General features: G+C 40.1%; 7 protein-coding genes across 14 annotated transcripts in view; 2 read left to right on the top strand and 5 right to left on the bottom strand.

Moving 5' to 3' along the window:
- The window catches only part of LOC102304541 (F-box only protein 39), a 5,055-nt gene extending 3,086 nt beyond the window's left edge, over nt 1-1,969 (top strand). For 2 of the 3 annotated variants that reach the window (XM_042213510.1, XM_005945385.3), the window contains 4 exons: nt 175-483; nt 697-921; nt 1,508-1,687; nt 1,779-1,969. In XM_042213510.1, the coding sequence (XP_042069444.1) occupies nt 175-483; nt 697-921; nt 1,508-1,687; nt 1,779-1,904 (840 nt within the window). In that variant the 3' untranslated portion in view covers nt 1,905-1,969. The remainder of the gene's footprint in view (nt 1-174; nt 484-696; nt 922-1,507; nt 1,688-1,778) is intronic. The other variant, XM_005945386.3, reaches the window with a different exon arrangement.
- Nucleotides 1,970-2,488: 519 nt separating this feature from the next.
- Nucleotides 2,489-7,336, top strand: slc25a1a (solute carrier family 25 member 1a). Of its 3 annotated transcripts, XM_005945388.2 has the most exons (10): nt 2,493-3,072; nt 3,465-3,572; nt 3,649-3,748; nt 4,447-4,585; nt 4,666-4,750; nt 4,849-4,953; nt 5,079-5,194; nt 5,275-5,348; nt 5,456-5,579; nt 6,916-7,336. In XM_005945388.2, exons 1-9 carry the CDS (start codon nt 2,841-2,843, stop codon nt 5,568-5,570), a joined length of 1,074 nt encoding a protein of 357 aa, XP_005945450.1. In that variant the 5' UTR covers nt 2,493-2,840; the 3' UTR covers nt 5,571-5,579; nt 6,916-7,336. The 3 variants fall into 3 exon arrangements, with proteins under 3 accessions (XP_042069446.1, XP_005945450.1, XP_005945449.1); XM_005945387.2 differs by having other exon boundaries at nt 2,494-3,072; nt 5,456-7,336; XM_042213512.1 differs by lacking the exon at nt 3,649-3,748 and having other exon boundaries at nt 2,489-3,072; nt 5,456-7,336.
- Nucleotides 7,143-14,417, bottom strand: nle1 (notchless homolog 1 (Drosophila)). Of its 2 annotated transcripts, none has more exons than XM_005945389.3 (13): nt 14,249-14,417; nt 13,551-13,705; nt 13,172-13,392; nt 12,917-12,996; nt 12,751-12,827; nt 12,567-12,664; nt 11,567-11,759; nt 10,672-10,807; nt 10,285-10,331; nt 9,998-10,200; nt 9,700-9,859; nt 9,546-9,616; nt 7,143-9,428 (listed from the first exon to the last, which is right to left on the bottom strand). In XM_005945389.3, the coding sequence occupies exons 1-13, from the start codon at nt 14,400-14,402 to the stop codon at nt 9,416-9,418; spliced, it is 1,608 nt and encodes a 535-aa protein (XP_005945451.1). In that variant the 5' UTR covers nt 14,403-14,417; the 3' UTR covers nt 7,143-9,415. The 2 variants fall into 2 exon arrangements, with proteins under 2 accessions (XP_005945451.1, XP_005945452.1); XM_005945390.3 differs by lacking the exon at nt 14,249-14,417 and adding an exon at nt 14,046-14,216.
- Nucleotides 14,418-17,249: 2,832 nt separating this feature from the next.
- Nucleotides 17,250-23,243, bottom strand: inpp5kb (inositol polyphosphate-5-phosphatase Kb). 2 transcript variants are annotated; one of them, XM_005945391.3, is made up of 13 exons: nt 22,118-23,243; nt 21,645-21,749; nt 21,392-21,500; nt 20,914-21,030; nt 20,426-20,601; nt 20,220-20,331; nt 20,038-20,147; nt 19,919-19,945; nt 18,769-18,982; nt 18,549-18,686; nt 18,364-18,447; nt 18,172-18,276; nt 17,250-17,956 (listed from the first exon to the last, which is right to left on the bottom strand). In XM_005945391.3, exons 1-13 carry the CDS (start codon nt 22,336-22,338, stop codon nt 17,888-17,890), a joined length of 1,587 nt encoding a protein of 528 aa, XP_005945453.1. In that variant the 5' UTR covers nt 22,339-23,243; the 3' UTR covers nt 17,250-17,887. The 2 variants fall into 2 exon arrangements, with proteins under 2 accessions (XP_005945453.1, XP_005945454.1); XM_005945392.3 differs by lacking the exon at nt 19,919-19,945 and having other exon boundaries at nt 17,251-17,956; nt 22,118-23,238.
- Nucleotides 23,244-30,223: 6,980 nt separating this feature from the next.
- On the bottom strand, nt 30,224-47,011 carry pitpnab (phosphatidylinositol transfer protein, alpha b). Its single transcript, XM_042213513.1, has 12 exons — nt 46,738-47,011; nt 40,789-40,819; nt 37,577-37,722; nt 36,422-36,513; nt 35,801-35,808; nt 35,234-35,308; nt 34,760-34,843; nt 34,569-34,646; nt 33,912-34,022; nt 32,977-33,099; nt 32,014-32,096; nt 30,224-30,273 (listed from the first exon to the last, which is right to left on the bottom strand). Exons 1-11 carry the CDS (start codon nt 46,752-46,754, stop codon nt 32,049-32,051), a joined length of 813 nt encoding a protein of 270 aa, XP_042069447.1. The 5' UTR covers nt 46,755-47,011; the 3' UTR covers nt 30,224-30,273; nt 32,014-32,048.
- A 2,353-nt stretch (nt 47,012-49,364) lies between these two features.
- slc43a2b (solute carrier family 43 member 2b) lies at nt 49,365-60,223 on the bottom strand. 2 transcript variants are annotated; one of them, XM_005945395.3, is made up of 15 exons: nt 60,146-60,223; nt 58,984-59,296; nt 56,434-56,728; nt 56,253-56,308; nt 56,064-56,140; nt 53,962-54,054; nt 53,485-53,618; nt 53,080-53,276; nt 52,840-52,983; nt 52,687-52,704; nt 52,004-52,136; nt 51,715-51,847; nt 51,157-51,230; nt 50,909-51,032; nt 49,365-50,832 (listed from the first exon to the last, which is right to left on the bottom strand). In XM_005945395.3, exons 2-15 carry the CDS (start codon nt 59,141-59,143, stop codon nt 50,671-50,673), a joined length of 1,800 nt encoding a protein of 599 aa, XP_005945457.1. In that variant the 5' UTR covers nt 59,144-59,296; nt 60,146-60,223; the 3' UTR covers nt 49,365-50,670. The 2 variants fall into 2 exon arrangements, with proteins under 2 accessions (XP_005945457.1, XP_005945458.1); XM_005945396.3 differs by lacking the exon at nt 52,687-52,704.
- A 1,708-nt stretch (nt 60,224-61,931) lies between these two features.
- On the bottom strand, nt 61,932-66,625 carry LOC102307614 (ferroxidase HEPHL1; the record flags this gene model as incomplete). Its single annotated transcript, XM_005945398.3, is given in 9 exon segments — nt 61,932-62,362; nt 63,237-63,257; nt 63,360-63,513; nt 63,647-63,786; nt 65,419-65,653; nt 65,752-65,858; nt 65,950-66,075; nt 66,152-66,291; nt 66,409-66,625. Coding segments are annotated over 9 exon segments (1,199 nt in total), but the record flags the coding sequence as incomplete, so codon positions are not given.
- Nucleotides 66,626-68,959: the final 2,334 nt, after the last annotated feature.

Raw genomic sequence — 68,959 nt, 5'->3', positions numbered from 1 at the left:
AAATATCAAGCCCAGTGGAGCTGTAACACTCCTTATTACTTCATAAATGGATTTCTGATAGTTTAAAGTCTAAGACCTCTCACTGGGCAATGTTTGCTTTCTAGGCTAGATTGATTATTATACTGATTGTGGTCTTCTTAATCTTTATATGGTTTCTGAACCTTTAACTTCAAGGGTTTGGAGCTGCTTTCTGCCTTGTTACATTATGAGACGCGCTTCTACCCCCGGTGCTATATTTCCTCTTTGGATTTGGAAGCATTCTTTTCTGGTTCGGTGAACGTCTACCTCAACTCCAGCGTCCCCGACAACCTGAGCCAGTTGCAGTGTCTCACCGATCTGAGGCTGAGTTACTCCTGTTTGTCAGATGAGCTTCTAATGGCACTCCAGCAAAGACACGGAGGAGGGAGGCGAAAGTCCAGCAGAGATGGCAATACCTTGCAAACATTTTTACTGCACTGCTGTCTTAAAGAACCACATCAACAGGTAAGCATGAAACGAACCTTTCAAGTGGCCTTATTTTATTATTGTGTGGGGATGTGTGAATGATGTAGCTGTGATCCCCAACAAAAACAGGATTCACTGCTTCTGTGGTTGGACACAATGTAATGGCAGATGTATAGATCCTGGGTAGCAAGACAGGGTTTAAAATACCCCCACAGGTCTAATTTCCATCTCCGCTTCTTTTTGTCTGTCAAGCTGATTTGTGGCAGCTCATGGGCAACTTTGGCATCAAGCTGCCCAGACCTCAAAGTCAAGATTTCAGTGAACCAAGTTGTTAACAATGATCGCCTCGCCAGGATGCTGCTGCCTGAGATTCCCCTGAGTGAATACTGCATGTCTGCTTTCTACTCGCCCAACGAAGACTGGAGTCCCAAGCCTCTCCTCAGCGACATACTGCCTCAGTACAGACACACCCTTCAGGTCAGGGTGCTGAGCAGGCAGCATTACAGAGTTCAGAGTGTAGATATGATATGTTAAAATGAATGCCTGCTCATTACAATCAGCACATTACTGTATGCTATATATATTACATCAGCTCATTTGAATTTGATCTGCAGAGGCTCTGAAGTTGAAATTAACAGACGTTCTCTCAACTTATGTCCACAAGCTTGGTTAGTCACAAGCAATGTCATTACATCTGCAACCAGGAATAACATTGCCTATTGGTCATTGTTTATGGCATTTATTGTGGATTATTGATGGGATTGTTACTAGATTTTTAAACAATCCCCAAGAAGGTTCAAATCCACTGGCTGGCTGGTGCCTTTCTTTGCGAAATCATTTAATGTGATACAACACATGAGTACTGTGTAAATGATGCTTCAAGAAGAGGGAACTGAAGGGCATGTGGCCTCGTCCCACAAACTTTACAAGAGATTGGCTGAGACAGTCTTTAGTAACACACTATGTTTAAAGAACTAAGCGTTGAATTAAAGAACAGCAGTTGCCTGATGGAGAACTGACTTAACATGAACCTAGTTACTGAATCAAAATCATTATCCTGCAGCATCTAAACCTGGACTTCGGTGCAAACAACTTCGATGAATCTTTGGATGAGGAGCTGTTGGAGCTGGTTAAAGTGTGTGAGCGTCTGGTGGAGCTGAGCATCTGCGCATTCTTGGAAATCCGAACTGTTGCGAGGCTGCTAGACATGAGTTTAACTCAAAGCTCCCTCAAAGAGATCCACGTAAGACAAAACAGCAATGTCAACCTGACTGCACACACAATAAAGATACACACACACTCACAATAATGCTTTTAAACATTTTATCTTGCAGGTAAGAATCTGCAGCTTTAATGAAGTTGCTGGAGAGGAGGAAGAAGCCCTAGAGGAAATGCTGTCTTCCTACCTTCATCTTCCTCCTGATCTGTGTTTTTCTGCCATAATTTACCCGTTTGAATAACACTTTCACGGGGATTTGTCGACCAGCAAAGGACAAACAAAAAAACAAATAAATGAGTGAAGCATAAAAAGCATCTTTTTTGCAAATAATCAAACCAAAAGAGTAATAACTGGCCATTTTTATGTGGATTGCCCACCCACTAGCTGTCTCTCACTCGCTCTCTCTGTCTCTTGCCTGTTTTTCTCTGGGGTGGTGTGAGTGGCAGTGGGGGGTGTGCATGGAAACACTGACCTAGTTTCTCAGCGAAGGGTGATGAGGGAAGCAGAGTGTGCACGTGTGTGCATGCATGCATATGTGTGTGTGGGAGAGCTCTATTTAAGGGAACAGGAGGCAACAGCAACATACCAAACTCTTGCTTACACAGCTCACGCCTAACTGCACATGAAGTCAAGTGTATTGTGGGCTTTCAGTCATATTCGTTTAATTTTTTTCTGTTATTATCATTATCTGTGCCACGACACCTCACCTCATTATTATTACGTATAGAGCTCGTACATAAAAAAGGATGTGGGCTAATGTAACATTTATCTAAATGCTGGGGTATTTTAATTTGGTTACTTGAAACATCAAGCACCATATCTGTATTTATCTGTACAGTAATGTTAATTCACCCCTCTTTCAGATTCTTATATTATATTCAATAATTTATTCAGTAAAGGCTTATAGTCGGATGATATAAATTTATCTCCGCACATCAGGCAAACAGCATCCTTCACCTGATTGGTCGCCAAAAGCCTCCGCCCCCTGTAGATCACGTGACCAAATAATGACATTAGGCAGCGCGGCGGATCAGCCGATGGTATGTCCAATCACCTGACCGCTGTTTGAATATTGATGCTCTGCCTGCCGCCACATTGCTACGCCTTTCCCATGCTGCTGCTGTTGTTGTTGTCTGATATTGTTTGAGTGGGACCGTCGTAAAATCGAGAAAGAAAAATGTCCTCGCTGCTTAAGCCATTTTCGGTGTGTGAGGGGCCTTGCGAGAGCTGCGGTGTGAGGAGAGGATGCCAGAGCTCGGCTCCGGATCGGCAGCCTCCATCCCAGCGTCCGGCGGCGGGCCTGGGCGCTGTGCCGGCACACCAGCGGTCGTACGCGGCGAGGAGGAGCCTTGCGGCTGCCGCGATCGGAGGGAGGAAAATAACACATCCCGGAAAGGCCATCCTCGCAGGTTGATTTTACGACCTATTCAGCCGGCAGATCCCCACCCCTGCTCTCATAGCCGCTTAGTGCTTGCCACACACAACCAGCGCAGACTAATCTCAATCTGTCGCCCATTAAGACTGACCATGCAGAACTGGGTCAAAGCTGCAGTGATGCTACTGCATGATGTAGCTGCACGTTAGTGTTAGTCTTTAATGCACCTCTGAGGTAATCTAAAAATGATGTAAGGGATGCTGAAGGGATTGTGCTGCAGAACCATCTCATCTTTTTGTTTTTTTCTTTCATGCGGAAGTAGAAAATGCTGGCAAGGTCTCTTTCCCCCCTTTGCTGCCCTAAGAACATTCAAGAAGAGTTGTGCACAGTGAGCGATTCTCCCTCTCCCCTTGTCTCCTCATTCAGGTGGCATCGCAGGAGGAATCGAGATCTGTATCACCTTCCCTACAGAGTATGTCAAGACCCAGCTGCAGCTAGATGCAAGAGTAAACCCCCCGCGATACAGAGGGATTGGTAGGTCACTGGGACATACATGTGAAGTTGGTCTTGTGCTGGTCTACTCACTCGTGGGCATGCTGTGTACTTACAGGTGACTGCGTGAAGCTGACTGTGCAAGACCATGGGCTCAGGGGGTTGTATAGAGGTCTCAGCTCCCTGCTGTATGGCTCAATACCCAAGTCTGCAGTCAGGTGAAGATGCATGTATCATATAGAGTAGTTTAATATAAAGATTATGTGAGAACCCCCCCCACACACACGCACACACTCGAAACAATTCAAAAGGAATAAAAGAAGCGTGGCTGTGATAGGGAAGCACTTGGGCCTCTTGCATCCTTTTGTTTTGCAGAATCACAGATGAGCTGGGTTGCAAACTTGAAACTGATGAAGCAGCTGACTGATGTTGAATCAGTGACACAGCATTTCTTAGTACTTAGTTAACCAGCATCTATGTTTTTCAAACTGGGCTTTTAAACATGAAAAGAGACCATAAAGAAAAAGCAGCAGTGTACACTCACTCTAGATAACGTTTTTGTCCTGTCTCCCCCCTCACCCCCAACCAGTAGCAGCAGATGACTGCCTCTCTCTAATCCTGGTTCTGCCGGATGTTTATTCCTGTTAAAAGAAAGTTTTTCCTTCCCACTGTCACCAAAGTGGTTGCTCACAGGGATCACCTGATAGTTGGGCTTTTCTCTGTAACTGTAGGGTCTTTACCTTACAATAATAAATGCCTTGAGGCAGCTGTTGTTGTGATTTGGCACTGTATAAATGAAATGGAATTGAACTGAATAGATAAATTGCATTTCAAACCAGCCGCTTTATTTGTTTTGATAACTTTTGCCAGTATTGCTCTGGTGGTGACCCGGTCAATCAACCAATCTTTCTTACAGGTTTGGCATGTTTGAAATGCTCAGCAATCCAATGCGAGATGCGACAGGGCGGCTAGACAACACACGGAGCCTCTTGTGTGGTTTGGGCGCCGGAATAACAGAGGCAATAATAGTGGTCTGCCCCATGGAGACGCTCAAGGTTCGTTGGAGGAGCGTGTGTGTGACTACACGGGTCTGTCGTGTCATCAGTGAGTAAACTGGTCTTATGAAATCTTGCAGGTGAAGCTGATCCACGACCAGTGCTCCCTCCGGCCTCGCTACAGAGGCTTCTTTCACGGAGTCAGCGAAATTATCAGAGAGCAAGGTAAGAGAAGGAAATCTAAAGCAGCCGAGTGGTTGTAACTACAGATGCGCACGTGTGCTTGCGTTTCACATTGAGTCAAACTGTTTTAACCCGTTCAGGCGTGAGGGGGACGTATCAAGGTCTAACGGCAACCGTGCTTAAACAAGGAACGAATCAGGCCATCCGATTTTATGTCATGAACGCACTTCGCAATTGGTACAAAGGTGAGAAAGTGTGCTTTGCTCCAATATCATGCAAGCGTACTGCCTGTTAGAGCAGTCACAGTTGACTGATGGGCTTCCCTCCCCATGGGTTGGACATTAATGCATGTTTGGATTTGACCTCTAAGGGGATGATTCCAGGAAAGAAATGCACCCAATCGTCACAGCCATGTTTGGAGCAACAGCGGGAGCGGCTAGCGTTTTTGGAAATACACCTCTGGATGTCGTTAAGACCAGGATGCAGGTAGGGAAGCATAAGTTCTAATGAATTTCTTGCTGTCGTCTGGTTATCTTTTTGAAAACCATTGTTTTACTGGTTTGTAGGGTTTGGAGGCTCACCGCTACAAAAACACAATGGACTGTGCCTTCCAGATCTTGAAACAAGAAGGACCGCAAGCGTCAGTAACTGATATCCTCCTTTTCTAGCTTGTCTTCGTTTTTTTTTGTTTTGTTTTTTTAAATCTTACATCTAACCTCATCTCGCCTTGTTGTCGTCCTCCTGCAGGTTTTATAAAGGGACAGTTCCCAGGCTTGGCCGCGTGTGCTTGGATGTGGCCATAGTCTTCGTCATCTATGAGGAGGTGGTCAAACTGCTTAACAACGTGTGGAAGACCCAGTAGACGGGAGAGGTGGGGGGAGCACAGACCAGTGCCTCATGCTATGCACAACTGAACACCTCTAATCTCGTTCTTGATCAATTTGATGGCCACGAGCAGATGACATGTCGTCTCGGCCAGTCTCCACACTGTTACACATTCTAAATAAATTAAAAGACTCTAAACAAAGTGACTGAAAAGGAAAAGCAGAGATGTTAGTTGCACCAAATAGTTCAATGTCAGACTAACAGGAGATGATTTGATTTTGAAGGGCGAGACGAGGGGAGGACGTGTTCGGTGCACCTGACCTAACTTGTAAGCTCGGTTTTGTAAATCTCATCATCACAAACATGATATAACAAATGGAAACGTTTTGACTCAAAGGTCCAAATTTAGAAGGGGAACAAAAGGGAAGAAAACACATGACCACTGTTTTAGCTTTTGATGACTGTTGTTACCTTACATGTTGTAGAGTGAACACTTTGTAACGAAACCATTAATGTGTCTTTTGACTCACTGAGTACTTACTATACTGAGCAGAGAACGACAGAGAGGGCGATGCTTTAACACATCTGTGCAGTGTTTCAACACATCATAGCGTTGCCGTTGCTTACCCTGCTGTGCTTGTGGCATCACCGCACTGTAACATTCACAGGATATCTTTTCTGTGTCTCTATGATGAACTCTGAGATGAACATTTTACAGCCGCTGCTGTGTACAAAGTATTGCTGCATGTATGTTACTGTGGCATCAGTCTAACACACTGACAGTGGCTCGCAGGCTGCTCAAGGCTACACAAACTGGTCTGGAGCCTGTGCCTCTCCAGCGGATCATTTCAGGGTCTCAACCTGTCAGAAGTGATGATTAATCTAGTGATGTAGGAAACAAATCTGCATGTAGCGCAGTCTTTACACGGGGATTTGGTGAGCTTTTGGTTGCTAATCTGGTAAGATTCTTAAAGCTTTGAATTCTCTACAGCAGCACACGAAGGCTTCATTTGGGAATATTTGATCCGTATTGCTTTATTCTGACCCTCAGTCTGAACCATTTAAGCAAATGCAGGCGTGAAGCATGGGGGGAAGAAAGGTTGTGCCAAGCTGAAAATAAGCCATATTACTTTAATAATCTTCAATCTTCAGCTGTTCTGCTTATGGATTCACTCATCAAAAGGACTAATTGGACATTAAGCAATTTTAAGATTCTTTAACTGAAGGTCAAGCATCTCAAAAGCTAAAGATTGCTAAAATTGCTAATTAGCTCCTCTAATTTACTTCAGTACTACAAGTTTTCAAAATATTGGCACAATTTATAATTTTTAATCTGCAACATGTAGTAAACATATTTTTTTTCCTCCATATCACATCTACAGCGCCTGAAACTTCCACAGTACCATGTCAGAAGCTCAATCAATGGGGGAGGCTCAGATTTGATTGACCTGGTGGCACCACAGAAGCCTTTGTCCTCTTTGCCAAACTGCTTCAGCAGGATCTCTAGCATAACGTCCTCAATAGCAGAAAATCTTTAAACCATGAGCAGCAAAATATTGTTTGTTTAGGTCTCTACCACCGTTTTCACTTATTAATGCACTTTTTAAAAAAAAACAAAAAACTGTTTGGACTTTGTGTTTAAGGTTTACTGCTTTTCATACGTAGGGGAAACAGCATTTGAGATTTGGCAGTCACTGTTGATCCCTGCTGGGCACATTAAAGGTTTGGTGTTTTTGTTGAAAACCATCAATGCTCATGTATGATGCATATAACCAGATATTACTAATAAACTTGTGATTATTATGCCTGAGTGAGTGAGTTTGATTACTCTGGTCTACCAAAAAAAAAAAAAGAAAAGAAACGTTTGCTACTGGGAACTTCAGACCAGATCTTAGTCTACTTATTTTAAATAATTACAGAAAGCGTGTCCAATTTATGTTTCGACAGTTCAAAATAGCACAATATCTGGGTTTCAATTTCCCACTAAAGATGCTTTGATCCATTTGTTTTGAAAACAAACCACAAGATGATACCAGAGTCGTGTTTAAGCAGATTTCTGCCGATTTAGCTCAAAATAATGAGGTCAGAGTGCTAAAACATGTTTGAGGCACTTGCTTTTCCGTTTGTACTGCACATCAATCTCACTTTGCAAGAACCAACAGCAGTTACCAATCATGCTCAGGATTAAAAATTTCCCTGATATCAGCTTCCATCACTGTTATATCTTGATGAAATCTTTCCCCGTGCTGATCACAGAGATTTGGTGGACAAAGTGGAGAATGTAAAAAGTGCCCCTTCAGTAAACTGGCACTCATTAGCTGATAAGCTTTCAGGATGTTATCCACCAGCTCAGTATAAACCTCTGCTCAGTGATTGCCAAGAAAATTCTGGAAAACCTGCTGCTGATTCAGTTGGCTTTAGTTTCCTTTTGAACTCATCCTCAAACATTTATTCACAGATTTCAGGACCAACAAAAAACACCTTCCTTAAATTTGGCCTCACTTGAGAATAAACATATTTCTTAAATGCCAAAAAGAATCACTGCTTCTCTCTGGTCATCATTGTCGTCCAATACTTCAATGTGCCACACAAAAATGATTTTCAGATGTGGAGCTGGCACGTGTTAAAGTTCAGGTGAAAGAATCCAAGCAGCAAAATGCTTGTTAACCAGGTTAACATCCTTCACTGCTGAATCCCAACAATATCCAACTGTTTATATTTTTATCAACAGTCATAATGTAAACAGTGAGTCACTGCACAGTAGTTTGAATAAGTTCAAGTTCCAGCAAACAACCAACAGCCTAATTACATCAGAGGACAGTTTGAAGTGGCTTTAAAACCTGACAAGGTTCTGTTGAAGGCACAAAACTGCTGCTTTCACTGATTAGTTAAAAATATTTATTTATACAGTAAGAACTGCCATTACATATTTCTGGAAATCTTGATTTTATAAACAAATCCGATGATTGGCGGTGGAGTTCATACCTAACAGAGCTCAATACACTTCCCATTTAGGTAAATAATGAATATATTTCACATGCTGGTTTCCACCAGTGCTTTTATAATAAACGATCACTTAAAGTGGATGAACACTTTAAGCTGATTCTTGAGTGTGATCAGGAAACTAATATAAACATGCTGATTTATATTTACATTCCTGTAACAAAAATGGTCAACCTGGCATTTCCAGTGCGGGCTGTGACTCAAACAGAGTTGGTGACACTTGGCTTCACCACAGAGGCAGAAAAATCAGCAGATTGCAGCTTTGCTGACAGGAGATTAAAGGCTGAAGGAGCACGGCGAGCACCATCTGCATTTACATCACAGAGGAAGGCTTCACTGCCCCCACCCGATACTCACAGTTTATCTAGTGAGGCCTAAGGTGACACAGTAGCAAACACGGTCCTGAAAATATGCAGTTCCTTGCTCCAAAATAGGAAACCATAAACATGTGTCAGGATCGGTTTCAATAGATGCACAACCTTGTTTGGCTTTTAACCACATGTGCATGGCAACTGAGCACGTTTCTGAAGCCATGTCAGAGCGCCTGATCTAAAATTGAATTGTATACCAAGATGAGACGATAATAGGAGATGGTATACTACACATTACAATCTACTTGCAATAAATTTAAGAGGCAGATGATTTTACATTCTGGTTCATCCGATTGCTTTTAAGCTCTTGCACTGTTAATATTCCCACATGGGCATTTGTATTGTGACTGCATTTGCATTCTCTGACACTCCCACTAGTGACAGATACTTATGAAGTCAAATGGGTAATTAGATAAAGTCTAGCTGCCCTTGTTCCAGCTGTCAGCTGTTTGGAAGGAAATGATGTGACAATCCTTTGTCAAAGTCCAGAAATAGAAGAGAATTGTGGTTATCTTCTCCATCTAAAGAAAGAAAGAAAGAAAAAAAACAACACAAGGTAGATGTTTTAGGTGTGCAGAAATGCTGAAACTCTGATAAACAGATGGATGGATGGACAGGTTGACTGGAATCATACTCACATTCTGAGACACTTGTCTTTTCCGCCACTGGCCACTCTCTGCCCATCAGGACTCCAGTCCACAGCGTAAACCTGCACGGATAAGACTTAAGGTAATTCAGGAACAGTAATCAGCATTTAGAAGGAAGTATTTATATCAAATTTCCTTCCCCCACCTCATCAGCATGACCTGGCAGGTCCATGTTGAGCTTCCCACTCTTAATATCCCACACTTTAAGCGTGCTGTCGCTGCTGCCGCTGACCAGCAGCCTGCTGTCTGCTGACCATGCTATTTGATACACTGATGCCACATGGCCACGCAGGGACATTAAGTACCTGTGGGCAAAAGGACACAAGCAGGTAGAGTCATAATCTCTAAGATGTACATCTTTGGCTGTACAGCACCATCGCCTGGACAAAAGTTGTATTACTTGCAAATTAATTTATTATTCCTTGTGATGGTGATTCTCTTACTTTCCAGTGCGTCCGTCCCAGATTTTAACAGACTTATCGAAGGAGGCAGAGGCAAGAAGCCTGGTGTCTGGGGAGAAGAGCACTTCATTGACCAGAGCGCTGTGGCCCGTCATCCTGGCCAAAGGCTTTTTGTCTTGTGCAGGATTCCACAAGAACAAAGTGAAATCATCTGAGCCGGAAACCAAGCGCTCTGGAGCTGAGCCCTGCAGCAGAAGATAAAGGTCAGGGCGCTAAAACAGGGAGGAAGGACATGTGACTTTTTACAAATCTCAACAAAGGGTACCTACCCTGACTTTATTATATCTCTCTAAGGCTTTCTCCTTCAGCTCTTCCACTGGAGAGAAGAAGAAAAACTTGTTATATGAAAACAACCCCCTTTAACTTTGTGAGACCAGAAAGGTGACCGAACACACAGCAGCCATGCTAGCTGTATCTGTGCTGCCAAAACACTCTAATATCACACATTTTTTGCTACTAAAAAAAACCTGTCTAAATGGTAAAATGTCAGACCGTGTGGTGCATATGTGACACTTTGTTTTCTGGAGTCAAACCTATTAAAAAGTAAATGCTAAACCCCCCCAAAACAAAACAAAAACAAACACTCACCATACATGGCAATGATCAGTTACTAAAAATCAGAATGTTAAAGAACATGCAAGTGTTTTGGGTCTTACATGATCCAGTGAGATCCTGAGGGTTGACAGTGGCATTTGCGGGTTCAAAAGCTCCTGTACGCAGGACATAGTCAGTGCTGAGAGCCAGGGTGTTGACCCAGTGGGCGTGGCCCTGCAGAGTCCTGCATTGGACACCCTGCATCAAAGAGATGAAACTAAACACACGTTTCATCCAAACACTTCACGGATTTCTCTTTGCTCTTATCCTCATCCTCTCTGTGGCCATTAAGATTTTAGTGTCTCAGCCACACATGAACATGCTGTTAATAAGTCTAATCATAAAACCTTTCAACTAACCTGCACAAGGGCTCTCTAAGAGCAACAATTTTTTTATGTTAACAGTATGCATATACTTGAAATATAATAACCAGCCATTTTGTTAGGTACACATGCTCAACTGCATGTTACCACAAATATCTCATCAACTTCACAGCAGAAGCTCAATGGGTTTAGACATTTAGATGTGAAGTCATGGCCAGAACGACCTGCTGAAGTTAAAAACAAACATCATAAAGGGGAAGAAAGGTGAGTTTGAAGGTGGTCGTTGGCGCCAAATGAGCTGATATAAGTATTTCAGAAACTGCAGATCTGCTGGGATTTTCCCCACACAGCTGGCAGCAGCAGCTCTCTGGGTGAAAATGCCTTTCTGATGCCATAACATTTGTCTATATTAGCATTATTAGCCTACATTCTTTATGCACAAGGAACAAAAAACAAACAAAAGAAAAACAATAACTAAATAAAAACAGTGAACTGGATTACTCATGTTTCATGCACAAGAATACACACCAATATTGTTTAACATATTAATGAAAAAAAACAAACAAACAAAAAAACCCCCATACCATATCACTCTTATAACCTTTAAAACCATATATTTCACACACAGACTTACATCTTTTGCTCTCCACACTTTGACAGTCCTGTCCTGGGACGAAGTGTACAGAAGTCCATCTCCTCCCCATTTCACGCATGTCACTGATTGAGTGTGCCCAGTCAGGATCTTCTCACATCGTCCCAACACTGTGTCCCAGATACGTATTGAGCCGTCCTTAGAGCTGCTGGCCAAGTACCGACACTCTGGATTACTGAAAGGGATAAGAATAAAAACAACTATAAGACCACAAAGTTTAAGTTAGTCCAACATGATAATCAAATTATAATCAATACCTGCACAGTTGCAATGTAGTGACTTCACATTTAAGGGAAACTAACTTCTTGTGTCTGTAACTTTAAGGCATTTCTGAAACCTTGTGATTTATTTGTTTGCCAAAACTACTCTGACAATTACAGCACATTTCCAACACAGTATTGTTTTTCCAACAGCCTAAAAAACAGACACTCTCTCCATCCTGCTGTTGAATAAGTAGTTTAGATATATCTGAACATATATTGGCTGCCTGACTCAAAGGATGTGCCTCTTCCTGAATAACTTAAGAGTCCAAGTCTGATCTACAATATCATTTGTATAACTGTAAATTACAAAATGCTTTTAAATTAAGTTTGGCTTCTTATGAAACAGAATTCATGTGTTACAGTTTCATTTCACAGTGCAATATTTCAGTGGAGTGTTTCTGTAATTGCTATGCAACTAACTGCCATCTCTATAAACACATTTATACAGATTATCAGTCAAGGGAAGAGATTTTTGGTAGCTCAAGTCGTTTTGCTTTTACTTGTAGTCCAGCTGTAGTTCACAAATCACAGGATTTATCTGCATGCAGATCCATGTGAAGAGCAAAAGACTATTTTTTCCCTAAAAACTCAATTTTTAGAAAGGAGTAAAAGTACTGTACATTTTTTTTAAGTTTCGTATATAAAATGGGTCTGAATGAGAGATCTGCAGTCAAATAACAGAGAAATTCAGGGAAGTGAAAAATAGATCGAGTGCTCACAGATGAAGAGGTTCCCAGCAGAGCCAAGTGATCCATTTGGTGTGTCCTGTCAAAGTCCTCCCTATCTGCGCACCAGTCACTGGATCCCACAGACATATCTAGAGAAAGAGAAAAATAGAAAGGTTTAATGAATGCATCTTTGAAACCTAATTATGGATCACGTGTGTTTGTTTTTGAAGCACACCTGACTGTTCTTGCATCCTGAAGCCAGCTTCTTTCCATCAGGTGACCAGGCAATGCTCAATACCCAGTGTGTGTGTCCTAAAATGAACAATGGTGTATTAAAGCAATCAGTCACTTGAAGTTCAATGATTATCAGATCATGCTGCCTTGTAGATGTTATTTTATACCCCTGGATGTGTGGTGGGGCGTCTCAGTTGTCAAGTCCCAGAAGCGCACCGTGGTGTCACCTGAACCACTGGCCAGATATCTGAAATAAAAACAGACAAATGGATCAATGTTTAAATCTAATTAGAGGTGTGATGTCACAACATAATTCCATTTTCATATACTGTTACACAACTCCAACCCAAAAGGTACAAGAGATTATGACAAACTGGCAGAGAAAAGCTGACATCTGTTCACTTTGTGTCAAAGGTACCCACTTGCCAGTGGGGCTGAAAGCGACTGAGATGACGGCCTCAGTGTGTCCCTGCAGTGTGCTGGTGCAGCGTGTCACAGCCCGAACCCTGAACAGAGCTTGAGGCTGGTACACCACAGGCAGAACTTGTTCGGTTTCAACCCCAAGAGCCTTAACGCATGTCCCCAGGCTGGACACCACCTCCATCTCCCCTTGCACAAAGAATGCCAGCGGGACTGGCTCCTCCTAGAGTGGATGACAGCAGGAAAAAAAAAGAAAAGAAAAGAAAAAGCATGTTTACTAGATATTCAATTCAAAATTGATATCATGACCATCATATTTGATTATTTCAATCTGGGCTATACATTTACACAAAACACTGTATACTTATGCTGTATAATTACCTTCTGAAGCAATGCATTGCAGACGAGCTGTAGTTTGTCTTGGGTAATGTCTAAAGGCACATCGAAAGGTGAACCCAGAATCTCCCCATTCTCGTCCTGAAACTGTATCAAAAGCCGCTCCACGTCCTCACTCGACATGTCTGCTTCAGGTCCACCTGTTAAGAGACCATATTTTAAAAATGTTTAACATTTCTACAAAAAATACAATAACATTTCAGAAGAAATACCAAATGCAGATAGACAACGCGCAAACAATGTTTCAAAATGTGGAAGTCTTAGTGGTGCTGCATTACTAACATACACTGATATCGCTGTGCATCGCCCTAAACGTAGTTTAATTACAAAGCACTCCTCAGTTTTTCAGCTAGCTAAAGTCAACGAGACAATGTCTAACATCAGTTCATTCAAGTTAATTTAAACAAACGAAGCAACAGGGAGCATGTTGCAGAGCCATGTAAAAAAGTTATTACGAAAACTTCAACTGAATTGTCCTACCTGAATATTTGCTTTGGTTTACTGTTTTGCTAGCTGACTAGTCTGTCAAGCTAACCGAGCTAGCTTGCCGTTAGCCAACAGTTTAACAATCTATATCCTTTCATAGCCGAGCCCAGGCCAGTACGATAACTGTAACTTGTTTGGACAACTGCGTCCGGGTTTATACGACATTACACTGTAAAATAACTGTGCTAAAGCCTTACCTTTAGAGCGGTAGCGGCGAGATAAAGATTCCCACGTGTGTACCACCGCAGAGCCTTTAAATGAAAGATATGTAAAGAAGTCGTCGAAGATCACGTCAGTTAACGGGTTCACGCAATGAATTATGGGAAGTAGCCGTGCTACTTCCTTCTCCATAGACGGAGTCCAGTCATCTTTACTTTCATAACGTCTCTGTGAGATCGAGCTTTCTTAAATGTCCTATTTTATGAACTGGACAGGAAACTAACTTTCACAGGGGGGGCATTTACTCACATGTTCTCAAACTTTTTATTCCATATTTTATTCCATATTTATTTAGATATATAAAAAAATGGATAGAAAAATATCCATATTTATTCAGTTTAAATAAATAAATAAATAAATAAATGAAAAAATATGCTTGCACTCCCACACCTTATGCATAATTACAACTATACACTTAGTGTAGACTCGGAGAAATGTAGCCAGGATTTGAGACAGTAGAAAAGCATCTGCGTGTTAAACTGCAAATGCAAAGCAGGAGACAAACAGGAGAGACATTATCTCCAGGTGCAGAAGTGGATCAATGAACTCACCACACACTAAGGGAGCTGACTGTAAGTGCAGGATGTCCTCAACAGATTTCCATTTGTTGTGCACTTTTCGAGTAGGCTCATGCTTTTAAAACTAGCTGCACAGTTTGATGAATGACCTCTTTTCAGTTTTGCAAGGCAAGATGGGTACCTCCCAAATTCTGACCTGAATAAGACTATCCAAAGACTGTCCACTCACTGGCCTCCCAAGAAATGCTGGTTTACCATGGCAGTCGAATTGCAGAATCACTAAAGCAAGGTGATCGTAGTAGTTAAACTGAGCTTGCACTGTAATAACTTAAGAGAGATATGGGTGTTTCAGTTTTTCAGTACCAAACTATGTGAATTAGTGTAACTTATAATTGGAAAAGTGTATCAGTATAATTCAGCTGGTGAGGCACATTATTATTATTATTATTATTATTATTATTATTATTATTATTATTATTATTATTATTATTACCATCATTATTAATACTAATAATAATATATTTATGATGTGACTCTTCTGTATCCAAAGTTGTACTGCTGGATTGAGATCTGGTGGCTGTGGAGGCCCTTTGAGTACACTGAACTCATCATCAAGTTCAAGAAACCAGTCTGACTTTCCAATTTTGGTCAGGCTGTGCAAACTGCAGCTTTAGTTTTCCAGTGTGGTCTTCTGCTGCTGTAGCCTGTCTGTTTCAAGATTTGACGTGTGTTCAGAGATGCTATTATGTATACATTGGTTTTAACTAGGGTTTTTTTTTTTTTTTTTTTTTATTACTAGTTTCTGGTCATTCTCCTCCGACATCTGCCATCAACAAGACATTTTCACACAAACAATTGCTGCTCGCTGGATATTTTCTCTTGTCTGGACCATTTTCTGTAAACCCTAGAGAAGGTTTTGTGGGAAAATTGCACTAGATAAATATTTTTGGACAGACTATCAGCAAGTCTTGCACCAACAATCATGCCACATTCGAAGTCACTTAAATCACCTTTCCTCTCCATTCTGATGATCAGTTTGAAATTCAAAAGGCTATCTTGATTAATTCCACATGCCTAAATGCACTGAGTTGCTGCCTTGTGATTGGCTTATTAGATACTAAGAGAAACTTAGCAGAGCTTATCCAATTTTACTACCTATGATGTATATATAAAAGCTTTAATAACACTCAGATGGCCATAAATGGGTATCCTACAGTTCTATATGTTATCTATCAATGCAGAGAGTAGACAGTTCCATGTTTTCTTTGGAGTACACTCCGGACAATATCACCATAATCAGTGTTGTGCTTATTACTATTGCTTTGTTGGTTAAAGCAAATTTGACTTTGCATATGAGTTAGTGCAAAATAATGCGATCACTCTCAGATTACAAGCCTCCAGGCCTTTAATCACTGATAATTAAAGTGACCCACTGCCCATCTTTTTTCACTGATTAGTCACACATCCATATCCTGAAAACATACTGGACCGTTTTAAATAAACAAATTCACAAAAAATATTTAGTTTGTCTTGCAGTATATTTTTAGTGTGCTGATACGATTCATGTATGCAGTGTGGGAGATATAACATATTTTCATCAAGAGGAAAACAGACAACCTGCATTTACATTTTAAAGATAATCCACTGCGATGACACATACATTTTCCCAGGATGATATTTTTCTGTGTCATGTTTAGGGATGGGTACCGGTTCTGACATAAACGGTAGTAACCAGACCGAAAAGCAGCGCACATTTCGGTGCTTTATATGCAAACTCAGCAGCCTGCAACAAGTGCTTTAAGCTGATACTGTGATACTGTCAAAGGAGGTAACACCTCAAATCCGATGAAACACCTGGCGACGCATAGCGTTTTTTTTTTAAAAGCCGAGAAATGCGCCGTATTTGATAGCTTGCTGCGAGACCTCACACCGTAGCACATCTACTGCGGGTGGGTTGCCTGTTATCGGACCCGGAGTTAGCAACATCCCCCAAAAACCCGAAGAATAGAGTCCTGGCCCCTAGCCCTGCCAGTGTAGCAGAAATGATGACGGATGATGATGCAGCAGCAGCCGTTCTTCTCTGCGTGAGTAGCTTAATGTTGTTCGTGTGTAATTTACGTTGAGTAGGCTAACCACGTTATTACATTAATGCATGTAAGGTGAACTAGCAAACATCATCATAGCTACATGCGGCTGTCTTCTTGTTTGATGGCAGATACTCCCTTCACCCTGGCCAAAAAGGCTAAAATGACCAAAGAAAAAGTGGAAAACAGTTAAACATGAGAGGTTTTTGGACAAAGTTTGTGTTTTTTCCATTGTTTAAGCACTGCTTCCAGCCAAGAGTGATACCATATATGCCCCATAGCTGCAGAAAAGGCTAACATTGTTATCTTTTTACAAAAAAACAGCTGAACATGAGAGGTTTTTGGACCAATTTTGTGTTCTCCATTCTTTAAGCACCGGTTTGAGCACCGTTTAAGCACCGGCACCGTTTCAAAAGTACCGGTTTGGCACCGGTATCGGATAAAACCTAAACGATACCCATCCCTAGTCATGTTCCTCTCTAAGATTCTCATATTCAACAGTTTCTGCAGACAACCCATTGCAAGAAATTTCAGTTGCAGGGTGCATGTTTCTTCACTGAGACAGCACATATAAAACAAAAGAGCACACTCTTCTACACAATGATGTTTTCCACCTTTTGTATTAATCTGCACTGGCTACTATGAGCTGCCAAAACAAACAACTTTGAAACAAAACTCAAATGCAGTTTCTGTTTTCAAGCTGCTGTGCAGTTTGACATGTGTTCTCCGTATATCTGCTCTAACAGGGTCTGTGGATAGACTGAGGCTACTCATTAAAGTTTTTTTTTATTAGAGATCTTGTTTCAGCAAGAGTGAGCCTGAACCTTAAAGGCAAAGTAGGAAATAACAAACTGGAGTTAACATGATGACAAATTGTGGGGGCCAACATGAATGACAGAGTCTGCTCATCCAGTAGATTAAGGAGTTAACCTTGGGGCAATTTTATAGCCTGATTTAGATCTGTGTGACTTTGCAGCGGAGAGGAATAAAACGTGGCACTGCAGAGAATCTGTTCTTATTTGTTGACTCCATTGATATCCTCGGGAACCAGGCCTTCCATGACAGCACGCTTAGACTCCAGGATCTGTAAGAACCAAAGAGAGAGCAAAATAAAGCACACTGCCATGCTTGCTTCCTTCTCCAAACACAGCATGCACTCAGTAATCTCTTATGTAGGTACACCTGTATTAACAAAATTCTACATTTAAATAGTCTTTCGTGGATGCATTAAATTGTATGTTTAAGAGTTTAAAAAAAAATCTAACTATAAAACTACAGATATGATAGTGAAGCAGTTACCTGGAAGCTATCACTGAGGCCAGAGATGCTTTGCATGTTTGTGCTGTAGTACCCCAAAACGTACTGTCCACCTAACAGAGGAATCTGACCTTTATCCACAGAAATCTGCAACAACACATATGTGCATGTTAATGAATAATGCATTCATAAAGAATCTGTTAATATGACATAAACGCTGCACTTCTACTTTACCTGTATGACTTCATTTATCTCTGGCAGTTCATTTTCTCGAACCCAAACAAAGGTTTCATAGTCAGACGCAGTCTTAAATCCCACCTGAAGCGCAAGACAGTCAGTCCAAATCCACACAATTATAATATATAAGGTTTAAATGATTTATTTATTGATTTTTGTTGTTTTTACATGAGTCCTAGTACCTTGTACAGGCCAATCCAGTCCCACGTAGAAGACATAAAGTCCTCCAGGACAGAGTAGGTCAAAAGTGCATCCTGGCCTGCGCTCCATATGCCCACAGGAGACACTCGCACCAGTGGTGTGTCAAAGACTTTTCTCAGCTGCGGGAAAGATAAGAGAAAAGAAAATATTTTTAAAGAACATTTGAAAAAGCAGAGGTCTATGCAGTGCATCTGCTCTCACCTCCAGGCTGAAGGTTGCAATGACAGGCTTGTGGTCACTGACTCCATAGCTCATGTCACTGGTGTATTTATCCTGGGTGACCAGGACTGGATACTCATCCTGTTCTTCATCTGTGGAAGTTGATGCCTTCTCATCATCTTCCTCTGATGGCAGGGGCTTGGGTTTGATGCGCCAGAGGATCCGGTCTGTCCATGCCGGCTTCCTCTTCTTTCCACTGAGAATAGAATAGAAGAACAGAATAAAATAGTCCTTTATTGTCATTGTATATCTACATCGAAATTATGGGTGCGCCACGCCGAGCATAATGAACATGGCTGTTGATTTTACAACTTCTATCTAAAATTTATTTTTTTTTCTCCATTGCTTACCCTTTAACACATTTACATTTGTCTATCCATACAAATCTACATACTAATTCTTATGAAAAAATAAGTGCTGTTAAAGAATGCAAACCAAACACATACACATGCAGTACAAGGCTATACCTATAGTGTAGCATGCGTATGAGAAATGATGTAGGTTACATGCTAAGTAGCAGATAGTACCATTAACAGGGTATTACAGCTTATGCACACACTAATTTGCTGTGAAAAGCAAAATGTGGATTACACCAGAGCAAAAAGAGGAAGGAGTACAAACAGTGGGGTGCTGGGTACAAACAGTGGGGTGCTGGGTGCAGAAGGGAGTTCTGGTCTAATGAATATGCAGAACATGTCTGCCATTTATCAGTCATATTATGCTTACAAAACCCATTTGAATCTTGTTGCTTATGCCAGTGTCTCCATACACTTTGTGAATGTGGGTTATATCTAAGTAACCCTCAAGGTGCCTATCCTATACACAGGACCGAGACACCCACCTAGGCAGATCTAGCATCCAGAACCAGGCCCCCAACCATTCAGAGAGGAGCACCCAGGTGAGAGACGTGAGGAGCAAGAAGAGGGTGGTGCCACAGAGCTGCAGGGGCCTTGTTTGTGTCAAGAATGGATATGAGTCGGAGAAAGAGCTGCTACCTTGTTCATCTATAAATCAGGTTTATAGATGCCATGGCTGCTTTGAGCTTCCATTTAGCGTTTTGCTACAACTAAAGATGTGGTGGCAAAAGCTGATAAAGGAATGTGGGGGATGCAAAACACAAAATAATTCTTACTTTAAACCCAACCATGTCTTTGGAGTGCTGTGCAAAATTAAAATGGAATCGAGGACACAAATAAGGCTTACAAAATTTGCCGATCATGTGTGTGTAATACAGATTTTTTAGCATGTTACCTGGTGTCATAGGTGTCGGAGTTACGGTCAAACTTGTAGGTGGGTTTAAAATTTAACGGTCCCTCCTCAAATTCCTGCAGGAAAGCTTCCTTCTTCTTCATCATGATGAGCTGCAGGAAAATGAAAATAATGAGCAAGCGTGTGTTATTATGTGTGTGTGTGTCCTCACACTAGTACAATACCTGGTCTTTGCCCCACAGCAAATTTAGCCGGCCGCTGTTGATGGATGAGCGGAGAAAGTGCAAACCGTGATCTGCGATGCGGAAGTTCAGATCACCAAACCAGAACACCACCCTGTGAAAAAGCCGCAGAGCCACATTTTACTTGCACAGCAGCCCATGTTGCGTATATGCATAGTATTTGTGTGCCCCTGTGAAGGAGTCCTGACTTGTGGTCCCGGATTTGTGGGGTGTCATAGATGTCAAAGTCTTGCGTCTCCAGTATGTACTCAAACTCGTCAACGCGCTGCAAAGCGTTGTTCATGTGAGCAGCTAGGTGGCAGTTGAGGAAGCAAATCATGTGTCCATAGAAGGAAAAGCGCACAGACACTCCTCCTTTGTTACCCTAACACAGACACACACAGGAGAACAAATACAGTCTGTGAAGAAGACTAATTATAAAAAAAGTATCTCTTTTAACCTGGATTATGGATTAGACACAAGTTTTCTATCCCAGTGTTCTGACTGCTTTCAGTGTTCTTTGTTTGTGATTTCTTTCTGTCAAAGCTGCTGCACATTTCACTAAACAAACACAATGGACCTTTCATGGTGCGTTTAAACCCTACAGCATCTGATGCCAATGGGATTCCTGGTGTGCACACAGTGTGGTTGTCTACAAGGTCCAGGGATAACCAGAGCTCCCATTCTAATTTCCTACCCAGTAGCCAAACACGCCGGTCCGAGTGTAGGTGGTCTGGATGTTTCTGATGTAGGGAAGATGAATCTGTTTGGCAAACAGCAGCAACAGCAAACCCTGCATCCTCACTGACGTGACCTAGACACAGATGGAGACAGTAAGATTGTATTAAAGTCAAAATTATTTATATAGCACATTTAAAACAACAACTGTTGACCAAGGTGCTGTACAATTAGGATAATTAAAAGAAATAAAAACATAGGGAGATACGATAAGACTTAAGAAAAAGAATCATAAAATTATTAAATGTTGTAGATTATGCAGCGTTTCTTTTTTTTTTCCTCTTTGAATCTCAAACAGTTTAACTGCAACAGTATAAAAATGTATGTATGTAATAATATATTTTATGTCTCTTTTATAGATGAAAGAAAAATACAGGAGATTAAAGAGACACATGAAGACAAATATTTCTCCTTTTCCTTCTTCTGTCTTCTCCGACCTTGACAAAGCCTCTGGGTGCCAGTGAGTTCATGAAGACATGGCTCCAGGAGTCTTCTGATATCAGATCTGTGATGAACCTCACTGGGGTGGCGTTTACCTCCTGAAGGCTAACACACAGAAAAACAAAAAGAGACAAGTAATGACAGTCTAATGTCTTTGATTCCACTGCTGTGATTCATTATGAATATATATATATATAATAGATTATTAGCAACATTTGAAACTCCACTGTCAAAAATGTTATTTCTTACCCAATCACATAGAGATCTGGAGGCGGCTGGGCATCTAGTTGGAGCAAAGAGGTGGCATCTTCAGAAGGCTCTGCTGTGGCCACATTCCAGGTCACAATGTGGATCCTTGTGAGAAAAAACTCCCAAATATTATTTACAACGCTACAAAGCTATACACTGTGCATGCTCAACAGTTTGTGTCCTCAAAAAGAGCAACACTTATACCATAAAAATACAAAAAAAAACCAAAACCTTGATAACATTTACTTTTCCAAAATACACACTTTTGTAATCTTATAAGTTAAGTGGAACTCACTAAGAACCACAGATATCATTTTCACAAATACCACTTTAAGAGCCTATTGATCATTTCTGCACTTTTTGATATGAACTATATTAGTTGCTATGGTATGCCTGTTTCTTCATGATAAATCAAAGTTTGAAGTGATTTTTCTTTTACAAGCTTTTTAAAAGCCCAAAGTGTTAAAGTCAACCTGAATGCATCTGTGGGAATGAAGCGTCCACAGAGCTGAAATGCTTCTTCCAGCGTGCGTGACACCTCTTCACTGGCTTCGTCGTCAGAGCTCATGTCCTCGATGCAGGTCAGCAGCTGGGACAAACGCTGGCGAAGAACCGTCTTCGACTTTGAGCCCTGAGATGCCGAGCTGCTCGTGCTGTCCGAGCGCACACGTGGACTGTCTGTTAAAAGTTCCATCTTTGAAGTTATGCCTTAAAAAAGGGTCTTCCCAGTGTATGTGACGTAGTAAAGTTCAGGAGGTTCTTCAGTGCACAGCAGTATTGAAAGTAACTACTTAAAATAAACATAAAGAAAGAGGGAAAATCCTACGGAAGACAGACCTTTGGCTTGACTTCTCCTCAGACTTCTGTGGTTGGGATAGTTGTAGCCATCTGATGCGAGAGGCCACCAGTCCCTTTGTCCACTCGACTGAGAGTAATATGAACTGATTCCTAGTTAGTCAAATCTCTCTCTGCATGTGCTTCAGGCAGTTCTTCTTTAAAGTCCTCCAAAATAGCCAAGTTGAACAACTGAAACGCCGAGGGTGAAGGTTGCTGGTGGAGTCCTTTCTCTGGCAGAGTCTTGTGTGATCTGGCTCCGATGGAGCAGCGACTGACAAAGCAGTAGGGTTGACTCGGGAAAGCAGGCAAGAGTGAGTCAGATTTGGAGTATAATCGCAGGCAGGAGACAGGCATGTGAACTTGTGCGTGTGTTTTGCTGTGAGTGTGTGCAGCCAAAGAAAGTGTAAGAGGAGGCTGATCCTCCATCAGTATTGCTGCAAGACCTGGGCAAACCTTCAGCTTTTCTAAGAGGTTTACCACCGCTATTCTTCATCAGCGGAGCACATAGAACAATGCATGTGACCCACAATTACACCCATGCACTGGTGACGAGAGAAAATATCAGCTTTGGCTTCTTCTGGCGTAAATCTGGGCTCTTATTATATAGACAAAAGGTTATCTTTGTAAACTGGATAGAGGTCGGAGAGGAGTTACAAGCAGCTTTAGACTGACACACAGTTTTATGACAAAAACGCAAATCATTCTGATTATCAAGTGTTACAGCACACCTAATAGATGTGGAGCAAATTAAGCAATCATTAAGCAATCTGCAGCTGCGGCGCTTTTTGCCTAATACTTAAATGGATTAAAGATTTAAAAAGTGAGATAATTATTTAATTCCTAAAATTTTAACATCTAATTAGCCACTAAAACACTTTTCTTTGCAAAACGACTCAATTAGAAACCGCTGGATATTTCCTTACACAGGACTTAAAATGATCCTGAACTAGACAAACAAGTTTTTACTTTTCTGAAGCTAAAAGTGAAACTCAATTCTAAATTCTAAAAAATAACGTGCTGATTGTTGTGTGTTACTGAATAAGTGTATGTAGCTGAATGGTTTATTAATGGCTGTAAAGCAAAAATATTAAAATATTTGGATGCCTGTGGAAAATACAAAGAAATGGGGACAGGAATAAAGAAAAGTATTTATAATCCTTGGTGTCCCAATCCTCCCTTTCAGTTCATGTAACAGTGTCACATGCAAAGACTTAGGGCAAATTCTTTAGCAAGCAGAGGTGTTAAGTAGATAATCAAGGGGCCCACTGGTCAGAAATGATGAATAGAATACTATTTAAGTTTTCTCGCAGATCTATTAATACTCAGATCCAGCAGCCACAAGTTACTTATAAAGACTATGAAACTGATTATGAAATGCAAGCTGGGAGGGTTACTTTCTTTTGTTTTACTATCTCTACATGTGATCTGTGCTTTCCCTCACATTTATTTCCATCTCTGACTTTGTTCCTACCTACTTTGTATCCTTTCATTTACATTAGGAGACAAAGACAGAATTGTGCCGGTCTTACCTGCACTTGTCTGTTCCACCCCTGCCGGTGTTCATTTTCTCCCCTGTAGGCACACATACACACAGGCTTGGGCAAAATGTAAGCAAATAGAAATGCCAGGCGCTTTATCCTTACTACATTCAGTTTGCTGGGAGCATAGACCAGAGCCGGGCAAAAATAACTAAACAGACAAAGCCAAACCTGACAGGGATGCCCCGGAGTCATTTCTCAAATTGCTTTTTAATCACGTCTAATCATGGTTAGCCTCAGCCGTGTTAAAGTGACAGTACCCTGAAGATCACATGTAAACACAGGAAGACTTGAGAGTCATTTTTGGACATATTTTAAATAAAACTTTATCAAAAATGCTGTAGAAATTATTTGACTTTTTAAAGCTAATTATAAATAGTGGGTGCAATGCATATTTGTTGCCGTTGGCTGCTCTGGCCTTTGAACTAGTTTTAAAGTAAGTAAAGAAAACAACAACAATGTCCTGGACTTGTGACTAGACTGTAACAGCAACACCTTGTCCTGTTTGTGTCAAAATTGTCTAATAACTGTGGCTTTGTTATGATAGCTTAGATTATTTGTTTTTCTGGGTTTCTTCCTCACCACCAACCCTTGCTGATGGCTGTGATTGGACACATTAAAATTAAATTCAACTGAATTTCATTTGGCCACTTGGGGGCAACAATGTGCACAACAAGCTGCACGCTAACATATTTGTTATGGCTAACACTCTTTTAGCAAAGTAGTTGATGGCAGTTCATATAGATATAGATATTAGTCTACTGTTAAACTGGCAATATGACTACCCACATAACATATGTAAGTCCAGTGTCTTTACATTTTATCTTTTATTTTTGTTGTGCTCTTAATTTAGATCCACAGCAAAATATGTAATTTCTTACCTGGCTAACTGTTTAGAACATTAGCCAAATTAGCTAGTGAGGTCAATTTCATCGTATATCAGTGTAGATATTAACCACAATAACAACTTGTCACAATATAATAATCGAGGCTATGACAATATGCAAATTTTTATCAAAGAAGAAAAAAATACAATTTAAAAGGCAGAAATTATTTTATTTAGTCTTCTATTCTAGTGTCAACTTTTGTTATCGATATTATTTAATTTTAATTATGCATCAATTAAGTTAGTTGTTTTTCACTGACAAGTTTTTTGTTCTTTATAACAATGTTACTAACTTCTGTTTTCTTTACCCTTATTATAAGCCCCTCCTTGAAAAGGTAACGAAGTCCTAACTTTGGTATTTTAAATTGACCAGTGATTGCAAGAGAAACAGATTGTTGTGCCGTATTCATACTTGCCAACTGCTAGTGTGCTGTAACAAAAACCCAAAAAACAAAAAACCCCACGCAAACAAGTTACTGAGATCGTTTTGCCTTATGAGAACAAAAGCATCCCTCTGTCTAACTAAACCATTACCTTTGTCTGTGTGTCTGTCTTGTGGTATCCGGAAAAGCAGTAGACGCTGTGTGCACAGATGACAGAGATGTCCAAAGGGAATCTGTTTTCCTGTGGTGAGGCTGGTTTGACTGTTTGATACTGTTTTTGGTTTCCTCACTTTGTTCTCAGCTGCTCCCCTCCTGGGTGCAAATTCCCACACACAGCCCACGCTGGACTTAAGCGTAACATCGGATCAAGCTATTATCCCAGGTTGGTTAACAACCCAGTGAGAAAGTGTTTATGAATAGACATGTCTGTTTATTGACATGGCATTTGCTTCACTAAAGCCTGCTTTGTATGAAACAATCCTTCATTTTCTTAACAGTATGGAATGTGAAAGGCGCTCTGCATTACACATTAAAATGCTACTTTATAAGGATTTTATTGACTGCGTAATGCTTTAATTACGGGGATTCATTCTGTTATTTTTGTGGTCTTGCAGGATGGTTGTGGATGATATAAATAAGCCATCTATAGGAAGAAAGAAGAAAGGTTATCAACAGAACAGACACAAAGATTAAAACAAACAAAATCACAACTTAAAACTTGATTAATACTTTCTGATCTTTAGATTCAAGAACCAAAATAAATTTTTCATTCATATTTCAACTAGTAAGCTCAGTTTTCTTTTTACTGATAAGCTAAAATATCCTCAGTGGTTCATTAGTAAAGTCAAATATTCCCTCTCAAACATCCATACACTGTGTAGTTTCATCACCATCTAACAAAATATGTAGCAGCTCGCAGCCCCGGCCCATCCTCTGCCTCATAATCAGGATTTAAAGTAATCTTTGCCACAAAAAGCCTGATTAATTCTACCCTGCCTACAGTGTTTGTGTCTGTATGTGTGTGGTGTCTGCTGTCTGTGTGTTTTATAGGTCCACCAGGAGCACCAAAGAATAATATTCAAAAGTCATACTTTGTAGCTTTAATTAACATTTGATGATTTCAACAACTGTTTTGATTTATTTTGCTAAGGCAAGTCAATGTTCATTTTTTTAGCTTATATTTGAACCATTTTTTGACTGTCTGTCTGTCTGTCATTTTCCCCTTGCATTTAGGAAACATACATTGTCTCCCATGTTTAAATAATCTCACACCGATGACATCCATTTAAATCATTTTTTTTAAAAAGCATTCACATCAAACTTATGTACAGTTGCTTTGTTTCTTTTTATTTAGTTCTTTATGTCTCCAATGTACAGTAGTGTTATTAGAAGATAAAATGACAAAAAGGCACAAATTCACAATAAAAGAAAGAAAAACAGGAGACGGTTAACAGGAGTGAGAGAGAGAGAGAAAGTAAGAGAGAGAAAGAGAGATTTAACGATTTAAAAACAGTTTGGGATTATTATGGAATCATTTGGTTTCATACTCTGATTATAAATCGAGGAATCTAACAACAGATAACTATGAGATTGTCTCTGTTAAACCACGTTCTCTCACAAGTTTGTAGGTTCAGACTCTTAAAAACATCAGTATCTGTTCTCAAACAACCACATATTTTTGTCCTTTCTCATGTGTAGCTTTAAGCTCCAACACTCCAGCACCCAGTTGAAGCTGCTCCGAAATGTAGAATAATTTCCCCTCGATTCCCCCACTGCTAACCACAGGAGGGCAAAGTCTAACTCGTGCCCCGGCGTCACGAAGGGCCGACGCCATCAGCTAATTATGTGGATCAATGAAGTGACCCAAGCTGCCGTTCCTTTGCAGAGAGAAGTCAGTGTAGTTCAGAGACTGACAACAGAGGTACAACATTCAGAACAAAAATATATATTTATACACTGTCCTGCCAATGAGACGTGGTACCTGTGAGGGAATAATGAAAGACAGGAAATAGTAAACAGGCTCTTTTCTTATTTTTTCCTCCAAATGTGAAGTGCTGCTTCACTTGAGCAGCCTAAACATCTATAACAATATGTAAGAATGCCTTTTTATGACTACAGTTGACAATATTCCTCAAAATGTCTTACCACTACTAAATTCAGCAACTAGAACTCAACATTTTCTGATCCTGTGGCCAGCGTGGGGTGTGTAATGCTGAGTAGATAGCGATTAATTAAGAGGATCAAGTGTTAAGAGGTGTGCTGTAGGCTTTGGCAGGACAGTCTGATCTATATATATATGTGTTCATCTACAATAATTTATTTACTATTTACAAAGTCAGTACATACAGTACATCCACAAACCTCCATGAATCAGTTGGTAGCCCCATCACAGACACTGAGTGAGACACTTGATGGACACAGAGGTGCAGGGATTGAATATCCAGGGCCAGTGTTTTGGAGTCAAAGAGGAGGCAACAGAAAAATGTTTGCCACGATGGCCTTATTCAAGTAATCTGGCATATGCAAACATAAAAAGATCAAACATTATCCTTTTAAAATTTATAGTTCACAAGGTTGATAATGATCCTCAGAACAGTCCCTTTTAATAATTCATCAGTAATGTGTGTGCACATTAGATTAGGCTCAAAGACAATGCTCAAATGTCTGTCAATCATTTGCTTTACCTTTCTTGTTAATTAGGGTTAGGGCTGAGCCAATTCAGCTCCACGTTTCCCTGTAAACTGAAAACCTGAATCTAACCAGATTCAGCGTAATAGTCCTTTAGATTAATGTAGCTTAACATGAGAGTAACTTCTGGAAGTCTTCCAGAAAACCTTTGCATTTTTAAGAATTTCTGCAAATAACTTATCCTAATTAAAGAGTCAATGGAAGAAATAATTCTTGCAATGCTTGGGACAGACGTCATTTTGACTGATGACAGTACTTGATCGATACCATGTTTATTTAGTAATTGCAAATAAAAAACCCAATAGTGAAATTGATATTTATACTACAAAATTCAGTAAGTATGCATTATTGTACTTTAGTAATGATTGTGCATAAACTACAAAAAATAGGCTTTATTTATCTATTATTTTAAAGTTTCTAAATTATTTTACATGAACTAATATTAGCTTGTTAGTGCAAAATGTCCATAATCATTTTCTTGTCTCGTTACCTGTTGCTTTCTCTTTAAGCTTTCCATACTGTTAAAACATGTGCAGGATGTGAAGTAGATGACGGGACGGAAGGAAGGCAAAGGAGGCCAAACAAACACCAGCAAGAAGAAAAACAAAATAGTGCCGGCTGTAGCTTAATTTGTTCCTTGTTTGTAACTAGGATCAACTTTCTACAAAGACACTCACTACCCTGCATGACACATTCACACTCATGCATACACCCAGAAAAATCCCCTCCAAAACAAAACACAAATTTAAATAGCAACCTTTAGATCCCACAAGAGAAATCAACCCATGCAAAGACAATAAACATGGAATTTAATGATGAGTAAGCAACTTGAGCCCTCTTGAGTTGATGCGCTCCAGTTTACTAAAACTGCAATGACCAAGGAGAGACCAGTGTGTCATGATAGTTATTGCTATTGCTGGATAACACCATTTATCCACTGAAGATGACACAACGGATGACAAGGCAAGACCTGATGCAGAATGACAGCACAGGTCACCAACAGAAGAATAAAAAAAGACACAGGCCTACACTTGTTTATGACTGTTCCAGTTGTCTGCTCTATATTTTTTATTTTGCAGGGTGACACATTTTACCAGCACCCCTCTCAGCTATTGCTCTCTCTGTATTTCTATTTATATGCATTACTCTATACTTATTCAGACACAATCTTCAATTACGGCAATTTCGAGCACCCCGAACAGCCAAATGAAACTGGGGAGGATCTGCTGAAAGAGGCATGAAAAATACAGCTGAAAAACTTAGTGACCTAGCAATGTTACAAAGACACACACCACTACCGCCACAACACCACACACACACACACACACACACACACACACACACGCACACATGTATACCAGTATATATATATATATATATATATATATATATATATACACACATATAGTGACTGTTTTTACACGTATAATGTAGGTGTACACACATTCACAAAGCAGCAGAAAAGCTAATGAACTTGTCAACATATTTACGGGGGCAAAAATCGTATCTGTTATGTCAGATTTATAGCAGAGATAACACAAAACTCTTAGGCACTCTACCATCCCCAACCTTGCGAAGCATGGATTTGTAGATTTGCAGAATCGATTCAGAAAGAAAAGGGAAACACTGACATTGACACAATGATGAGAAAAGGAGTTATACAATACAAAAAGAAGAAATTAAAGGATCAAAGGCAACAACCACAGACAACGACATACTTAGTTGGCTTTATTGATTCCTAGTGAAATAAAATCAAGACAAATCACATCTCACAAAATGTAATCATTAATCTTTGATTATGTTAAAAATTTGTTTATTAAAATTATTAATATATATGATATTATATATGATATATACGACATTAATATATGACTTTCAGATACATAATTAGACAACTCATCCGAATATACTTTAATCACTATGGGATATCCTAAATAAAATTATTAAATTGCAATGAGAATAAATGCACAATATTCTCTGTAGTATTAGAACAATTGTTAGAATGTAAAGAGAGCTGACTGAAGACTATATTTTGTACGGAGGCCTTCAGAGCAATTAACATGGGGACACTAGATCAAAAAAAATAATACCATTTAACAGTACTAAGAGAGTTGAGAGTGAGGAGAAATGATGAGCCAGAGAACATCAGTGAAACTGAGCAATTTACTGGGTCCAGGTGCCTTGAAACCAAATGGACTTGCAAAAGAGGTGGTTTTGGACCGGCACGGTCGGGAATGTTGCGGTCTTAGACAAAAAGGAGGATGTCGAATCACGCTGGTGTTCTGAGATATTCTGATCTAAAAGAAGAAGACGGAAAGACTCATCACTTACATTGTCTGCTTTTTTTAATTGCCTAAAAAACAATTATTTACTTTATTGCAGAGGTGGGACCAAGTCATTGTTTTGCAAGTCTCAAGTAAGTCTCAAGTCTTTATCCTCAAGTCTCAAGTCAAGTCTCAAGTAATGTCAGGCAAGTCAGAGTCGAGTCTCAAGTCACTGGTGTAAAAGTCCGAGTAAAGTCACAAGTCTGAAACTTTGAATTTCAAGTCCTTTCGAGTCTTTAAAAAAAAAAAAAAAAAAAAAAAATGTTGCAGTTATGCTAAATGTAAATATTAGACCATGTAATTTTTAAATCTGTGTTTTTCTCAACACATGACAAAATAGTGAACTTAGAAAATATACACAAATTGTGAAATTGCACCTCTATAAAATGCAGCTCAATTAAACTTAGCTCCAAGAATAATTTTCAACAACAATTCTGAGATAAACTGCATGTTATTCTTGGATGCGCTTGTAGGACCGGCTTTAAAATAGCATGACAAAAATATCATACACATTAAAGTTATTTGACATCACAAAGTTAGATGAAGTCAGCTATCTCATCATAGCAAAAGAGAAGCACCACCTACCGTTCTTTATGCAACTTCAACTGTCGGACAAAGTTGGAAGTTGTTCCATCTCTGTCTGTGATTCTGTGATTCTCTTCTTGCATGTTTTGCATATTGCATTTCAGTTTTTTGTTGACTACTTCATAATTTATGTACCTGAAAAAAATAACTCCTTGCAGCATTTTTGAGCGGTTTTTTTTCCCTCCTAAAAAAAAATCTGGTTAATTTGATTGGCTATGCTACAGCTCATGCACACATACGTACGGAGTGTGGTTTGAATAAATGAATGAATGAACTGAATTAATGGCGCACACTTTCTACATAATATGTGTGTTAAATTTTAGATTTGGGGTGAAATATCAAGCCTTTTCAAGTAAACCGGTTCAAGTCCAATTCAAGTCCCAGGTCACTGGTGTAAAAGTCCAAGTCAAGTCACAAGTCTTAGAACATTTTTTCAAGTCAAGTCTAAAGTCATAAAAGTAATGACTCGAGTCCAAGTCATGTGACTGGAGTCCACACCTCTGCTTTATTGTTTATTGCATGCTAAAATAAATTGCATGCAGTTAGTGGCATGCTAAAAGCATACTATTTAGTTAGCATGTAACTAAATATATATGTAAATTTAGTTGGATGCTTTTCTCAAATGTACTCAGATTTCAAGCCTGCCTGCTCTTGTGAACCTCATTTCCAGCAACAACATGCATGTGAACTAGCCGATAATCACAGTGAAGAATTTAGCAACAAAAAAGCCTGTTAAATGTGTTAATTGGAGACTTATTAAGGTCACATTCTGCTGTTTTAGATTCAATAATCCAACATTTGTGACCCCTAATAACCATATAACTTCATTCACTGGCTGCAATTTCTTGTTACTTATACACTGTAACTGATATCTGAGATCATTTAAAGGGCTCTTGGACACTAAGGTTTAGCTTAAAACAAGACAAAGGTTTTGCTAATTGATTAATTTCTTAACTACGGAAGAAAAAAAACACTGAGGTTTCTGATCAAACAACGCAAACAATTTGAACACATCACCTTGGATTTGGGAAGTTACAATGAGCAGCTAGACTGGGGAAAAATCCAGTATTCCAATTAACATGTCATGGCACAAATTTACAATCACACAAAGGACAAAAATAACTTCACCTGATGAGCAGCAGCATTCACGGTCCAATACAGCCTCAGTCCTCTAGAGCGACCATCCCTTTCACAGGGTCCTTCACTCTCATCTGACAAAAGAGAAAAATCACACAATAAATTTTTAATTGTTTGCTTTAGTGTCTAGTAATCTCAACATTTCAAGGTAACGAAATATGTGTGTGAAATACGTAGAAGTTGAGCTGCTGCATATGAAAGAACTGCATCTTCCAAGCAGACAGAAGTAGTATAATAAAGTATGTCTGTCTGCTCCACAGCTGTCTGTGTGTGTGTCTGCAAAGGACTACAATCATAGCCTTACTTATAACAAGGTGTTTACATGGTGTTGGCTTCATCAAACTGTGGCATGGCCTTGAACTGGTCTGTACTAAGTGTTAAATAGCAGGGAATAAGCACTTTTAAGACTGAGGTCATGGTTTTCAGCCTGAAAAGATTGGGTTTCCTGTTCTAGATTGGGATTAAGGTGTCATCTTAAGTGGAGGGGTTCAAGTACCTCTTGGGCTTGTTCATGAGTGAGACAGAATGACAGGCAAATCTGGTACAGCACCAGTACAACAGCTGAGTGCTGTACAGGTCTGTTGTTTTGATGACGGATGCAAAGCTACATATCTACTGGGTGATCCTGGTCAAAAGAATAATACACAAGCAGCATAAACTAGCTTGCTTTAAGGGGTGTCTGTGATCATCCTATGAGAGAGACTAAGAGAGACTACATGTAGAGGAACTCTACATGGAAAAGAGACAGTCAAGGTCTTTTCCCAATTAGAAGAAAACTGTGCAGCAGACCCAGAACACGCCAGATCGACCATGTCTCACAGCTGCCCTAAGAACGCTTCTGTGTCCCCACAGAAGAATTGCAGGAGGTGATAGGGGAAAGCGAACTGTTGGTATGTGGTAGAAAACATTAAAAGATACACTGTATCAAGTTCAATTTAATCTTGCCTGGCTTACCTCATCCAGCTCCCTACGTGTCTGCTCCTCCATGCGACGTATGTCTTCCATGTTCAGTTCAATCCATTTGTCAATCCAGCAGAACAGCTGGCGGTGAAAATTAGTGAACAAACGCTTCTCTTGCTGTGAGACAACAGAAACAATAAAGAGAAAAGTTATGGATTACGTAGTTAAAGGAGCTGGATTTCTTAACGTAAGAGATGTGTAATTTCATCCTGTTTCCAATCTTTTACCCAGTTTATCGCGGAGAGGCTGGCAGCATACATGTGGAACATGATAGTTAGTCCCAAAAGGTTGATTCTGTTCATCTGGATGTAGAGTTTTCATTGGGAGAAACATTTCATCACTCATTCAAGTGACTTCTTCAGTCTGAGCTGACTGCAGGTTTCCCTGATCTTATAAACAGTACATTTGCATAACGACTGAAACCAGCACCACTGAAGGAACAATGGGCTGTGAGGTCAGTTTCTTGATCATTAATAAGCAAATTGTAATGACCATTGATCAACAACCACTGATCAAATTCCACTGATCAATGACCATGGATCAACGGCCATAAGTACAATTCACGGAGTACCATTCCTCCCACTAAAAATGCTTCATCAAGGTGAACAGAATCAGTCTTTTGGTATTTATTTACCTGGATGAATGAGCATGCGTCAAGACATGATAGTGAGTGGTGCCTTTTTCCATTACTACCTCAAGCGGTCAGGATTTACTGTATGTGTGCAAAGGATAACACACCGTGGTGCAACAGCCATTAACAGATATTGTCAAGGAAGGAAAAAAAGGATATGTCCCGCAGGATAAACAATGTAAATGACTTTTTTATCAATAAACCCTCCTCAGTAGCAGGCCATGACCTGTAGCTTCCTGGTTGTGTCAAAATGATAATAAGGTAAAAAGCAAATAAAACAAAAAACCTCTCAACAAACCTTTTGAATGAAATTCTCCACTTTATTTTGCAGGCCCCACCACTTGAATTTGACAGTGACCAGCTTGTAGGCACACATGTGTGGGCAGTCTTTCTTGTTAGGCAGTTCCTTCTGCAAGTACATAAACACATTTTTTTTTTTTACGTTACCAAATGTTCCTCAGGCATAACACATCTGTATGTCTGGACCTTTGCCTCTATTCAACTAATATTTAATCAATAAAGATACACTGAGGGCTATAAATAATGTTTTAGAAATCCAGAGGTCATCACTTCTCCTGATTTTCTCCAACACCTTTTGACAATAATAAAAAGGCTCTAAAACTAAAAGTATTGATTAAAAGATCCATTATAATATATACTAACTGCAAATAAGGGCTGGCTTCTAAAACCATTCAACTGAATAAAACCACTCAGGAAAAACTGATAAAAGACAGGACCCTAGTGTCCTTAGAAGCAGCTATGGCTACATTATATTGCTGCATTATGACCAAATTTTGTTCTGCACAGATCAGGCATCACTGGCTAAGCATCATAGTTGCTAAGCAACAAGTATCAGTGCAAATATATTTTGTATTTTGCACATCAGTGATTAACATTAAAGTGGTTGAAAAATGTGCCTCTGCCTACTGAGATGTTTACAACAAAAAAGCTGCACCTTCCAGTCTGGTCCTAGAGGTCCTCGTCCTGTCTTTACTGACTTGAACTTGCAAGGATCTTCTTCAGGCTTGTAGTCCTGAAGAAAAATGGCAAAAGCCCCCCAACAATAAACAACATGTATAAGGTGACACGTAAGTATGAAAGCTAGATGCTGTGATGGTCTCATTGATTTTAAGGTGATGTTTTCACCTTTGGTTCCACTTGACTTCTGTCTGCAATATCAATATAGACTACATCCACTTTCTTCCAGGTTTCAGCATCCAAACCGTGTACCTGAAACAGAGATAGAGAGAACAAAACTAGATACTGTGTCTGAAGGCAAGTTTCTCCAGGCAATAAAATAGCTTTTTAATAACATAACATTTACATTTATGCATGTATAGTAGCATTGTCCCAGTAAATATGAGCACCTACAAAAGGGGGATGCAATTTGGATTTCAAATAAGAATTATGAAGCAGATTTTGATTAGGAAACCACTAAACAACAGAAAACACAACCACAAGGAGAGGAAAATAGACTATAAACCTCACCATCGATAAATTAAACATTTTGTAAAAAAAAACCCAACCACATTTGTGCCATCTGCATTCTTTCCACTCAAAATATGGACATTCAACTTGCTGCATGTAGCACCAAAGGTCATTATTGCCATTAATAATTACATTTTCAAGGTGTCCCATGTCAGGTTTGTGCCATGTCTCAATCTTGATCAAGAAGTTATCTTTCATATACTCATTCTGCAGAGAAAACACAAGTAAAATTGAGTGAAACAGGAAGAGTAAGCAAAGGATCTTAAAATATCACCTAACTCCTGTTCTCATACACACACACACCAGCGCATACAGCTGTGTATCCAGGACTTAAGAGGACATTACATTAACTTACTGTAACCCTAATCACCTTAATCATAATTAAACATTTCTAAACTTAACCTTAACAAAAATGTCCTCATCAAAGTTTTTAATGATTTCTGTAATAGGGAGCCCCCCGCCCCAATAGAAGAACACATCTCCATATTGTGTGAACAGATTTAGGTCCCCATAGCTTGAGTAATACATGAAGCACACACAAAGTAATGGTGTCTGACTACGCCTGCTGCTTCGCCACTGAAATAGATCACATGTCTTTCTCAACTTTCAGGTTAACTCGTTCTCTCTCTCTCAGCATCAAGGTTTGCGGTGTCTTTTGTGTCAACGCACACGATTTCCAAAGTAAACACGCATACTTACAGTGATGACTGCAGAGCCCGATGGCAGACAGCGCAGGAGCAGACAGAGAGAAACACAAGAATAGTTGAGTTGAGGAACATTTGAAAACACCACGAAACACTACCAATACGCATTAACAGTATTGGACAATGTACAGATGTCACGAGGAATTGTTAAACACCAGTTGTCAGTGTGTGTGTGTAGGTACAGGTTGTGCCTTTGCCTGTTCTGTGTGTTTGTGTGACAGATGGCTGTCTGGCAACTGGCAGGCTGTGTGTGATCTCAGCCTGAAAGGCTCGAGTGATTGCACGGCTCTTCTCTCTGGGCATACAGTAAATTATTCAGCTACTCTTTCAAGGTGACAAAGACCCAGAGACACACAGTTAGCAAGAGTGTGCGGTTGAATGTGTACCGCCATTATTTAAATCAGTTATCTTAAACCCCTATTAAACAAAAAAAAAGGTATATTTCTTTCACAAATAAAATCCACTGAGCGAGGCATCCCTGAGCTACAAAAACACGTGATTCTGATAAATGTCACAAATCAAATCTGTATTTTATGTGATGAATATTACCAAAAGCACAGAGATTAAGCATTTTGTGTGCTGGTATAAAGCGTCTCTGCGTGTATGTGTGTCGTACCTGTGCGACAGTATGGGTACGCGTTCCAGGCTTTCTCGTGGATATTGAGAGCTGAAGCTGGAGCCAACATTCTGACGAATGATGGCACTTTACTGCAGGGCAGAGGAGTGAAGAGAAAACAAGCCTAGTTAATTTTAAAGCATTTTTATTTCAGTTATTTAACTTCATTATAAGTTCTCATATTGGAGGTCTTAAGCATCACAGCAAAACCTTCCTTTACCTGACCAAGTCCTTTATATTAAGCTTTAGATTTAGCTTTGCAATATAAACATGAATAGCTATAATACATATGAATGCCCACTATAAAGATCTAAAGCAACAAAAGCACTAAAACCTTGATAGGCAGAAACTACATGTGGTTGCTTCTGGTAGCTTACTTACATGCATCAGTGTGCTATCAGCATATTTAGATCTTTGTAGGTTAACAAACAGTCCAGAACCCCAACCTTACTATCAGGTTTTCCTAAAAGCTTCTTGGAAAGCCTTTAGCTGATCCAAAACACTGCAGTGACAGTGCTAACATGGACTGGAATGAGAGATCAAATTTCTCCTTCTAAACAAACTAAGTTCCGAATGATCATGCCAAATGTTAAAGACCTCATAGTAAAACATTATCCCAGTAAAGCATCCCACTGTCAGAGTGCAGGCTTACTATGGTAGAATAAGAAGCAGAGCCTTCAGCTATCAGGCTTCTCTCCTGTGAAACCAGCTCCCACTTGGGATTCACGAGAAATATTCTCTGGGGTGGGAAGTGCTAAGTGTTGCTATAATTTACTGATTATGTCTCCACTGCCCAAGTGTTTATTTGCCACTTTGCATGCTATGCTGTGTTACTATTTTATGCACTCTCTTTCCCCTCCAATCGATCCCTAAGTCTGGTTCTGCCAGACAGCTCTTCCTTCTAAAAGGGAATTTTTCCTCTCCACTGTCACCAAGAGTTTGCTCATAGGGGATCATCAGATTATTAGGGCTCTTGATGGTGTCCTTGTTGTTAACTGCTGCTTTATATAATGAAGCTGAAGTAAATATAATTAAGACTTTGAAGTAACGGGATAATAGACGTACAAATATATGAAATAGAAAAATGAATGAATCGAATGCAAGATTCTTCTTCTGCATCGTCTGACACTGCAAACCTGTTGTACAAATACTTACCTCTGCAAATGGTATATTTTGTGTGTGTACTGTCCCTTCTCTCCATCTTTCTCATAGGGTTCATTTTTTAGCACCTCCACTCCTTCTCCTCCACCCGTCTCATTCTTACTGGCCTCAGCCACAGAGTACAGCTGGCCAACCTGGTACTGGAAAAAAGAAAAATATATAAAAATAGTTGGATTGATGTAAAAACATGGCTTAAAGGGACAAATAAAAAGCTACTTCCTCTCAAGTCTACCTTAAAAGAACACATGCTGAAGTTACAATGTATTATTACCCAGATGAGAGCGCTTTCGCAGTGAAACACAGGTATATTTTTTCATGTGCATTTCATCTTTTTCTTTGGCTCTTTTCCTTGATTGCTCCATATTCCTCTCCTTCTTCCTGAATTCTCATAATCTCCCATATACTTATGCTTGCTCTCCACATTTTATTTTCATCCTGTCTACTTTTATGTCGCACCCGACTGTTTTTCTCTTTCACGACTTCTCAGTCTCACGCCTCTGTCTTCATCTCACCCCCCTCTCCCTGATCCCAAGTATGCATGTGATTGTTTAAGCACAGGACAATGGCTCTTTCATTTCTTAATCACCTCTAATCCACATATAACCTCTGCACAAAGCTGGACCAGAACGCAGACACGCTTACAACATCGCAACGATGGGACAAGTTGATTTATTATGTATTCTGACCTTTTAACAGGAGACATATAAAAGTTATTCTTTGTATTCAGACGTTGCCAGGTATGACTTCCTGCACTTCTGTGTCATTCACTAAAATCAAATGATGAAAACGCTGATTATGTGTTTACACACAATGCAAGTTTCTCTTGCGGTCAGCAAAACCTGGCAAGCAGGAAACAAAGAGGATTTGACAATCTGCGGTAATCTCAACAAAAACTCATGCTTAGGCTGAAGAAATATGCTGCGCCTGCCACGGCACGTTTGTATACATATACATACATTTATAGGGCACAGAAATAACTAAGCTTGACAGAACATCTCACGATGGAGTCAAGTGGTAATCTAATGCTCTCCTGTCCCTCCATGAACCTTAAGTGAGCATGGTAGACAAGATCTCACTTCACTTTCAGGCAGTGAATGTTGGTGTACAGTAAATCAACAGCAAAATTCCTGCCTCTGCCTGGCTCTAAAGCTAGTAAATAGTAAATTTAGTAAATTGACTTTTTAACATTAAAACATTGCACTTTATATTACATTTTTATGTAGTCAACAACTTTCAGTTTTCTCCCTTATCAAATGATTTGTCTGTCTTCGGTACATTTTGTAGCTCAAAGATGAGCCTTCTCTGAAATTTGGTGTTGGTAGTCCAGTGAGAGGCCTTAGGCAAGTCATGACTTAGGTAGTAATTTTAGATACCTCGTATAATTAGAGCAGGAGCTATGAAATGAATGGGGATGGTGAATGGAAGCCAAATGTTTAAAGATAAGTTTGGTTCATCTCGCAGCACTAGTTCTGCTGAGTGTAACAAGACCAGTATGTGGGGGTGGATTCCTCTTTAGGTACCCACAGATCACTCTGTTCAGTGCAAAAACATAGTGATGAGTTGTGACTGCCAGATGTTTTAGATTTCAGAAAGTTGGTTTTGTTCATCTGGAAAAAAAGGATTACTCTGCAACAGCAGCCGCAATAAAAAAAAAAGATGAAATGAGCCACAGAGGTTTAATTGACCTTCTTGAAATATGCAGACTATTACATTCTCTAAATAAGCAGTGAGTGTGACCATGATTGCTTCTTAGAGTTTATTCAATGACTAGACACATCTGCTGAGAAAAAAACAAACAAACCAAAAAAACTGGAAAGCCAAATGGACACTGGAGACGGTTCCCTCTGAACAGGCATGGATACTGTAGCTACCCCCTGAAAAAACGGGATGCAGGAACAGCAAAGCCTCCTGGGTAACAGCGTTGGACAATTATAACTCGACCTTGCCTTGTGGGATCAGTCTTTGTCCAGTTATGCCAGAACTTTCTACTTTTCATGCAAATAAAGTACTGATAAGCTTTATCTTAAACGGTGGCCCTTGGCAAGAAGTTAGCAGACAGGAAATTCAATTTCAGCAAAACTCTTCAGGGAGGTTTTACCACCACCAGGCTCTGACAGTCAGTACAGTCTCACTGAAAAAAAAAAACACTGTTTCACTCAGTGAAATGGCAAATAACTGAAGACTGCTGTTTCAGAGAGTCTGAATTTAGAGAAGGAAACAGACATGCTCGAGGGATGTGATTCAGGGGACTGTTGGTTAACTGTCTTTAGGATTAGGTTTGTCACATTTAACTCAAATATTTCCTTTTCAGTACTTTTTCAGCATCTGTTTGTGACACAGTGTCCACTTCTTGTGCTTTAGAGGAAATCTGCCTGATTATTAAGAGATATAACTGGAGATAATGTCTACAAACAGACACAGTTAAGAGAAGAAACATTTAAATCTGAAAATGCCTTCGGAGGAAATCAGTATTACTTATTTCTCATTCCACTGCTTCGTGGTTTTGTTTTTCAACGAAAATATAAAACAGTATGACTTGGTCAAGTCTCCGATTTGAATTCTTGAATTCCTGTGACTGATCTGGCGTTTATGTGGCACACTGCAGCATCTGAGCACGCACTGGTGCTTCACACCGATGCTTTAAGCTACAGTAAGATTAAGTGATTTAAATGTATTTAAATATTTTGTAATAAATGCGCAGTATTAGTCATAGGTCTCTAGCAAAAGTAGATTAGACTGCTTTAATTTTCCAAAAATATAAAGGCAGAGGAAAAAGGAGGTGGGGGGTAAGCGTGATGTCATGGAAGCAGTTTCAGGTGACTCATTTACAATGCAGGCCTGAATAGACAGGCAGACTGCAATGGAAGTGATGACAAGACACGACAGATGGACGCAGACACAGAGTGTAAGGACAGTGAAATACTGTGTGGATTCAATGGTCTATCTAAGATAAGAGATTCTCTTAAGCTGGATTTTCCTATGCAGGCTGGATGTGTGTGGATATATGAAAAATGTGTTAGAACATGTGGGCATCAAAAATGTAAACACACAAAACAATCCAAAGAAGAGGAGCTTTACTGATACAGCTTCTGAGGAAACAGAGCTAAAAAAAAAAAAAATCAGATAACATAGGCTGAGCCTTGAGCAAATCTCGCTAACACACAGAGACACTTACACACATTGAAATATACTGAGATAGCACTTACCTCTTCCACGGAAATAGGAAGAATCACTCGACTGGAAAAGAGGGAAGAATACGTGAAATTACTCAAAATGTTACACTAAAACTCCTGAACTCGTGCTTGTAATGTATACTGAACAATGGGCAGACATGCAGCACAGTTCCATTCACACCAAATATGATGAACAAAAAAAGACATAAAAATCCAGATGATTCTGTTTAAACTGTTTAAGATGCTTCTTTTAATGCGCTAAAAACTCAAAATGTTTTTGGTTGTGATGTAACAGTTGAAGCTTAAGTCTCCAACATGCCCCTGACAGACTCAGGGGCATGTTGGAGACTTGGGCTCATTCTTTTAAAAGTGAGTTCTTCCTCCCCACTGTCACCACAGGTTTCCTCATAGGGTTTTCTCATAGGAAATGGACAATTTTGCTATTGTGAAGTCAGATCTTTTACTATTTTCATGCTACAATGGAACAATTCAAGTTTCTCAGAATCTCTATGTTGAGTTTTTTTTTAACTGCCCTTGTAAAGCACACTGAACTTGTCTGAGTACAAATCCCCAGAAAGGTGTTTTCTTATGCCTTTGGCGGGAAATGAACTTCCTCTGTTAAAATGTCAAGCTGACAACATGAGAAGCCATGTTTAACTATTCAACATAATATTTATTGGAATACCAATTTTTCTCAAATACACACCCTTTTTGCTGTGCCGTGTGAGCAAAGGACAATAGTCTTTATCTGGATGTGCAGTATTGAACTATACAAAGTATGTGACAGCAGCTAAACTTCAATTCATCGTATAACACAAGTTGTTTAGAAGTTATTCTTTAAGATGAAGTAAATGACAAATCTAACAAATCTATCCTTGTGTGGATGGATATGAGACATTTGGAAAAAAATAAAATATTAAAAGTCCCATTTAGTATAAATTTAATGTATTTAAATGTGACCCTCGTATCACTGAACCATTAAAAAAAAGAAGTCATGATCTTTTTGCTGTTGCTTAGTTACAAATAAATCCCCGAATGTTTATATGGGCTATGTGAACGAAAACAGTCAAATTCACTTGAATTCACATAAACAGACATCAGATTTCTCTCATACAAGCAGCATTTGTTGGTTCATCTGCTGTTTTTGTTTTGCCTTTTCCAATAACTGCTGTGTCTAATTTTTTTCTGTTGTATCACTGTGTTTTAAAACAAGCACTGGGGAAATGCAGAAGCCCAACACACGGCCACATACACACATCACCAACAAACTTGTCCTGCAAAATCTGCATTTCACTCATATTGATAAAATGACACATTAAAAAAATAATGATAAGACATCCAACTAGGAGTGCTGAGATAGCATGTTGCAATATACAAGCTACAATAATATTTGTATACATACAAATATTATACTGAAAAATCGACTATTTTTATTATAGTAATCTATTAATGAGTTCATAGTTTTATGCTAATTTATTAATCAACATGTAACTTTGCACTGTTGTTTTGATTAAATAACCCCATTCTTGGATTTTATATTGATTTTTAAAAAAAAAAGATTGCATACAATGAAGAATAATGAATAAAGTCACAATTAGAGAACTCTGGCACATTGATGTGTATGGAAAAATAAAACTTTACAGTCCATCAACGCTAACAGTTACACAGTTGCCCACACACATTCAGAATTCAACATCTTAGCAAAAACTCATTTTGCACAAACATGCAAGCGCACACACACACAACATCTGGGCTCTGTTACATTGCACACAATAAAGCAGCAGCTTAAACATGCTGCACCGCCACAGAATGCACATGTACAGTATGCAGCTTTGTTGATTGTTCTGCGAGTGTGTGAGGTATGCCCAAATTCACTTAATCCTACATCCCATTCGCCACTGAGTGTAATCTGGCTCTGAGTCCCAGCCAAACACTGACCGGTAGACCAGATGCTGCAAAGAAGGCAGGGACTGGCCCTAATGTCAAATGACAATATTTGAGATTTGAATTTACCAATATAAGTTCTGTTTTTGTTTACAAGGGTTGCAGTTACATTGTTTTGTTTTTTTCTGATGCATTAAAATTATTACTGCTCATCTCTTTTTAAATGGTGAAAGAAATATCTGCGTGCCTAAGGCAAATATTAAAATTTAACCGTCGGTGTAAAAAACAGAAAATGTAGTAGTCATAATGCTTCTTCTACACTCACTGACCATTTTGTTAGATACACCTTTTCAGCTGTTTGTTAATGCAAATATCTCATCACCCAGGCACAGGGCGATTACTCGATGCATTTAAGCATGTGGACGCATTTAAGGCGATCTGTTGAAGATCAAATTAAAAGGTAAAGAAGTAAGTTAGAATGTGGCGTTGTTGTTAGTGTCAGAGGGGCTGGTCCGAGTACTTCAGAAAGTACTATATAATGGGAATTTGCCCTACTACCATCTCCTGGGGTTTACAGAGAGTAGTCCAAAAAAGAGAAAATGCAGCGAGCAGCAGTTCTCTGTGGGGGTGGGGGGGTAGTAATGCCAGAGGTCAAAGGAATATGGCCAGACTGCTTTGAGCTGATGGGAAGGCAACACTAACTCAAATAACCATTTGTTATTTGCCTCTCATGTCTAATACTAAAGGGCTACAGCCGCTCAAATTAAGAAAAATTCACACAGGCTAATCAAAATTGGACAATATAAGCTTGTAAAAATGTTGCCTGGTCTAATGAATCTCAATTTCTGCTGCAACATTTGGATGGGATGGTCAGAATTTGGCGTAAACAAAATGATAGCATGGATCCATCCATCTAATGCTTCAAACGAGTGGTGTAATGTTGTGAGGGATGTTTCATTAGCACATTTGAATACAATCTGAACATTATTCAAACACCACAGCCAACCTGACCATCTGACAAATCTCCAGCAACTCTATGATGCTATTACAGGCTGGACTCCCCAGACATCCCATAGTACAATATTGTCATAATACTTCACTTGCAACAAGATATAACTGTGATTTTTAACATTTTGCGATACGCTGAGTATCCCAATAACATATGCCATGATTTGTCACCTTTTTAAATGCAAATTATGTCCTCAAAGTTAAACCTTGTCAACATTTGTTTTATCCAGTAAGATAAGCTTATCTCTCTTCAGTTATGTTTTTCTGCAAAATGAGACTGTCAAGCACATCAACGCTGTCACTAAAACCGACCATAAGATGGAGTCAGTCTGCTACCAGTCAAAGATTGAATGGAGACAAGTTGGCAACTAAATTCAATTTGATTCTGACAATACAGCAATTAGGTGTGATAAATAATAGAAGGTCACATATCTGTTGATATTTATATTTAAAAATTCACATTTAACTCACTCTCTTTGCTCTCAGCAGCCTTCATCTACAGAACAATAACCAGAATACAACCAGCTGATATCCAGTTGAGTCGAATCCCCTCAAGTTATACTCACTGACATTCAGACTGATGGCAACATGCTGGAAATCTGTCTGCATTTATAATTTAGAAAGCAACTATTTGCATACCTTCAGCAATCTCTCTGAGAGTGGTTGCAGTTAATCTACTGTAAATTAGACCGTAACTGTTTGTGGAAAAGCTGCCTCCAATTAGGCAACCTCTGCAATCTCTTTGCAATCAGTAGTGATCATGAGTGCAACACTTTACACACCTGGATAACCATTTAGTTATTACAAGCTGCAATTGGTCACAAGGTGTTTAAAAATTCAATACAATCACCAAACAGCCATTAATTTTTGTCGTAGACACAAAGAGATTACTGTCTTATATTTACTTGTGTGACTGAGCCTTTAGCTTGCTCTGAATTAGGAGTTTCCAGTGTTGGATGGTTTTTTGGTTGAGTGGGTTTAATGCAAGTTTGCTTGTTATGTTATGTTTCTGTATTCGGTGACTGTTGTAACGTATTAAAATATAAATATTTGGTGTCCCTGTATTGAGTATTGCAGTACTCTAATGTATCAATTTTCCCTAGATGCTAGCTTGTCCATTTGGACCAAATATCTGAGAAAATTTTCTAGCACCTTGATCTAACAGCAAAAAGGGAGTCCAGCCTGGTACTAGCAATGTGTACCTAACAAAATGGCCAGTGATTGTATATTTCTCTTACTCTCTGCAAGTCTCCTCGGTCTAATGGTCTTGACAGGAAGATCAGGTGTCACTTTGTTGCTTTAGAAAACAAACACCCATCCTGCATTGCTCGTCTTTTCTTCTTTTCCTCTTTATCTATTTTCCCTCCGTCTTCCTCTTTTTCCTGCTTCTATTCCTTTGATCAAATCAGGTTTTTATTTAAAAAAAAAAAATCAGGTTTTTAAAATCTAAAGCAGTTCCTACATGCATGTACACCTGCCAAAGTGCTTAAGCTGAAGAAAAGTGGATCATGAGTGATGTAGGTCAGTGGTTCAGGTGAGGAGCACTGAGTCTACAGAAACTGGACATGGATCTGTTCTTTTTCTCCTGACCCTCATGATGGTATCTTGGCGTGCGCAACTCTGTGTGTGGATGTGCGTGTACAAGCATCTTTGAGTGTTGACAGTGCGTAAATACATTTAGAATTTAATCGTGACTGATTTAATTAATTTCCAGGCTGGCTGTTGCGGCCCAGAGTCTCCCTAATCACTTCAGATCTTTAGGATGCCATCACTCTGATCCTGTGCTTTTTGTGCTGGGCCATTTATTGATTAAATGTAGAGGATGTGATGGCAAATCAAGACAATAACCAGTGACAGAGAGACTCTGATCAGAATTTTTTCTTTTTTTGACATTTCTGCCACACAGTTCAGGTCTGACCTTGCCACAAAATTGCAACAAACATGCTTATAATAAAAAAATGTGAAAAAAGCCCAAATGTATTTGGATTTTTTTTTATTTATTTAAAAGACGATGCATATCATTGAACACCTAAAGGAAGCACACATCGTTCTTTTTGTGTCTTTTTTTTTTAAACAGGTGAACATCAGCTTCCTGGAACAAAAAAACCTAATATACACACTGCACACTGACACCAGCAAAGAAATAAAGGAACAACATTCTGTCTGTGTGACAATGATGATTAAAACGTGCGGGATTTTCTCCATTTGAAGGACAATATCAGCCCAGTTCATCTGCCATTCATCGGCCTTGCCCTTATTTTAACCACCAGCTAAGAGTGAGCAGGCCTCAGTCAGTTACACAGAGGCCCGCAAAAACGCATTCAAACAATTTGTCAATTTAATTTTTTTCCCCATTTCAAGCCACAAAACCACACTGTGTGCCATTGCATCCTTTCGGCCCAGCAGCCAAATTCTCTAACATCTAACTGGTGCATTAAAACCTCGCCATTTGCCCTTTTCTCCCCCAAGCTTTGCGCCCACCTCCTCTACCTGCCCACTCCCACCGCTCCTGCTCCTTAATCAACCATCCACCCTGGGTCATTCTCCATCTCACTGTCTCCATTCCTCTAGATGCAAATGCTGGAATGCTTCATCGGTCGTTTCACCTTCACCGCGCATCAATAACATGGCCACAGCGGCTAACAGGGATGGACGCTGGCACGACGCGGCTTACGCCAGCCATTTGTCCCTCAGCTCCTCTCGAGCATCCGTCATTTTAGCACTACAGCGGAGGGAATTACTCTGTTCGCCACCACAGTGAAAGCCTCCCGATTTCAGCTGATGGCTTGTGATGCAGGATGTGAAGGGCACAGCCACGCCGGCTGCTGATGCAACTACAGCTGCCGCTAAATTTCCCTCTCAGTTTATTCCGCGAATACTTCAGGGTGGCGAGAGTGTTGCATGCATGAAAAATGATCACGGACACCGAGCAGGTGCGGGGTTTCGACATCACCCTGGCCGCGCTATTGCAATTTCCCGGTCGGGCGACTGGCCACAATGTCAGCGGTGCGAAAGGAGACGGGGGAGACAGGCAAACGCGCACACGTTATCTTTTCGAACACTCTCTCACTTGCACACACACCTACTTACTATTCCTTTATAAGCATTTTTTGTGTGCAGTATATCCCGGGATAACAGCCCAATACAGGTCCAGAAAGCAGGTCGATTCTTCCCTCTGTTAGTCGCTCCTTTTTCCGCTTGCTTCTCTTCCACCTCCCGCTCCCTATGTCATTCTACCTCCACAGTCGCTTATTTTCTTCAAATTCACTTCCTGATCGGGGCCGCGGAGCGGCGTTGCTGTTACGCGCAGAGCACCGAGGCCTGTGCAGAGAACACAACACACAGAAAGCGATGGTTCGTCATGGGAGTGGTCTGCGGTGGTGCCACAGAGCCACAACTCCACAGAACACATCTCACAGACACCAACATATTATAGGGTAGTGTTTGAAACAAAAAAACACAAAAGTAAGTCAACCCTCAGGAAACCAGCTGCACGGTCATTTAAGCGGTCTAAAAGCCATAAAACGTCGCTCATTAAACGTTTAGAGACTTTTTCAACAAATATTATTAACAAACATCACGCGGGACCCGTGCCAAGTTTATTCACACAAACCAGTAAAGCATCGCTGACAACAGAGTAGGGTTTTGACTGGTGTCCCCAGAAGACAACATGCCCCACCCCTCACACCTGTCTTTATTCGGCTCTCCTCCCTGTCCTGTAAGTGCGCACTGCACAAACAGCGGAAATTCACCAGGTGCGAGTCGTTACGTATGTATGAGTAAAATAACACATATTCGACTTTATTGGGTGGAAATGTGTTTTGTGCTAGCAACCAAGGCAGCAGACCCCAAAGCAGTTAAAAAAAACCCCTCATGTTGGCATTCGGGCAAAATGAGGTTCCCTGAACCGTTTTTCTAAAGGGTGTGCAACACTCTGCGTCATCGCTGTCACGATGACGTAGAAGCGTAGTTATTCACCATCATCAGAGTATGACACGGAGATCACCGCTGGCACAGACGCACGGTGCGTCAGCTCTAAACCCTTTCCAACAGAGTCCTTGCATCTGATGTGATTATCCTCTTCCACACCCACTCGATGACAACTCACATGAATTACAGGCTGATCTGTAATTCACTCAAGGACCCCGGAGGCGTTCGGACCACACGTTTCAAGCAAGGCATTACAGATCCCTAATCCATGCAGTCCCTCATCCCGAAGACCGGGATGTGATTGCGAATGTGTGAGTCTAAAATTATGTAACGATGGAGTCTGTATTTATGGCGCATCTGTAACAGTCTGCCAGCATCCACTCATTCCTGTGTCATCTTGGGATTGCCTTTACCTCCTGTAATATCTATCTATCTATCTATCTATCTATCTATCGCCTTTTTTACACCGAGTTCCCAGATGTGAGTGACGTGCAGGTGACAAGAGGAGCTGAGGTGTCAAGTGACAACCATCTGCTAGAGTGTAGTATCAGGTGGCAGTGCTGCCAGGCCTGGTTAAGGGAAACATTTAGTGAGAGTATGCTGGGAACATCTGGTGAGAAAACTGCTCAGAACTCCTCTGTTTGGAAATGTTTGGCCACTTTTCTGCACAAAGGCTTATTTAAAACATTAAATTATGGTAAATGGCCTGTATTTATCTAGCGCTTTTACTAGTCCCTAAGGACCCCAAAGCACTTTACACATCCAGTCATCCACCCATTGACACAAACTGGTGATGGCAAGCTACATTGTAGCCACACCCTGGGGCACACTGACAGAAGTGAGGCTGCTGGACACTGGCACCACCGGGCCCTCTGACCACCACCAGTAGGCAACGGGTGAAGTGTCTTGCCCAAGGACACAACGACCGAGACTGTCCAAGCCGGGCCCCGAACCGGCAACCTTCCGATTACAAGGCGAACTCCTAACTCTTGAGCCACGATCACCCACAAATTATGCCACCTGCTTTGTGGAACTGTATCTATGTTTTGATTTGGTTTAAATATTTAAGATAGTCTATTTACTTGTGGGGATAGGTTAATTGGAAAATCCAAATTGCCATTAGGTGTAAATGTGCGAGTGAATGTGAGCGCGAATGGTTGTCTGTCCCTGTGTGTTGGCCCTGCGACAGACTGGCGACCTGTCCAGGGTGTACCCTGCCTCTCGCCCTATGACAGCTGGGATAGGCTCCAGCGCCCCCCGCGACCCTGAAAAGGATAAGCGGAAGTGGATGGATGGATGGATGGATGGATGGATATTTACTTTTAAATCTTAGGCTGTATATCCAAATTTAATACAACATAACTGTAATTAAGGGTTTACAAGAACTATGAGCCAAAATCTACCCAGCCTTCTTCCTCTGGTGCTGGCTCCAGTGCAGGAATATGCTCCTAATGCTGACCCCTGCTGGCTGGTTGCAGAACAATCAAAAACCAATCTCCAACCAGTCTCAATAAATATTTTTTGGAATAGCAATTGATTGCAAGGCTGTACGTTTGATGAAAGGTGCTGATCAAAGTACTTCATCAGATGACTTTCATCTTGCATTTAAAGATTCCTCAAACCAATCAACCAAACAAATTGCCTCAGAAAAAAATCTCAAAATTGACCACAGTGGTCATTTAATTTCTCATCCTTAATGTGGATGGAACAGATTTCAAGGTAGAAAGGAACACTTTTGCAACTTGATGAGAATTACATGCAGACACTGAGTGCAGTCTGATAAAAAGTGAAAAAAGCAAGAGTCTTTATTAACCTCGGCAAATTTTTTTCATATTAAACAAACTTGCACAACAAAACATCCCTACATCATGACAGGAGGAGCTCTATGCTAACGGCACAGTATACAATCAGACACAGAAGCAGTTGTCAGCAAAGAGCAACTTAAATATGCCAAGAAATTTGAGTGTAAAATAAAATAAATAGAAATAAGAAGGCAGAAAAATCTAAGGCTAAGCAGAACTATTGCTGAAGGGGAACTGTCAAACTGAGCTTTTTTTGTGTGAAAGAAGGGTAAAAGTGCTGTATTTCTCTCAAGAGTAGGCGGACAGACTGGACCAAATATTGACTTTAAGGTAAGGCATCTGAACTGTAAGTAATTTACTCGTTTTTTTATTTGTATTGACATCGATGTGTAAATGGTAATGTCAAAAGCTGTTTTCACTGATATGTGTGATGAACCTTCAGTTAGATTCAACATCGAAATGCACCCTAAATTTAAATTATAAATAGAAAAACTAAAGTCAAAGAGTAAAATAAATAGTCTACAAACACACCACAGAGTGGCTCATTGAATGGATTGGAACCTTCAAAATACTGACATTCATCAATACTACACGATGCACTAAGCTACAGTTGTACTGTAATCAGATGTTAGCTTTAAGAAAAAAAAAATCCACCTCTGTAATTACTGTCCTGACTGTCTTTACTACTCGCTTGAGAAACATCAGCAAAAAGGCTCTTCTCCCCTTTCTGTTTCTCCTTAACAACACTGAATCAAAATCTACTGTACAACAAAAACCCAGCAGGTGAACAGAAAGGTGGTACTTTGCTGATTTTAAGTCAAAGTATGACAAAAACAAAAGAAAAGAAAAACAGATTCTGGTTTTCTGAATGACGTGGGATTCACAGAGGAAGAATCATCCTTTTTATGGTCGTGGGAGAAATACTGAAAGCAGCCTTAGGAGTGAGCTGCACTAGCGTGCGGCTCATTGGGGAGGGGATACAAAAAGACGTCAGAGGAGGATTTGGGGGAATACAGAGGCTGTTGCCTCTTTCCTTTCACAGCCTTTTCTCTCGCTTGTTCTTCTTTTCGCCCTCGCCCTTAGGTTTATTTATCTTTGTAGCATTTGGAAAATGGGCATATAGGTCCGTTGGTTTGTGTAATGTATAGAGAAGTACAAAAACATTATGTTTCATTGTGATATTTAACATTTCAGTTTTCCTTTTACAACCAGCTCCTTGTGTTCACGTGATTGCCCATGTTTCTCAAAATCTTCTTCATCCCTTCTTTTGTTTTCCTATTTTTGCTTTTCTCTAGACAAAGGCCTCTGGGATTTCAGAGCCGTTGATTTTGATGTAGATCTTAGCATTGTCATCCTTCAGCTGCTGCTCTTTGTAGAGAGTCCGTCGGTACCAGATCAGGTAGAGAGGCAGCAAGAAGCCCAGCATGCTTAGTACAAGGAGTCCAACATTGACCTAGAGGACAGTACAAGAATTAGCCACGCCCGAGGGCCTAATCTCTGATTGTGTTCATGTGTATGCATATCCATACCCAGAGTGGATCTCCACCCAGTGGTCCCATCATAGCCAAAAACAGTGGCTGCTGCAGCAGAGCAAACACAGCACTGACCAGAGACTGCATCCCTGTTAGACTTCCAAACAGTGACGAGGGATACCTGAGGACACACGAGACACGGCAGGTATCTTTAGCGTCTTAGTGTGAAGCTGCATCCACATATAGAAGAGTAAGATAATATGTGTGTGTGTGTGTGTGTGTGTGTGCGCATGTGTGAGACTTACACAGCAGCATAAAGGCCACCAACAGCAGAGTGGATGAATCCTCTCACAACCGTGTGTAAGATAAATGACACAATCTAGGGAAAGATAAAAGTATAAGAAATTATTATTCATTATCATTTCAGAAGATCAATCATCAAGTCTATTAGATTAAAAGATTAGCTACTCTTATCTATTTACTCTTACTTAGCTAACAGCTAAAACTGGTTAATCTTAGCTGTTAGCTAGTCTTAGTTATTAACACTTAGCTAACAACTAAGTATGGCTGATCTTGGCTAGCTGGTCTCAGCTATTAAAAATCAAATTAGCAGCTATGAAATAGCTGCTAATTTGATTTTATCATTCAGGATAACTTTTCCATCTATTTCTAGAATTTCTGCTAAGCTAAGCAAAACAGTAAAAGTGTTTTGTTTTCACTTTGTCTTGCAAGAAAGTAAACATAAACACCTAAAAGTCTAACTGTAATGTGCAGTGTAGTATAAACTGCAGTCAACGGAGATTGCAATTTACATCTAGTGTTAAGTGTGAAAAATGTTGGTAAACTCAAGCTGGACTACTCACCTGCAGGGGGAGATTAGGCACTAAGCACGTAATCCCAAATCCAACCAAAAGCAAGTTTGTGAGCAAGAATGCTCGCAGTGCATTGGTCACCTTCTGAATCTTTCTGTCTCTGCGCTTGGTCTTTGTTTCTCCTCTTCAGGTTTGAAACAGAAAGAAGGAGAGGTCATTTTTCAGTCACAATTACCTTTTATTTTTGGCTCTATTAATCACATTCTGTGTCTAGAAATGTTGAGAATTTAACAAAGTGGGTTTGTCCTGCATTGCAAAGGATTGCTAGTATTTGACATACTTGTTTAAGGGTTCCTTGTCTTCTTGTCCGTCATCACAGTCCTTCAGCTTCCAGTCCATAATCTGACCAATCACAGGGGTGGTCATCAGGCAAAGTAGCTGCAGCACCCCGAAGATGGAAGAGTACAAACTCACTGAAAAAGAGATCAGAGTGAGCATACAATATAAAAGGATAAGGAGAAAGTTTAAAATACAGTGACAGTGTTTGAAAGAATATACCTATACGGACTTGGTTAATAGGACAGTATAGTTAATATTTAGCACCTAGTATTAGTGCTATATTGAGTGGAACAATGGTTGATGCAGGAGGGGGTAAGGTTGTGTGGGTTATTTCTATGGGCTAAGGGAGTAATGATACACGGAAACTGCATCACGTGAAACTGCTCATATGGTGTGCACCCTTTGCTGCTAACGGGCAAAGTTAGTTAATAAGTACAGTAAATAGTCATTCTGTGCAGATTAAAGCAGAATGAAAGATCAAAACAACAGCCAAGGTCAACTGATGAAATAAAATAACTAGCTATTAAAAAAGGTGCTATTCAATGCTGTGAATGGTACTATTCACAGCATTGAATAGTACTAATCGCTGCTGTGATGCGTTTCTAAATTGTAAGTGTTTTCACCTTGAAATGTAACAGTCGAATGATTTAGTAATCTACTGATACAGAAGACTTCTTATCTTACCAACTTCCATTCTTTCCACTGAAAATCCAATTAAAACAAGTAAGCCAAACTGCTTTCAAGTTATGATTCATATTTGTTGAGAAAGAAACAGCAAAAGCATTCATGTTTAAGTATGCGTGCAAACTTCAAGCAAAGAGAAGTCGAGAAAGTGACCTGTATTGAGGTCTCCATCGGTGAGTGACTCCAGGACGCTGTTCATGGCTCCCATGTAGAACAAAAGACGAAGCTGAGTCATAGACATGGTCACTAGACTGAGCAGGAAAACTGGAGTGATGATAGTTTTAAAGAATGACTGGGCTGCAGAGGAGAAACGAAAAACGAAGAAGGGTAAATTCAGTGGATTTAAGTAAAGAGTGCATACATGGGTTCAGGTTTATAATACTGCAGTCTTACATTCTTCTTGTGGCTTGCACTCCATTTCCAGGTCCATGGTAGAGAGACAAAGATTGTTTCCATCTTTGGTAGTCAGCTCCTTTTGCTTTGTGTTGGTGCCCACGCTCAGACGACGGCCCACTGTGGTCACTTGCTTGTAGAACTGCTGACCTGTGATTTTATGGTCGAAGCCAAGCCAGCTGAACTTGATCTTCACACTGAGGAAGCAAAGGATGAGAGAGGGATTAGAATCCTGGATAACAAGAATGGGAGTAGAGGGGATTATGTTAAGGGTAACAGAGAAAAGTGGAAAGAGATGGGACCATGGGGGAATTGAACAATTAAAAAAAAAAAACTAACTGTTGGTGTGAATTGGCGCTATATAAATAAAATTGAATTTAATCAATTTGCATGTGTGTTACTAACGTGTAGTCCATATCTTCTGGGCCTGGGAATGGTTCCAGTGGCCAGTTGAAGAAGCAGTTCGTGAAGACCAGTCCTGCACAGGCGGCCCACACCACCAGAATAGTGATGAATGGTACGCCAAAGTCATAGATCACCTGTGTCCAAAACAAGGGCCCATAAATACAAAGTACAGTGCAAAAAAAGACATAGAGAAGACAGTTATAGTCACAGTTCTTGGACTAAACCTGTCTGGGAATTCTAAGTTCTCACAAGATTCTTATGGTGCACTTTGTTAATTGGGTTAGACAAAATCAAAGTTATCCTGTACTAATTGGCAGGAAAACCCACTCCTTGCATTTAACCCATCCTGAGAATTAGAACCAGTTCTCCTAATACTTCTGATAATCCATCTGTGGACCAGTTCTAGATTTTGGCAAGTGCCTTGATTGCCAAGATTAAGGTGCCAGGAGAAAATACGTAGCCTTCAGTGTTTGTTACCTTGACGCCGGGAAAAGTGACAGCAGAGGATGCGTAGGAGCCGATCATCAGGGCGATGAAGGTTGAACGGAGGTCCCCAAACATGTTTGGTAGCTAGAAGAAAAACGAATGAAGAAACAGGGAAAGAGGCCGTGAGCTTTACAGTGTTTTTGTTCTCTAGATTTTTGCATTAGATTGCACAGCAACTGAGATTAGATATATTCAGTTATCTAAAGGAAAAAATGGGGAGGTCAACTGTTGTGCAGCTGCACTTAGTTTAGTTTGGGAGGGGGTGGAGGTAGGGGGTGTGGGTGCAGATTGGGGCACTGTGAGGCTGGTACCTACTGACAATGGGGTCACAGTTTACAGTAAGACCCAATTAGTAAGCAGACTTGGCACCATGGCGCGAACATCAGAGAAAACAAAAATGCAACAGAGTAACATGAAACCAGCCCACCTCGGTGTATGTAAATATAAAACAGCATCACATAACACACACAGCTGTCCAACATACGACACTACTGATGAGTTCTTTCCAGCTGAAACAATCGGACGGGTCGGCTGAGGCGAGGTGACATTTGAGGACATAAAGATGTCTTTAATATACTTTTCTTTAAGAAGAAAAATGGATTTGGAAGCCAAAACGGGAGACAGCGGGTGACAACAAAACATCCGAATACAAAGGCATTCACAAGCTGTTCTGTTTTCAGGAGACTGAACAACAACAAGCTCATTCAATTACATAAGAGCGGGGAAAGCTAAGGAAGAGGTATGTGAGTGCTAAATTGAGAAGGCATGTGCACCTAGGTTACCAGGATTTCCCAACACTTTAATCAGGAATAACTTGAAAACTCATCTCATTGAGTTTAAATGACTAAAGGTGCTGTGCACAAGCAACTGCTGGATGAAACCTAGAACGCGGAAGGTGAGCTGACATTGGCACTGAGCCAGTAGTGGCCACTGAGGGCAGCTGACTGTTACCCAACATCCCTCAGCTGAGAATGAATGCTTTAAGGTCTGCGGAGAAGTCACGGACAAGCAGTCAAGCAACAGGGTTGTGTCTAATGATTAACCCGACACTGAGGCTTTCTTGTAAATTGAGCTGCTGAGGAGATGAAGTGAAACTTGGTGCGAGGGAAACATCTTTTTATGCACCACCTCTGGAGACTGACAGTAAAGGGAGCAAACAATTCTTTAAATCAAGGTTTTACTATAACACTGATATGAATGGCCATGGCAGCAAGTAATGAGAGACACGACAAATACAACAGGAGAAATAAAGGATGTAACAGCAAGAGTCAGTGCTGATATAGAATCGGGATGTTTCACTGGGAGATTTAGTGGAGCAGAGGCCCTCTCCAGTGAACAGCATCACCATGGTAGAGAACTGGACTCCCATGTGAGTCACTGCAGGCTGAACTGATGTCAAGGCCAGAGAAGAAGCGGGGTGGATAATTGCAGGACAAGAATGCAAATAAATGATGATCTTTAGACTGTTTATCTCGGCTTTTGTATCCTTGCCTGTAGGGCTGATTACATTTAAACTGTTTCAGGTATAAAGGCTTTTTCTTTGCTCCAAAGAATCTGTGAAATTTGATGAACTGAATCGAAGGATATGACTTCAGGAATTAGGCTCTTAACTGAAGTTTTAGACTTCCAAGAGTGATGCTGCTTGGGGTTTTTTTTAAAGTGGGAATTTCTGTGTTTAGGGTCTGTGCAGCAAGTCCATTAAGTCTTTGCAAGAACAGAGAAAAACGAGGGATAAGTAGGAGAAATTCTTGATTCCTCCTTCATGTCCTTTGTGAAGCACAATAATATCCCTCTAATCAACTCCCTTACCTGCTATCTGACACTTGGCAGGGTAATCCCTAGGAACGTGTAGTTCAACATTAGAAAAAAGGCAAAGTTAAAAAAAAAGAAGATTAAACAGGAGACAGGGTGGAACGTCAGACAATAAGGGAGGGAGAAGGCGAGCAGGCAGGGAGCCAACAGGCTATTATAAGAGAGCGAGTGAGACAAAGAGCTGTGTAGATAGAAACATACATCTGGACAAACATATTGCAGCAGGTGCAAGGACTCTATGGAACAAGGATTATAAAGCACACATCAGTGTGCACACTTACTGTGAGAGAGGTGAAGGTCATGCACATGCCCCCGAAGCCATTGAAAGTAAGAGCAATGAAGATAAGGACGGAGAGTTCTGCAAAAAAAAAACAAACAAACAACTATATATAAATATATATAAAAGTCAAAATCCATACAGTGCTCCAAATGTTACAGTGCAAAAAAGACTTTTGTTCATATGAACTCACCATTTGGTTTGTAGGCTCCATAAGCAATGAGTAGACAGGACAATCCAAAGCAGGTGCTGAAAATATATGATTGTGTCACACTTCTGATAACAAGCTAACTAAAGCTCTATTTATGACTACACGTGTATTTTTCTCCATACATCACAGTAAGTCTGGATAATTTCTTCCCTTCTTTGCTTACCTTCCCAGCAGTCTCAGTTTGCGAGGCCCATATTTATCCATGACAATCCCCAATGGCAGCGTGATGGCTGAGAGGAGGAAGGAGCCCACTGTGAAAGCCAAGTTCAGCATCTCATCCTGTTCTTTACAGATCAGCCAGCCGTTCATCCTCAGGGGCCCATCCATAGGGACCAGGGGCCTCATCTCGACACCGTCTCCCAAACCCACCACACCAGCCTCACTTTCATAGTCATAAGTGTACTCATCAGATGCCTGTGCTGAATGAGACTGGGACAGATTGTAGTTGGAGCTGTTACCTAAGGACCGAGATAAAAGTTGGTAGAATATAAGACGTTTTATAGGAATTATGCAAGTGGAAGATATTCAATAAGTTTGGATGTTTCAGGCTGACTTAATGTGCCCTTTTCACTTAGTTTTTTTTTTATAATGCTGCGAAAAAACAAACACCACCCAACTAAGATGCAGTGGATAATCAGGAATTTTTTAGGTTCTCTTCTGTGGCTGAAGAATATAGCTCTGAATAGTTTACTTATATCTCTAATACATCAATACATACCAATCAAATGTGCACAGCCAGTTAGATTAATTGTGAACCTCAGCATAAAATAAAAAAAGTGCCCCTAAAGATTATGATATGGAATGCAATTTGGATTTTATTTGCTACTTTGGAATGATATGAACAAAACGTGATAAGCTAGCACTTGCAATAAACTTCACATCATTATCAGGACCTGCAAGGAGATAATGTGAACAAGTGCAAAAGTCCAGAAGACGTCCAGGTGATGAAGTGAGGGGAGCTGCAGCTTTGGACCTTCTTAGCATTAGCTTTCCAGATCACGCTCTTCCAGTGCTATCAGCCACCGGTTATCTCTGGGAGGAAAAACGTGTGTGTGTGGCATCCCAACGTGAAACACTGTGACGCAATTCATGACCAAGTGCCAAAGTCTTCCCCAAGAAGACAGATCAGCATCTCATACCCTTTGAATCACTGGGACACAATGCTGACGGGAGCAGCTGAATGGCAAACTATATTGCTGAACGTGCAGTTAATACCCAACACTGTGTCCCTGTAGCATGTATAGCAAAATGTTTGACTGGGCATCCTGGTGCAAAATGACTTACAAAGGCTAGAAAAGGCATTAAGATGTTGGCACCGAGCTAATGCTGAACCCTGCACTAACACTGCACGCAAAACGAGAAAAGGCAGCTTCTAAATGCATCGATATCTTTTGCTTTATTTCATTTGAAGTGATCTGGTATTTCATAATTAAAATTCATAAAATGTTTATTACGAAACAAAGCACAAAGTGCAGTCTATATATTTTAAATGCCAAATATGTGCTTCTTGTGCCGGTCTATGCTGGACCATTATCTTTCCATTTCGCCATTCTACTTTTTACTGTTTCCTGGTTTGATTTCTACTGCTCATCGCTTTAGCTATCTCACCCTCTCTGCCCTTTGTCACTGAACTTTAAACTCACTTATTACCAGCTATAAATGCTTCCTGCTGATTACTTTGTTCCTCAATCACGTCACATGTTTGAAAAAAAAGCTGAGCTGGTGCTTGCTGCTGTTCTCCTTTTTTTTTTTCTTCTTCTCTTATGTCATCAGAACAAGATAAGATGACTGTGGCAGTTCTCCAGGAAGTTATTGCTCAACTTTTACTTGACTGGTGAGTGTGCACAGCTTCACAGCTAAAACATTTGCACTACCCTATAAAATGTTGTTCCTTTGCAGGTAAATGTGTATGAGACAGCTGTCAGCCTTTATAAGTTTTTATTGCTGAATGTTAATATTAGCCACTGGTGCAGAGGTGAGTAAAACATCCTGCTGCATGTTATAAATGCTCCAGGACTTAGTGTGGATATTAACATGTTTACCTCTTTCAGGCCATGGGACGCCACACAGTATCACCTCGGGTCCTCCTTTACGTTCCCCTTGTTTATTCTCTTTTAAAAGACCACGCCGGGGTCACTTAGGCTGAGTGCATCAATCCAACCTTTGTTCTTAACGATACAAAGTACCTGGTGTAACTTTTGTCATAGTGTGGGACTCTTGACATAAAGAGAGCAAGCTTTAAACAATACAGACTCAGGTAAAAGGATCAGCCGATCAGTCCATCATTGGTCTATCAGTTGACTCTCAACAAGTCTACTGCACCATAAAACCTTTTATACTTTCACTTTAGACCAACTGACCTACCTGTTACACTGCTCTTTATTTCATTTGCCTGCTCAGATTTAATTTCCTGAGTCCTTAAAACAGGTTATGACACTTGTACAGAAAAAAATCCTCATTCTCCCTAAAGAATGGAAGAGGCCAGAACACAGTAGTCTCGTATTACAACTGTTGAATAAAACCCGCTCCTAACTTAAGATCACCATTGCTGTCAATCACTTAATCCTTATTTTATTGGGATATTTCAGCGTACAAAAAGGAAAAAGTGCTTTCCAAAAGCTAAGTCAAAAAACCAATTGTCTTTTCTTTCTTTCTTTACAAGGCATTGCCATAACTATTTTGGTAATTATAAAACACAAGAGTTTCGACTTACCCTCCTCGCTGCAAAGGTACGAGTAGAAGCCCTCTGACTTGAGCATGATGAGGAGCGATCCCCATCCCAGCAGCACAGCAGAGAAGAGCAAATTCTCAATGATAGCAGTCACTGCCATCCACCAGCGCCTGGCAAATGCTGTGGCCAGGGTTGGAGCCATGGTTGATTGGGAAAAAAAGTTAAAGACAGAAGCAAAAAGCAAGAGGAGAGAGATTTAGGGGACAAAGAAAGAAAGGGAGAAAGAAGATGTAGCTGGAAGTGCAGAAAGAACCTCCCTGACTGACGCTCGGATGAAAGATCACAGCTCACTTATCTGTGAAGAGAAAAGAGCAAGAGGAGGGGGGGAGGTCTTACAGTTAGCCTATCACTGTGACAGACAGATAGAAAGGCTCACTTCTTTTTATAAGATTACAAGATCAATCACTTAACTTTGAACCCAGCAGAGGAAGGCTGGCTGCACTGCATGGAAATCTGTGCTGTTTGTTTGTGGCACTTTTCTGATTAATTTAAAGTGTCTGTGTTAGTTAGATACAGAGAAGACGCTAAGCTCTACATCAACTAACATTAAGTGGTGAATGATTAACTTTTGTCATTGTAGGAAGATTATGACATCATGAGACAAAGACCTTGCATTACATTACAGGCACTTATAATACATGCACCCATAGTGGACTTTCTGCTGATTTCTGGAAAAACCAAACTGGTCTAAACTGGACATGCACGGAAAATGGGATTCTCTCACTGCCCATGGCCCCTCATGCCCATCCAACCGCAGCTTTTCTCTGCAATTAGTGTGGCACATCCACAGCCAGACAAACAATAAACAAATCAAACGGGAACAGCCAACCTCTCTCTCTGTCTCTCTCTCTCTCACACACACACACGCACGCACGCACACACACACACTGTCTGTTCAGCTAGTAGAATAAAAGTAGTTGCAGAGCTGCAGAGTTAGTTGTACGCCTCAACAAAATGACCAAATCAAACGAGAATACACTCCTGGAAATCATTTAATTGTAGGAGCTGTTGTTGAATGCCTCATTTAATTAAAAAAAAATGAAATCACTTTCCCACTCCTGTTTCAGTCATCCACTCTCTATAGCACACTTCAAAGCAAATTACAGATCTGCTTTGACATGTTCAGTGAGTCTTAATTTCTTACCACTGGGGCTCAGAGCTGCTCCTTCCAGCTTCAAAGTGATGCCTTCTGGTAGGCTTTGAGTAACCTGGTTTCTGTGAAAATCCACTTTTATATACCAGCGTCGCCCGCACATAGCGCCCCCTATGGACATTACCATGCAGTATGTCTGGACTCCAACCAGCCTTTATTTTGTTGACACTTTTATCACCAGATAGTTATATAATTTAATAATTGTGGGTCTAAATCCATTATTTTTACTTTAATTAAATGTGGTGAACTATGAAGAAAAAAGAAAATAACCTGTGTCTAATTAAACAGATTTTACAGGTAATGACAGGAAATATGACGGTTGTGTGTATCAGTTGATAAAGAATAAGAGCAGACTTCCCCTATTTCAGTATTTACGCCACCTGTTTACTTATGTTAATCTGAGAAATTAGAGAAAATAAAACATCAAAAAAGAATACTCCATTGAAGTCTTTGTTAAAATTCAGCAACAGTAAAAGTTAAAGTCTTAAATCTTTAAAGTTGATTTAACTAAAGCTTCAGCATAACTGACCAAAACCCTCTTGAGCAACTCTTGTATTGAGTGTTTTTGTACACATAAGACTTTAAATGAGCTGCAGTTTTTATTTCCTGTACAGGATTCGCCCCTTCTTAATTTTTATTATTGGTTCTGTTTCTTAGTTTAATTCTAAGCACACTGTTAAATGAAAAAAACGAATCTGGTTAAAGCAAGTTAACACACGTTTACACCGAAATGTCAGAGTTATATCAGCAAACTTGTTTTTCAGGTTGGACACTTGAGTTTGTCCCCCTGCAGTGGACTGTGATTCAGCTCTAATCAATTGGCCACTCAATGATTCAGTGACCACTGTGACCATATCTGCATAAACACTGATGTGCTGCTTTGTGTTGTTACAGTCTTCAGTATCTCACACTGAGAGCACTCTTTAAACCTTTCAACAGCAAAACAGTTAAACTAATGCGATCTCTCATCTCTAATTTTCAGCTCTAATCAGTCTGTTTGAATATCAGCAGGCCGATCACAAGGTGGAGGTACCCAGCCTTACTTCACAGTTATTGACAAACTCTTTACAGTCACATCAAGTACATTTAATCACTAGTGCACTGTTTTTCCAAGCCTTATCAAAACCATTTATTGACCTGCTTGCTTCTCACACCTTACATTTGTGTCAAATAGTCTAATCATTTAGATATTGTTTACTGTCTCAACAAGGGGCCAAATCTGTATGTTTAACTGTTAATCTTAAGGTAAAAACCAAAAAAATATCCGGTATCTTTTAAATTGTGGCACACACATTGAGAACTTGCTATTTTTTCATAGAATTAACGCCACCTTGTGGCTTTTAGTGATCCTGGCACAGTCATCCAGGTTCATGGCCCATATGCAAAGCTCAAGCTCAGCTAAAAAAACAGTAAAATGAGTCAAATTTGGGGAATTTGTTCAATTTTTTCACCTTTCAGGTTCACAAAAATGCTGCTATTTTAAAACAGATAAATGTATTGTGACTGCTTTGCTTAACACTTTTACTCGTCTGTGGTATGTACCATGAGTACTGTTTATTCTCCAATAAATCTTTACTCTCTCTGGAATTTCTACTCATTAGTACTCATTTCTAAGCATAAATAAGTCTAGCTTGTCTTAAAAATATACTCTCCTCAAGTGTTCACATCTAGAAAAGAAATCTGTGGGTGTCTAGTGGGACAGATTATTCCACATCCAAACCCAGCACTGTTGTGCTAGCACAAGAAAATGAATTACTCACACTGACGCATGCCACAGTGCAACTGAAAAAGTTTTTTTTTTATTGCACATTCATACTTGAAATCCAGTATTTGGTAGCAGAAGTAAAAAAAAAATAAAATAAAAATAAAAATAAAAGCCAACATAGTGCAATATGACAGAAAGCAGCAACAGAAACAAATCCCAACTGTAAAATGCTTTGTTTCCTTCATTCTAATGCATAAAGTCATCTTGAACATTATACATGATTGTAAAGTGGTATATATAATTTAACTGGCCTGGGCCATGCTTGATATTTATGTACATGATCTCAATCAAACACATAAGTGACAGCAACTCCGTGTTTTATAAGTGCATCAGTGACCACTGTTATAATCCACACATATAATCTGTTGTCAAGGTCCCTCATCATTAACCTATAGCCAGTAGAACAAACAGCGAGAGCAGCATCTTTATGGAGCTTTTAGTTCCTGGTGGTGTAAAAGGAAAAGAAATATAAGTGAGAGATAAGGGAAGCCAGAAAAAGCATTACAACATTACCCAAAAATCTATGAATCTTCCCTGTGATGGGCTGCAGGTAACAGTTTTCTAGAAATGCATATGTTTGATCTTTGAAAAAGGGAACACTAAATGTAACACCCGCCTTATCAACATTTACGCTTAGTCAAAAATTCCTTAGCAGCACTGCATCAACAGTGCCACAAGGACACCTGACGCAAATGACTGTTTTGCTATACCCAATACAAACAGAGCAAAGACAGATAAACTTTAAAAACATTTCCCATCAGTTACATAACAGTACTGAGGAAATGCTTTGTCCTGCAGTACTTGTGACCGATGGTGTGCCGCAGAGGAGAGATGAATGGTATGCTGTGGTAGTAACCACACCAAATAAAAAAGACCACTGCTCTTGAAGAAATATTCCAGTGTTTATGCATGTTTGGTTACTGAAAAGCATGCCTCCAAACGTTTTGTATGTAATTCCAGGCACAGGATACGGAATCAGGAATATATTCAGACACATAATACATAAAAAAAAAACAATCTACAATGTTTAAAAGTATAAATAGCAACCCAGTGTGTTAAAGTGTATTTTTGTGACAATGACATCATAGTTATTGTAATGCAATTCAGTCCTTTGAAACAGTAATAGTGACATAATACAAAAGTTGTTAAAGAAATTCAATACTCTGTGTGAAATGTATTTTTCAATCATGTTTCCTACAAAATTAAGTTGCATTACTTTTAGGCTCTATTTGATATAAAGTTAAAGTGACAGAATACAGAAATCTTCCACCCAGTGACGCCCAGTAACAATTTTTACGTGAAAAAAACAGATCTTACCATGCGAGGAGTTTTCTGGAACTGAAAAAAACAAACAAGCGAAATGTTAAACTCATTTCTAATTAATAGGTGACAGTGTATTAACATGAGAGACTGCCCCGCAGATCCTTTACACTGACCAACCTTTGATGGTGAAAGTGGTCTCCATGCCAGCATGGATATGGTCAGTCACATGACAGTGGAGCAACCATGTGCCTGGGTTTCCAGCCACCATCTCCACAGTCTGGAAGGTCCCGGGGAACAGATCAAAGACGTCTGCACGGTGCACAAGGTCCGTCTGACACACATAAGAGTGGTGCAAAAAAGGGGGAACAGCGAAGAGGAAATATAAATGGAGATATGATTCTTTCGGTGCGAAAAAAAGAATGGTCTTCCCGCTGCGAGTGACCACTGACAAAGCACAAACAAACCTTGTAAGTAAAGGTCTCTGCATGAAAGTGAACAGTGTGCATGTCTATTTCGTTGCCCATTCCGATGAGATACCAGTCAACTTTCTGGCCCTGAGTCATCTCCAATCCATGGAGGTTCCCATATAGCTTCCCATTGATCCCTGCAGCAGACACATTCACACACAGAATCAGAGACATGGTGCACAAGAGAAACAGGAAATGTGAAAGCAAACACACTTCAGCACACTCATCAAAAGCAAGCTGAGGAATAAAGGTCTGATTTTGTATCCAGTACAGGACTTCATTGAATTTAACCTCATTTCTACTGTCTGATAAAGAGAAGTGGAATGTCCCTGCTTCCTGCTGGATCAACTTTAGATGATGTACATTGATGTTTGTGGACTGAATTTGGGGATTTGCTTGTTAGTATGCATGCATGTAATTTATTTTATCTTAAATAATTTGCATTTGAAACTTTTTGTGTTGTTTAACTCTCCTCAGAATTTTATTGGCACTTCTACACTGTGCCCTAACTTTACCCAGATTTGCCTATTTTATGATACAGCCAGGGGTTAAAGTGGGCCAGAAGAGGAATCCAGCAAAGATCCAAAACATCATTCAAGCACCGTCATTTAATGAGTAAGTAGACAGGTTAATGCATGTTACTACTGGATGAGTTTATTTTTCACGAGCTGCAGGCTGGCATGCCCTTCAGTGGCAGCATGGAGATACTTCCTCAGTAACAAGAAAACAATCCCTACGATGCCTTCATGGTACAGATATAAATTTGCAGTTGCTGAACTTAAGCATCTAGCTGCAGAAGAGGAGTGAGCATAAATGGAGTAACGTCAGGTCATTTCAGATGCAACTTTTCAAACAGCTCAACAGACACGAAATAAACTGTTTCTTTCACAAAATGTGTCTCTGACTAAACACCAGATTTAAATATTGATTAATTCCATCTTAAATCAACACAAGCCTGCTTGATCTCTGATCTGCTCGAGTTCCAATTTGCCTAAAAATTTTATGGGCGAAAGTTTGAACATGTATAATGAGTCCTGTGAAATTTTAGCTTCATATACCAAATGCCTTTCAAGATCATTTTTAAAAAAATGGTCAGTCAACCTGCTTTTTGCACGTTGAAGATTGTTACGGCCCTGGGCCGGCTGTGTACCTTTGTTGTGCTCTGTCTTTAAGACTCCACAGGTCCTTCCCAATTGGAGACCAATCAGCCGCCGCCAGCTCTCCAATCGGGAAGGACCTGTGGAGTCTTAAAGACAGAGCACAACAAAGGTACACAGCCGGCCCAGGGCCGTAACAAAGATATTCATGTTTGAACATGAATATCTCAAAAACTGTTTAATATAAAAGCATCCAAAAGTTCTTCCACAAAAGTAAAACTATTTTAGACAGTCTTGTCCAAACAGAACGGAGTTTCCAGATGGTGCTATAGTTATAAGTTATGTCTGTGAAGGTTCTCAGTCATAAGTTAGAAATTAATTTTGTTAAATTTGTGCATATTTTCTATTTTCGAGATCTGGGTCATTCCATTTCAAATCATCAAGTTTTTTTTTGAATATTTTCTGCTCAACCATCTCTGATTTGCTGTCCTGATTCATTGTGGTGGCAACAAAAACGATTACATTTATACTAGGTTACATCAAGATCAACAGACATCAATTTATGTTTATCTTCTCTGGATATAATAGGTGAATATGTTTACTAAATCTAAAGTTTAATTCTTTGGCCAATAAGGTTGTTTTTCTTTCTGTGGCCCCGTTCACTCTTCTTACCGTGCATCTTGTTACTCTCCTCAAACTCTTCATCTGGAGTGAAGTTCTCAGGGTTGAGACCAAGGTACGTTCTGATGTTGTCTCCCAAATACCAGGACTTGTTTTCATCATGCACCATAAAGAGCAGTGCAAACTCCCTCTCCACGTCACTCCTCTCCCTATCGGGACCCTCCCCACGCTTCAGAGTCCCAGGCCTGCATATCACCAGAGGCCCCAGAAGGCCGCTGTACAGATCCTGAACATAAACAAACACCTTATCAGAATAAAATCTAATACTTCAACTCCTGCTTAAATATTCTAGTTGCGCTGTAAATGATGCGCTTCTATTTTTACCATAACAAAGTCAACAGTGGAGTAGTAGATATAAGAGATACAGTTAGGATCCGTGACCCCTGGACCAGAGCTTTCAGGAACATCCCAAGTTACTTCAATAAAGTTGCCTGAAGGTTCAGAGAACATAAAAAGTATGAATCCTACTGCTTCTTTAAAAAGCCAGCATTTTTTATGCCCGTTTAAAAATTCATTTCTCACCGGGTTTGACAGGAATGTGTCCACCGCTGGCCCTAACGCCATGTGTGGTTATTGAGTATGGTCGGGTGGCATTGTTCTTGAATATAATCACGATCTGCTCTCCTACTTCTGCTTTGATTATTGGCCCTACAGGAGAAAATAAAACTCATGTCATCTTCATTCTTCTCTTAGTAAAAACAACATAAAGAACTGTTAAGCTTACCTAGAATTTCCAAATGCTGCTGGTTGGGCTGCCTTTTCTTCTGAACACTGAAGGTGTCATCAGTATATTCTCTATACACCACCTTCTTATAGCGTGAGCCAATTCTGTTCTTTCCTTTTCCCACAAATATGCTGCCTGGACTGGGAGACAAGTAGCAATTTGCTTCTATTAACAAACAGTAATAAGTTATGGCATGAATTACAGGTTGTGGCTTCAACAATGAAACGTATCATCCTGCAATTATCTCACTCACACACCTGTCCTTTGGTGTGCTATGGTGTTTCTCCAGCTCCCAGTCTCTCTTAGGTGAATAGTCCCACTCTATTTCCTCAGCACTGATGAAATATCGCACAGTCTTGTTCAGCTTTGTGTATTTGTGATTTACTTTTTTTCCTGGGCACTCATTAACTTTATACCACTGCCTCATGCCACCTGAGTAGTGATCTATTACTGTGCAGCTCACCTCATACACACCTGTTTGGAGAAACAACAAACAAGAAAAGGTTAAGGATTTGGACACATTCATGTGCCTTAAAAACAGGGCAACATGTGAAAAAGGCAAACTTAATAACTGATTGTGTCGCTCTTCGCAGAATGAACTGCAATCAAATGTTTACAATAACTGACAATAAGTCTCTCACATCACTGTGCAGGAATATCAGCGCACTCTTCTTTGCAGGAGATTTTTAATTCAGCTACATCGGACAGTTTTCAAGCATGAACAGTATGTTTAAGGTCAAGTCAAAGCATCTCGACCTGATTTAAGTCACTTTGTCACGGTCCCCGTGTCTCTCTGGTTGGCCCACTCTGGCTACAGGTTTTGTTGTTGTTGTTGTTCATTTTTGTTTTCTTTGTCTCTCCTCCTCCTCTCTGCCTGGGTGGAGCTCGTTACGGGCTCTCGCTCTTGGCCCACGCACCTGTGTGATTGTGTCCACCTGCTGCTGATCTGGCTGATTTCCCCAGCTGCTATTTAAGGCAGTGGCACAGAGCAGCTCACCGCTGGAATGTTGAACCTCCTGAGTTCATGCTCGCGGCATTTTCAAAAGAATCCCCTGTGTGTATTTTGCTGTGGAACTAACGTTAACTTCTGTGTGTAGATATCCCTCTTCTGGACCACATCACGGGACCTGCCCGGGTGTGGCAGCGTGTGTGAAGTTTTGGAGCGAGTGCGGCTGAAGAGGAGGTCGTGTGTGCGGAGGAGCTGTGGCGGTGACTGTGTGGAAGAGGAAGCGTGTGTGTGGATTTCCCCCCTCCTTCTCTCCCTGGAGCCCTGGACCCCCCTCCCAACTCACTGTACATATATATAGCACTGAGGTGATCCCTGTTGTAAATAAATCTCCTTTTGGTCTCTGAGAAAGAACTGTCTGCGCGTGAGTCCGTTCAGTAGCCATGACACACTTAATTGGTCACTTCAACTTGCTGGTGTGTTTTGGATTGCCGCATAAGTCGAGTGAGCTTGAACTCAGGGGAACGGACTGATGGCCGGGCATTGCCCTTGTGGATTTTTGGTAGAGAGCAGAATTCATGTTTCCATGGTTCAATTATGACAAGACGCCCAGGTCTGGAAGCAGAAAAGCAGCTCCAGACCATCGCACTACCAAGAGCATATTTGACTGTTGGTGTGAAGTCATTTTGTCTCATCAGTCCACAGAATACTTTCCCCAAAGTCTTTGGGATGATCAGGATGTTTTCTGACAAATGTGACATCCTGGAAAAGCCATCGAGGAGTAACTCCTGGAGTAATTTTGGTCCCGCCAGACACACAGGTTTCGGAAGGTTCCCCACTGTTCCAGGTTTTCTCTCACAGTGGTTCACAAGAATACTAAAGACTTTATATTTACATTGCTTTATAATCTGTTCCAGACCGACAGACCTCAATGATTTTCTCTCAGCTTTTTTCTTTACATTGGGGCTTTAAGTGTTACTTTTTGAGATCTTTTAGCCTACTTCACTTGTGCAGACAGGTTCTGTGTATGTGATTCCTTGATTCAACAGGTCTTGCAGTAATGAGGCCTGAGTGTAACATGTGAAAATGAACTAAGCTTTAACTCAGGGATAATTACTTTCTACACAGGGCTATAGGTTTGGATAACTTTTCTCAATCAATTAATGAAATCATCATTGAAAAACTGAAATATTATATTTACTCAAGTTATTATTTATTTATTTTACTAATTATTAAAATATGTTTGATGAAATGCGAAAAAATAAGAAACCAGGAAGGGGGGAAAGTACTTTTTCATGGCATGGAAGATATAAATGCACAGAGTACAAAAACCTTTGATTTCATGTTTATTTCAAATGGCACCTAGCTCATGTTTCCTGTCAGTTTGACTGCATGTATTTTGAGTCAAGCTGAAGAAAAGCATGTGACAAAACAATGCTATAATAAACTGTCAGTGATTACCACTGCAGGAAAAAAGATGTTGTTTGCACCTTTTTTGCAAAGCTTAGCTTGCTTGGGGTTTTCCTTGTTTTGCAAATGTCTGCGCAATATGAGAAAACAGATGCTGTATATTTTGTGAATCTAGATCTTTGCTTTGTTTTTTTTGATGAGTGAAATTCTAATATTCTATTTTATGATACATACCACTATTTAGATCTATAGTGCTAACTTCGCTACCTATCCATACTCCCCTTTTTCACTGCAGGAACAACCATATAGCACATGTGTGTGTGTGTGTGTGTGTGTATATATATATATATGTATATATATATGTATATATGTGTGTATATATGTATGTATGTATATATATGTTATATGTATGTATATATTGTATGTATATGTATATATGTGTATATATGTAT

The sequence above is a fragment of the Haplochromis burtoni genome, unplaced genomic scaffold (assembly GCF_018398535.1).
Source record: "Haplochromis burtoni strain Fernald_Lab_line unplaced genomic scaffold, NCSU_Asbu1 Contig_447, whole genome shotgun sequence".
Lineage (NCBI taxonomy): Eukaryota > Metazoa > Chordata > Actinopteri > Cichliformes > Cichlidae > Haplochromis > Haplochromis burtoni.
Note: the sequence above shows the minus strand (reverse complement) of the source record. Positions and strands in the feature narration are given on the sequence as shown.

What these genes read in the sequence shown, in the direction of transcription:
- inpp5kb (XM_005945391.3), bottom strand. Translation starts at nt 22,338, where the DNA reads ATGGAACTTTTAACAGACAGTCCACGTGTGCGCTCGGACAGCACGAGC. An exon ending in CACCCAGAGGCTTTGTCAAG is followed by an intron (nt 21,031 to 21,391) that starts GTCGGAGAAGAC and finishes ATCTGTGTCTAG; the next exon opens with GTCACGTCAGTGAGGATGCA. An exon ending in AAGACATGGTTGGGTTTAAA is followed by an intron (nt 18,983 to 19,918) that starts GTAAGAATTATT and finishes TTCTATTCTCAG; the next exon opens with TGGAAAGAAGAGGAAGCCGG.
- nle1 (XM_005945389.3), bottom strand. Translation starts at nt 14,402, where the DNA reads ATGGAGAAGGAAGTAGCACGGCTACTTCCCATAATTCATTGCGTGAAC. An exon ending in GCTTTCAGCCCCACTGGCAA is followed by an intron (nt 12,997 to 13,171) that starts GTGGGTACCTTT and finishes TTTTTATTTCAG; the next exon opens with ATATCTGGCCAGTGGTTCAG. An exon ending in TGCCAGGTCATGCTGATGAG is followed by an intron (nt 9,617 to 9,699) that starts GTGGGGGAAGGA and finishes TTATCCGTGCAG; the next exon opens with GTTTACGCTGTGGACTGGAG.
- slc25a1a (XM_005945388.2), top strand. Translation starts at nt 2,841, where the DNA reads ATGTCCTCGCTGCTTAAGCCATTTTCGGTGTGTGAGGGGCCTTGCGAG. An exon ending in ATACCCAAGTCTGCAGTCAG is followed by an intron (nt 3,749 to 4,446) that starts GTGAAGATGCAT and finishes TCTTTCTTACAG; the next exon opens with GTTTGGCATGTTTGAAATGC. An exon ending in TCGTTAAGACCAGGATGCAG is followed by an intron (nt 5,195 to 5,274) that starts GTAGGGAAGCAT and finishes ACTGGTTTGTAG; the next exon opens with GGTTTGGAGGCTCACCGCTA.
- slc43a2b (XM_005945395.3), bottom strand. Translation starts at nt 59,143, where the DNA reads ATGGCTCCAACCCTGGCCACAGCATTTGCCAGGCGCTGGTGGATGGCA. An exon ending in TGACCTTCACCTCTCTCACA is followed by an intron (nt 54,055 to 56,063) that starts GTAAGTGTGCAC and finishes TTTTTCTTCTAG; the next exon opens with CTACCAAACATGTTTGGGGA. An exon ending in CCAGAAGATATGGACTACAC is followed by an intron (nt 53,277 to 53,484) that starts GTTAGTAACACA and finishes TTGCTTCCTCAG; the next exon opens with TGTGAAGATCAAGTTCAGCT.
- pitpnab (XM_042213513.1), bottom strand. An exon ending in TGGAGAATTTCATTCAAAAG is followed by an intron (nt 33,100 to 33,911) that starts GTTTGTTGAGAG and finishes GTTGTCTCACAG; the next exon opens with CAAGAGAAGCGTTTGTTCAC. An exon ending in CACGTAGGGAGCTGGATGAG is followed by an intron (nt 32,097 to 32,976) that starts GTAAGCCAGGCA and finishes CTCTTTTGTCAG; the next exon opens with ATGAGAGTGAAGGACCCTGT.